At 46.4% G+C, this 72,089-nt stretch overlaps 1 protein-coding gene across 2 annotated transcripts; it reads right to left on the bottom strand.

The window, feature by feature from the left end:
- Positions 1–15,318: 15,318 nt before the first annotated feature.
- DYNC2I1 (dynein 2 intermediate chain 1) lies at positions 15,319–71,057 on the bottom strand. Of its 2 annotated transcripts, XM_032753257.2 has the most exons (17): positions 70,980–71,056; positions 70,203–70,422; positions 60,667–60,769; positions 54,570–54,699; positions 52,452–52,563; positions 51,230–51,318; positions 48,393–48,522; positions 44,751–44,923; positions 43,573–43,735; positions 40,714–40,827; positions 40,549–40,610; positions 39,969–40,020; positions 36,415–36,475; positions 32,511–32,610; positions 32,189–32,320; positions 19,303–19,526; positions 15,319–15,910 (listed from the first exon to the last, which is right to left on the bottom strand). In XM_032753257.2, exons 2-17 carry the CDS (start codon positions 70,345–70,347, stop codon positions 15,712–15,714), a joined length of 1,989 nt encoding a protein of 662 aa, XP_032609148.1. In that variant the 5' UTR covers positions 70,348–70,422; positions 70,980–71,056; the 3' UTR covers positions 15,319–15,711. The 2 variants fall into 2 exon arrangements, with proteins under 2 accessions (XP_032609148.1, XP_058284646.1); XM_058428663.1 differs by lacking the exons at positions 19,303–19,526; positions 32,189–32,320; positions 32,511–32,610 and having other exon boundaries at positions 70,980–71,057.
- Between the last annotated feature and the right edge of the window lie 1,032 nt (positions 71,058–72,089).

The raw sequence follows: 72,089 nt of genomic DNA, 5'->3' as shown, positions 1-72,089 counted from the left end.
CTTACAGAAAAACATTTCAATCTGAGAAAGCTGATTACAGAATAAAAAGGTTAAGAAAACATGATACATTAAAAAAACATCTAAAAAGTGAAAACTTCAGTCATCCAATTATTTGGCATCGGGCTGACAAAATAAAAGAACTTTTTAAGACACCACACACAAAAAATGAGGCCAGCTTCTCGTTGAGAGTGAGTATGTTATTGACACAGACAGATTCAAAATCCTAAGAAGGATAATGAGGAAAATCGTTTTTATAAATAATTATTAATAGACCCAAGTGCTCTTAGAGATTCCTCCTCGCTGAGCACCTTTTGAGCAAGAATCTTTCCTCAGAGCTTTGGGAATTCCCCTTCCAGCCCTGTGGGGACCCACAAATAATAGACCAGGGGTTCTGTAAATTCTGCAGGGGAAAAATCCATTTTGTGCATAATTTATTGCAAAATAGTTGAAAAGGGGTGTTGGTTAGCTAGAAAAAGTTATGCAGTAAATAGAGAAACCAACCATTTGACTCCACTGTGGCTATAAAAATGGTGGAAAATGACGCGTCTTTCAGTCCTCACCACCTACTTCCCACACTTCAATAGTGTTAATCCTTAAGGACCATCAGCATCAAGAGGCCTTAATAGAGTATCCACTGAAATGAAACCGCAATCAATTCAATGCTAGCTACTTGGCCTGTAAATTGAAAGCAAAGTAAATACAAATGACTCTGCCTGCTGTGATGGTGAATGAGGTTTTTAAAAACAGCTACTTGTCAGATTTCGGCCCTTTATTTTTATTTTCCTCCTCCTTTATCTGAGTTTTACTTTTCCCCTAGGGCGCTTTTCCAAGGTGTTTGTAAATTGCCCCCAAACGTCAGGTCTGCAGTTGGCATCTCACCACTTAAGCCTGCGCTTCACTGAGGTCCGCAGGGCTATGGAGGCTGAGCTGAAAGCACTTCCAAGTGATTCCCCAAGGAACGTCCTCACAGGAGCATTCAGAGGGGCCCAGTCAATGCTTTTGCTGCTGAAGGAGCATCCCAGGGAGGTGACGAGCCCAGGGGCCCTGGCGCAGGGTGGCCCTGAAGAAAGCACTGTGCTCCCAGCACTTGAACAGAACCCTTCTGCAAACACAGCGCTCAAACGGAACCCTTCTGCAAACACAGCGCTCGAACGGAACCCTTCTGCAAACACAGCGCTCGAACGGAACCCTTCTGCAAACACAGGGCTCAAACGGAACCCTTCTGCAAACACAGGGCTCGAACGGAACCCTTCTGCAAACACAGCGCTCCAACGGAACCCTTCTGCAAACACAGCGCTCAAATGGAACCCTTCTGCAAACACAGCACTTGAACGGAACCCTTCTGCAAACAGCATTTGCATAAATTGCACTGTCGTTTTTGTATTTATTTACATCAGAGAGGCAGGCTGGGCTTTTTGAAAGAGCCACGCTGGCTGATCTTGCTCAGTTATGTGGCTCCTGATCAGCTGCATCCTTTCTTTGTAAAGTAGGGAAGGTAACAGCCACCTCTGAGGGCCAATGTCAAGACCCAGGCCTTCAAGGCTCCTAAGAGAACAAGGTGGCTGTGCCTTGGGAGGCTGAGGCCAGAGGATTGCTTGAGGCCAGAAGATCTAGACCAGCCTGGGCAACATAGCAAGACCCTGTCTCTACAAAAAAAATAAAAATAAAAATTAGCAAACATGGTGGCTGGCATCTGTAGTCCCAGCTACTCTGGAGGCTGGGGCAGGAGGATGGCTTGAGCCCAGGAGGTTGATGCTGCAGTGAAACTTGATCATGCCACTGCACTCCACCTGGGCAGTACAGCAAGACCTTGCCTCAAAACAAAAAAAGCACAAGGCAGCCGCATGGCTATTGCAGGAGCAGGAGGGGCTCTCCCAGCAAACTTCTGCTTGGGCTGACGTTGGGCCCCTCCCCCTGGAATGGGTTGTCTGAGCACAAGGCACCGTCTCCTGCGGAGGGGCCTGGTGGGGTCGGCCACAGAGGAAAGGGCTTAATTCATCCTCACTACGTCTCCACACATGTTGGGGAGTACCATACACGCCAGCATTGCACCGGCTTCTCCAGGGTTGACCAGAAGTTTCTGTTGTGCCTGGTGTGGGCAGCTGTAAATTACAGGCTTTGAGTCAGAAGAAACCTTAAGCCCACCTGATGCTCTCGGCTCCGACTGTGCTCGGGCTCTGGCTCAGCAGCCTGTGCTCCCCGGCGTATCCCCGCCTCACTTCGTCTAGGGGGTTGCTCTCCTGGAGGGCAAGGAGGCTGCAGTGTCACGGCTGCACCTCCCCGCACGATTCGGCAGGCACGTGGGAGGACGTGCCCAGGCGGCAGGATTGAATTTTCTTGTTGTGGCGAAATTAAATTCTGAGCAAGTGTTATAGGAGGAGTTTTGTCTGTAAACGTTTATTCAAGAGGCAAAGGTAGCCTTTCTGGCTGAAAACTAGAAACTCATTCTATTTAACTAATGTGTAGTTTGCGGGGAGGTGGGATTTAGATGTATGTAAACCCCACCCCTGAACTATTGTGAGCTTTCTAGTGTGTGAAGCCAAGATACCGAACAAGTCGGCAAGAGACAAAAACGGGGAGATGCCAGGACGGGCATCAGTTCTGCTCCGCAGTGGCCCAGGGGCCCGTGTTCCCGCAGACACCAGCAGCTGATCCGCGCACGGAACAGGACCCTGGCCATGGTGAGGAAGAGAGAATGCTCACGTTTCAGATCTCCGGTCCGTAGGTGGCTGGAAGGCCGGGTGTCGGGCGGGCGCTGCAGAGCCTCCCACGCGGCACAGGCTTCTGCCTGCTTTTCAACCACGGCTTTGCTGCTTTGACATTTCTGGAATCAAGGTGCACCTCATAAGCAACACCAACGAAAATCACCTAGGGACGTGGCTGTGGCTGACGGGCAGGTACAGACCACACCCCCTCCGCGACCGCCCGCCCCCTTGTCTGGCTGCTGGAATTCTTGGCACTTCTGGCTCCACACACAGTGTAACCGTAACTACCACCTCCATCCCCAGTTATGACTAAGTGGCTTCAGAACATCTTCAGTCTGATGCATTGAAGTACGTTTTTGGGCGTGCAATTGACCGCCTGCCACGTGCCAGACAATAAAAATAAAGAAGGTAAAAATTTCCACATCTCCGAAAATACGTCACAAAATTCTCAGAATGGAAGAGCCTGTGTGTCAGGTTCACGGAAAGCAAAGGCCACATTTCAGCCGCGAGCAGCTGCCAGAGCTTGCCGCTGACTTTGACAAGAGCTGTTAACTCCCGGGCAATTCCCGGGAGTTCTTACAAAATACAGGCAACTGCACGAGAAACAGAAATGCAACGGCGCCCGGTGGTGGCCGGCGTTCTTCCCCATTACGCCCCGTCCCGAGGGTGCCAAGGACAAGGTTTTCAGGAATGACTTTTGAAGAAGAGACTAAGGAAGGTCCGAGAGACTCGGGATGTGGAGGCGGCTTAGACAGGAGCTTTGGTTGTGACTTGGAAGAGAAACGATCCCAGAGAAGAAGGGCTCGGGGTCCCTTCAGGGAGGCGGCCAGCTCTGCCTGTTAATAGAAGGATACCGTGGCCTGTGCTGCGGAGGCCTGCTGGGGCAAGGCTTTCGGGTGGAGGGCGGCCTCTGCTTCTGAGAAGGCGGGAGGGAAGTGGGGGCAGACGGCAGGAGGCCGGTGAGGGCCATGGGCCTGTCCCCAAAGTATCATTGGAATCACTAAATGCCGGACACTGTCGATTTGAGGGCTGAGTCTCATGGCTCACCAGATAGTGAGTAAATTGAGGCACTTCAGGTGCTCCCCGGAGCGGAAGGCCCAGGGGCCCTCAGGGTCCCACAGACACTGGGGGGCGGTGGCTGACAGGCCAGGAAGAGCTGGCCTGAGCGGGTGGCATTTAAAGCCCCCAGGCAGGGAGGGGTCCGCTGTGTCTGATACAGCACGTGGCTAAACAGCCCTTGTTTAAAAAAAAAAAAAAAAAAAAAAAGTGACATGCCCGGCGCTGCTCTTTCCCTGGGAGCGCTGTTCTGGAGTTAGCGGTGGACCTCACGGGTGCCGAGTGCATTTGCCCCCTGGGAGGCTCGATGCTCAGGGACTCCAGGCCTCAGCGTCTGCAGCAGATAATCAGAGGCTCGCCAGGTGACCTCCGGTGAGCTCCGTGCGGCTGCAGCCCAGCTGGAATCACCGAGATTAGGGAGGAAGAGGGGCCGCTTCCACGTAGTCCGTGGCACGTGGGAGGGATGAGCCCCCGGTGTGGACCCCGCGCTGGGGACCACAAACACGCCCCTCCAGCTGCTCCCCACTTTCATATTCTGTTCAGGAGCTACCCGGTAGGTTTTCTGGTTAATTCTCAATGAATGTAAGTCTGTATTTCTAATGTATAGGAACAAAACAAACAAGTAGTCTCTCCACAACACACTTCCCAGCGGCTGGGCAGCAGTGGGCTCAGTCCTGCCAGAATCGGCCCCACAGGAGCAGCCCCAGCAGCCGGGACCTGGAGCCTGAGGCAGCGCCGCAGAGGATGGAATCTGGAAAGGAAGGCGCCCTCCAGAATGACATGCAGTGAGTCTGGATGACATGAGGAAGAGAAGAACGTGCATTTTGGATGCCTATTTACAATAGCACTGATTTCTTAGATTTAGAGATGATGGCAAAACCCTCCACTGAGTGTGATTAAAGTCGTGGAGAGCAAGGTGGGACCCAGGCCGGCAGCAGCAGCAGCAGCAGCAGCAGCAGCGAAACAGATCAACAGACAACAGGGTGTTCAGGACCCAGTTCAGGGCTGGAGAGGACAGAGATCGACAAAGAACTTGGCCATCACCAAGGAGCCCAATGCCGGGAGAGTGTGGACAGCAGCTCACAGGAGCCCGCCGTGCCCATCCCGGTCCAGCCACGCTTGCTCGAACCACAGAGAGGGACAGCTCAGCCCACAGCTGCACAGAGGAAGAGCCTGGGCAACTGCCCACAGCCCCGAGGATCAGGCCTAACATTTTCCTAAAACTTCACATCTGTGCTGCCTTTTCCACTCGCACCGTCTCACTTCTGCCACGGGCTGGGAGGTAAGCAGGGCACATATAGTCCCCACCGGGCACTGGGATCTGAAGCCGTCGGCGACTTGCCTGGGGGCAGGGCTGCTCCACGGATCTGGGCATCGAGCTGAGGTTCCGGCTCCAAGACCTGTCGCCTTCTCGCCTCTTCATTTGCTTTGTGGCATCACAGCCTAAGCAAAAAGGAGACAGCAGTTCACTCAGGACGGGAGTACTCTCGTCCTGGCTTGTTTGAAGGTTCCCAACACAGGTCCTCTCCTCCTACGGTGCAGGCCCTGGTGCTGATGGAGCCACTCCCCAGCCTCCCCGGCAGCCTCAACACCACACTGTCTCGGCTGCCGCTTTAACTGTGGACGTGGTGACCAGCGGCCTTCCAGAGGTCGCCCCTCCAGGAATGGTGGCATCGGCTCTGTGCAGGGAGGACAGCTGCTCCCAGATGAAGGGAGGAGGCCTGGGTCCCCACACAACACGGTCCCAGCCAGCCCCTGATTCGGGCTCGTGCTGGACACGTGTTCTGCACGGGGCCGGATGATGCGGATTTTAGCCTTGTGGATCCTACAGCCGCAGCCACAGACAAGATGGAGACAAGGGTACGTGGCTGTGTCCCAGGAGAACTCTCTGCAGCTGCCGGCCACTTGTGGCCGCCTCCAGGTCTAGACTCTCACATGAGAGAAAAACAGATTTAAAAAATTATTTAAGCCATTGCCTCAAGGCTATTTCACAAATCCAGTGACAGGCCAAATTGGGCAAGCACAACTATGAGTCAGGCCTATTCCAGTATTACAGAAAATCTGCAAGACAGTTTAGAGGCGAGGCTCCGCCATACCTGCCAGAGCGCCCAACCCCCGGGCGACACCAGGGTGAGGACACACATTTCTACTTCTCGTCTCTGTGTCTTTGACCTCCCATCCTTCCTGCTTCTCCAGCTTTGTGGCTCCCCACAGGGCTGTGTTTATTCTGTGATCACTGCACATTTTGGAGGTCACAAGCTCTGGAGCTTACAGGAAGTGGGCAGGACATTAAAAAGCAGTGTGTGGGGAGAGCTGTGGGGAACTCACGGGCCCTGTCCCATGGAAAATATTCAAGTTCAAATGTTAGTAGAACATCACGAGGGTCAAACAAAATACACCTGCAGGCAGGACCTCTGATTTATGTTAGCGCTGGGCTTCTCCGCCTACCCACAGGGCAGGGCCAGAACCACCGCCTAGCTCTTAGCACAAAATCTGCTCATAACTGGATGCTTAGGAAGTGTTCGTTGAACTGAACAGAGGTGAATTATAGGCTATTACCCCAAGACTGTGAAATAGCAGACATGTTCTGTGAGAACCTAGGAGACCTTTTTCCAAATCTGGGGCCAATTAATTCAGCTGTTGGAGGCTCCGGCCCCCACGCAGACTGAAGCCTCAGTTCAGGGCCAGCAGACGGCAGAGGTGCGGCAGGGTCAGAGCTGTGATCCGTGCAGCTCCTCCAGCACTCACGGAGAAACAGCCAAAGGGCAGGCGTGGCCCAGAGCCAGCGGCATCTCTCCTGCACGAACCTGGGCAGAGACGGCATGAACAGAGTAAAGTGGTACGTCCAGGGACGCTTCCCCCGACATTATTTGATGGTCTCTTTCTTAAGAAAACAAAGGAAGCAACAACGTTTCAACGTGCCTCTTCAGGTATCCTCAGTGATTTATATTAAAAACCAGAGCCTTTGGAAACATCTTGAAATCATACTCTCCAGGCTCACCCCAAAATACCCAACAGTGAAAGAGAACTTACTGTCCCACTAGAATGGACACTTTCTCTGGAGGGAGGAGAAGGTTGTCTAAAGACACTAACAGTAGGTGGGGCTTGTCTAGGCCTGTGGGGGACGGGCCATGGTGGAGGTGTGGGGAGGGACCGCCTTCCATCAGAAGGGACGAAATGAGCTGAATTTTCATGTCATAAACAGATTTGCTATGCATGTCCTGATATGTATAAACCTTTAAAAAGACTCTAGAAATGCTATAATATTCAGAGCATTCTCTCTGGATGGTGATACTATAATTTTTTTCTTAAGTATTTTTAATATAATTTCAGTTATCTTCAATATATAAATATTACTTTTAGAATTTAGGAAATAAGTGTAACTTTTTTAGAGACAGAGTCTCATTCTGTCGTCCAGGCTGGAGAGCACTGGCACAAGCTCAGCTCACTGCAAACTCCACCTCCTGGGCTGCTCAAGCAATTCTGCCACCTCAGCCTCCCAAGTAGCTGAGACCACAGGCACACACCACCACACCCATCTAATTTTTATATTGTTAGGAGAGATGGGGTTTCTCTATGTTTCCCAAAAGGCTGGTCTTGAGCTCCTTGACTCAAGTGATCTGCCCACCTTGGCCTCCCAAAGTGCTGAGATTACAGGTGTGAGCCACTACACCCAGACTACATGTAACTTTTAAAGGAATATATGCACCATGCCCTGGTCTTAATAAGTATCTGATGCATGATAGGTGTATTAGTCTGTTCTCACACTGCTAATAAAGACATACTAGAGACGGGGTAATTCATAAAGGAAAGAGGTTTAATGGAATCACAGTTCCACATGGCTGGGGAGGCCTCACAATCATAGCCAAAGGCAAAGGAGAAGCAAAGGCACGTCTTCCAAGGTGCAGACAGGAGCGTGTGTGCAGGGGAACCGTCCTTAATAAAACCACCAAATCATGTGAGACTTACTCACTATCTCGAGAACAGCACGGGAAAAACCTGTCCCCATGATTCAGTTACTTCCCACCAGATCCCTCTGAAAACATGTGGGGATTATAGGAGATACACTGCAAGATGAGATTTGGGTGGGGACACAGCCACCCATAGCAATAGGTTTTATACAAATATACATGCATGCTTGTATGTATATACCATCCACCACCTTCCCCAAGCTAATTTTTAGGCATATACATAACCTATATGCCATTTACCACCTTCCCCAAGCTAATTTGTAGGCATATATATACATATATATAACCTACCGTGCATCAGGTACTTATTACACATATATATGTAACACACACACATATGTAACATATATATACACGCACACATATGTAAGTGTGTGAGGCTACTTTTCTGCAGCCTCGACCTCTCCAGCTCAAGCCATTCTCCTACCTCAGCTCTCTGAGTAGCTGGGACTAGAGGTGTGTGCCATCATCCGCCCCCAGCTAAAGTTTTTTGTAGAGATAGGGTCTTGCCATGTTGCCCAGACTGGTCTCAAACTCTGGGCTCAGGCAACCCCCTGCCTTGGCCTCCCAAAGTGCTGGGATTATGATAGGTTATATTTGAATCCAAGTACAATGTGAGCAGGAACCTTGTACTATGATCTTACTTTATAGTTTTTAAATAATACCATCATATTTAAGAGAATTACTTTATTCTAACCTGCATAAGTAAAATAAGCCAAGTGACTTTAGACTTTAGAATTCAGTGTCACTCAGATCAGGAGAGGAGGGCGAGGAGGGTAGGAGCAGCCGCAGGTGCTGAGAATTCCCACCAGGGTCTGTCTGGCCACAGAACACCCTATCCTGTTAGCCTATGGGTGCGGATGCCACCTGGGCTGGCATGCACAGGTGGGAAGGAAGGGTGGGGGAGCGTGATGCTGGCAGAGGCTGGCAGGAGCCCAAGGCGGTGGCCCCTGGACTCGCCACCGTGCGCAGGAGGTGCTGAGGCTCACAGAGTTTCAAGGGGGCGCAGCCTGGGAGGTGGAAAGTGTGGTGGGTCCTGCAGGGTGCTGAGGAGAGTCCCCTCAGGCTGAGCCCACGCTGTGCAATATGAAGGTGTGGATTCTGTCTTACGATGCGGCTGGGGGTTCACCCTCCTTTTCTCCCTGTCCACAGTTCAAGGCTCCTTTTTATTCCCTTGGGATTTTTTTTTAAGTATCTAGCTTACTTTTCTGCTTTTACTGTCATAGGCTGTAAAGAGCCCACCAAAACCACCTCCTTAAAGAGCAAAAAATCCAACTGGCATTGGAGACCCCATCTCAGCCACAGAAGAGGCCTTCTCTAACCCAGACCTAGGAAGCTTCTCGCACCCCCTTAGCCATGGAGAAGAAAAGCTAAAAATACCAACTCAGGCAGGTGGGATGTCCGCTTTTTCCCTGGAACCCTTTGCTTGCGTGGGACACACCGAGATGGGAGCTGCTCCTCCCGTGCTCACTGGGGAACCTCCTCAGAAACTGTTCTGCACAGAAGGTGGGAGGAACCTGCCCACCTGGAGGATTCCCATATCCCCCACAACATGCAAATCTAGCGCATCCCACAGGTGCCATGTGCGTGTTTACCACGCCCTCCTCGGAAGCCCCTCTCAGCTCTTCTTCTGCTGGTGGATTCTTCTGCTCTTCTTCCCACATGGATTTCCACCGCGACCTTGCCACATACCATGGCTTCAGGCCCCATGAGTTTCACACCCACCATGGGCAGTGCAAGCCCGTGAGGTTTGGTGGTGGTGAGAGCTTTGCAGCAGGAAAGGTGGGTCTGGAGGATGCCTCGACCCAGGGCGATTCTATTCCCAGGGGGTGTGAACACGGAGGCTCTGGAACGCATCCCCCTAAAACTCCCTGGAAGCCCTCACATCCCCCGAGGCACAGCAGCCAGGCGAAGGCCAGGTTTGGATGCAGGGAGGCAAGAGGAGCTCCCCACTAGTCACACTGGAGAACACGCTCCTTCAGCTCCTCAGAACCGGCGCCAGCTCAGCCTCAGGCAGCCCCAATGCCAGGTGAGCCCCAGGGGAGTTAGAGGGGTGAGGACTCAGAGGAGCCCGGGAAGAACCACCAGTTCACTTCTCTGCTCCCTGCCCTCTCACCTGACACCTCTCAGCACCAAGCACTCCCCAAACTGTGCACCTCCCACGCAGGTGCCAGGACAGAGGCCAGCACGCCCTGGGGCTCCAGCACCCTCCTGTGGCTGGTAGGAACACGCCCAGTCTCTCCTTGTGGCCCTGGGCCTCCGGCTCACGCTCCCAGCACCAGTAGCTCCAGGCCTGGCTGGGCGTCCCCTCTCCCTGTGCCTCTCGCAAACTCCCTGCCTGTCTTTGCTTCACTCCCGCTTGTCCTTTGAGACCTGGCTTGGTGCCATCGTCCAGGGACCTGCCAGGATCCTGGCTGTGCCCAGTGATGGGGGGCAGGGTCCCTGCCAAATAGAAGGAAAGGCACAGCCACTTCCAGGCCAAAAAATAAAAGACAATGATTTACCTCCCTCTCTTCTGTCCATAAAACAGGTCCAGCATTCAACCAAATTCTCAAGTAGCATAGAAAAAAGTAAGAATAAAACCATATTCCCAAGAGACAAAACAACCATCAGAACAAGACACAGATATGACTCAGATGTTGGAACTATTTGACAGGGGATTTTAAATAACTATGACTGACACATTAAAGGCTGTGATGGAAAACATGGACAACATGCAAGATCAGATAGGCTGTGCCAGATGCAGTAGCTCACAACTGGAATCCTATACAGGCCAGGCATGGTGCTCACACCTGGAATCCTAGAGAGGCCCAGGCATGGTGGCTCGCACCTGGAATCATATAGAGGCTGGTCCCAGTGCAGTGTATCACACCTGGAATCATATAGAGGCTGGGTGCAGTGCTCACACCTGGAATCATAGAGAGGCCAGGCACAGTGGCTCATACCTGGATTCCCAGCACTTCGGGAGGCCAAGGTGGGTGGATCACTTGAGGTCAGGAGTTCAAGAACCAGCCCAGCCAACATGGCAAAACCCCATCTCTATTAAAAATACAAAAATCAGCCGAGTGTGGTGGTGCACACCTGTCATCCCATCTACTTGGGAGGCTGGAGCACGAGAATCACTTGAACCCAGGAGGCAGAGGCTGCGGTGAGCCAAGATCACACCAGAGTGAGACTCTGTCTCAAAAATAAATTTTTAAAAGCGTGCAACTTGGCCGGGCATCGTGGCTCACGCCTGTAATCTCAGCACTTTGGAAGGCCGAGGCAGGCGGATCACCTGAGGTCGGGAGTTCAAGACCAGCCTGAGCAACATGGAGAAACCCCGTCTCTACTGAAAACACAAAATTAGCCAGGCGTGGTGGCACATGCCTGCAATCCCAGCTACTCGGGAGGCTGAGGCAGGAGAATCGCTTGAACCTGGGAGGCGGAGGTTGCAGTGAGCCGAGATTGCGCCATTGCACTCCAGCCTGGGCAAGGAGAGCGAAACTCCATCTCAAAAAAAAAAAAAACAGGAAAAATGAAAGGCATTTCCTTGATTCTTAGGTGTCCTTACTTGTCTTGCTTTGCCCCGTTCTCCCGGCCTTTGATGCTCCTCCCGTGCTCTCCTCTAGCTTTCCGCTCCTTTCCCTGAAGCCGCGCCACCTGAGCTTCCTGCTCCCTGAACTGCGCCGTCTGTGCGGCTCTGGCCCCTCCCTCCTACCTTTGCTGCTGTGCGATGATTCGTTCTGTGGCGTCACCTCTGCTGTCATGGAGTCATCTCCAGACTGGTTGCCAACAAGCAGGGCGGGGTGGACCCTCGCTCTGGTCTACACACTGGAGTGGGGACAGGGCCGGGTGCACCCTTCCTCTCAGCTACACTCTGGAGCGAGTGGGGACTGTCTACAGTCCTGCCCAGGCAGATGCTTTTCCAGGACAGATCAGCTCAGCTAAAGCAGCATCTTCTCTCCCAGGCTTCACTGTCTCTCAGATATTCTAAATAAACTATTTTAAAAAGCCTACTTCGGCAGTCAGGACTGTGTGTGACTATGCTCATCTCTGTATCTTCAGAGATTATTTCTGGCGAAATGACATTTTGGCATTTCACCACCTGTGGGGTGTTCCTGGTGTTGAGTCTCCAAGAGGATGGGAGGCCAGAGGTGCTGATGGACGGCAGTGCTGTCGCCCAGGGCAGCACCCACTGCTTGGAGGAGCTGCTTTCTCGGAGGCAGGCGTGGACCTCAGGGCGCAGGGGCTGCCCGGTTCTGTGCTATGTTCTCCAGTCCAGGACCAGCCATCTGTTCATTAGGAGTCAGTCCGAGATTAGCGGAACCTTCTTTAGTAGGAGGGCCGTGTCTCCTCTTTGCGTCTTCCTGAGCATTTTAGTGAGATTTGGAAGAGCTGATGATGTTAACCACATCTGCCATTTTATTGTGAGGCCACAAAACTTAAATTTCCTTGTTGTGTTTTTACCATACCTGGGACCTTGAACATCTACATGTCACTGGGTAAACTACAGCCGCGACTAGACCCCCTCTGGACTCCAGTTTACGTCAAATGGAATTTTGTAAATAATTGTGGGGGGTGTGGGGTCATTGAGGGACGAGACTGTAGCCTCCAGGAATAAAAGTCTGCATATCCAGTTATGCTTGTACATTCCGATATGACTCTGCCCTGCAGATGCAACTGCCACTCAGCCATCCCCCACGCCACCGTTCACTGAGCATCTCCCGTGTCCGAGGAGATGACCGTGAGAAAACAGAAGTGCCTCCGTCCAGTGCAGCAAGCCGGGCGTCGTCAGTACCCAAATAACCCACATGAGAAAAGGAGCGTTTTAATTTACTTCTACTGATTTGGCAAATGTTGAAAGAAAAGTGTTTTCTAAATAACAAAAACACGACTGAAAAAGAGAAAATTAAATTACCACTGTCTGCCTTGGAAGAAAGCGCTCAGCCTGCATGCAGCGAGGCACCAGGGTGGGCTTGGAGACCCCCGTGAGTCAGAAGGGAAGCCCACGGTGGGAAGGAACCGCCTCCCGCGCTGTCGGCCCACCTCTTGCCACGTCTGTTTTCCTAATCTGCTGTGAAACGTGTTTTTTAGAGGCTGCGATTACTCCATCCTGTTGCCTGTCTCACCTTCCTCTGGAAGACCCTGGAGGCATCACTAGCGCCAGGGCAGGCTGCACCCGGGAGGGGCCAACAAACACCGGGCCAGCTCCTCCCTGGGCGTGAGGCTGAGGGGCAGATCACTGGTCTTTTTGGATTTTTCTTTCTTCATGAACTTCACATTTCTATATGGCTCAAAAAATACCCAATGGTTAGGAGCCTGGGAAGGACGCATTCAAGGACGTCGTGGAGCGGAAGCTGCACAGGCCAACCAGCCACGGGGCAGAAGCCGCCCAATGGCCACAGGTGCTTCCGAAGCAGCGCGTCAGACACGGCAGCAGGGGAGAGCTGGGCCTCCTCTCGCCCCTGGCCTCTGTGAGGCCGCACCTCCTGGGCCCTGGCAGAGGTTGAGCAAGGGCTTTAGAGGGGGGAGTGAGCTCCCAGCCAGGCAGGAAGCTCACGTCGGGAGGACGTAACTGAGCTGCAGACGGTCCTCCCTTGGGAGCTCCCCCTACAGCCACAGCACTGACCGGGCACATAACTCAGGAGCCAGACAGAACTCCCTGGATTCCCTTGAGCTGATTTACTGCGCAGTTTCAGAGACCTGAGCCCAAGCAGACTGCCTCCCAGGTTACAAAGGAGTCAGGACAGAGAACGAACTGTGAACTGCAGATGACAGCTGAGAATTCGCCGACACCAAAACCCAGAAGAGGCCCAAAGAAAAGGAGGGACAAATATTCATTCTAACTTTAAATAAGATGGAATCTGAGGCTAAGAACTTACCTCAATCTCAAAACTTCTAGACAAATCATCAAGCCGGTTGCAAAACAGCAGCAAGGACTCGGGAGGCCGTGTGTCCACCCCACTTCCGCACGCAACTGTGAACCTGAGTTCCGCGAAGATGCAGAGAGGGGCGGTGTGCCTGTCCACTTCCTTCCCCACATGACTGTGAACCTGAGTTCCGCGAAGATGCAGATGGAAGATGAACAAATTCCAGCCATTTGTTTAATGAGGATTGGCTAAGCCTCTACTGACACGGCAGGCGCTGCAGCAGGCACCTGGAATTCAGCAGCCAACAAGACAAAGTTCCTGTGCCCATGGGACAGAGGCAGGGGTGCATGGGCCAGCGAAGGCAGACCAACCCTGGCAGCATCTCACTGCCATCCATCCACGGGGACCCTGGGACCCCAGGATGCGTGTGCTTACATGTGCGCATTCCAACACACGACGGAGTCCTGAGATGGGACTGGACGGGAAGGGACGGTCACTGTCCATGTTACTCTGTCTCAGCTGTCTTAACAAGCATGTAGGGTTCTGACGGTTTTTTTTGTTTTTGTTTTTTTTTTGAGATGGAGTCTCGCTCTGTTGCCCAGGCTGGAGTGCAGGGCTGCGATCTCAGCTCACTGCAACCTCCACCTCCCAGGTTCAAGTAATTCTCTTGCCTCAGCCTCCTGAGTAGCTGGAATTACAGGCACTCGCCACCTCGCCGAGCTCATTTATGTATTTTTAGTAGAGAAGGGATTTCACCATGTTGGCCAGGCTGACCTGAAACTCCTGACCTTGCGATCCGCCCACCTCAGGCTCCCAAAGTGCTGGGATTACAGATATGAGCCACTGTGCCCGGCCAGCGGTTTCAAATCAACGATTAAAAAGCAAAGAAAGGCTGGCGGTTGCTCGGGTGGCTGGAGAGGCCCATGAGAGACGTGCAGCCCTGCCGCTGGTGAGGGGGCTGTGTCTGCAGCGTCACAGCCGGTCTGGTGGGTCCCTCCCAGACGCCTTCCAGGCCTAAGACGCTCCAGTTCTGGCCGAGTAAGCGGAGACGATCTTGTGACCCAGTGAGAAGACCTAACTGTGCCCATCCGTTCGCCTCACAGACCCATCGACAGCCAACAGTACTGGGAACATTCTAGGAGGGTGATGGGGCAAAGGGACGGGTGTTTGTGACACATTCTGGGATTTTCCTGTCCGCACCCCGGAACTCTCCTGTCTTTGTGCTATGGTTAGAACGTGTGTGTCCCTCCAACATTCAAAGCCTGGAACTTAAGCACAAGGGTGATGCTGTTAAGGGGTGGGGCCCTTTGAGAGGCAGAGCCCTGGGGAACGGATCGGTGCTGTCAGCAGAGAGGCTGAAGGCCCCAGAGCCTTTCTGTCCTCCGCTACTGTACGAGGGCACAGCCATGAGGTGCTGCGGAAAGCAGAGGGCAGCTGACCAGACAGGAAACCCGGGGCGCCTTGATGCTGAATTCCACCTGCAGGAAACAGGAGGTGCAGATTTCTGTTGCTGATAAATAACCCAGCCTAGGACATTTTGTTACAGCAGCATGATTCCTAGTCTACCTGAGCTACAAAATTCAAGGGAGTTTATTTACTTGTATGATTTCTGCACAAGGACAACTTTTACTACTAACGGAAAACCTGTCTGACTTGCTCTGCAAAGATGACATTCCAATAATCCCAGAAGAAGATGCTCAAGAATTTTAAGAAAACACTATTGGCAGAGGTCACTTCAGTGGAGTAATTCCTTTTAATTTAGATGTGTGCTCACATACTTTATGCATAAGAAAATAGTTCATTAAGATACATTTTCACGGTAGGCTGTTTAAAATCTAGTAGTAATGTGACAGTATTTTAAACTGTTCTAAAAATAACTCGAAATACTCTCAGAAAAGAGCATCCCGGATGTGGCTCTACGCTCCCCTGGAAGTTTAGTAAATGCTAGAATGTTCTTTGTTTCCATTCAAAAGTAGTCATTTACTGGGAATACCAAAGAAATACTCACGTAAAATAAATTATATACAGAAGATACATAAATACACTTGCACACAAATGTAGAATTATCCACCTTATGTCTTTTAAATTTGGGTCATTACAGAAACGCCGTCCTCTCAGCAACACCCGCTACTTGTGTGGTTTCCCGTCTTGCCACAGGGCTTCCTGCAAAAGCAGACGCAGCCTGTTGCACTCATCCACCTCCGGGGCTGCCCACTGCCTCTTCAGGTGCTGGATGTCGATGGAGCCAGAAGCCCTGGCCAGCACCAGGGCCAGGAAGCTGCCAGCAGCCTTCTCGGGCTCACCCACCACAGCCATGGCCACCAGCCTGCAGGGAGAGGGCCAGAAGCAGAGGGTCAGTGCACACACAGGGACATTCGGTTCTGTCTGAGTCTTCAAAATGTCGATCTTCCACGGGAAGAGTGAAACGGATGAGAAATTCTAAAAATACCAATAGCCAAAATGAAAGCTAGACCAGAAATAAATGTGTGAAAACACATTTCTGCATGTCAGAGGCCTGCCGGACGGAGCTTCGCAGAGGTAAGTGATGAGGACGTGCTGCTCTCTCCTCAGGCCGGGAGTCAGTAGCCCCCCAGCAGGTCCCTGGAGAAGGTGGGGGCCATCAGCAGCACAGGCGGGCCCATCTGTCAGAGCCTCGTCCTTGGTCTCCAGCCTCCCTGGATCTCACCCACAGCTGAGTGTCAGGACTCACAAGTCTGCATCTCCAGCCCGGACTCACCCTGGAGCCCCGGACCCCTCCACTCCTGGCCTCCGTGGGACCAGCACCTCCATCATCCACCTAGTGCCCAACCACGAGACCTGGGGCCACCCCGTTTCCCCGATCTCACTCCCAGGGGCCCCTTCCCTCACTCTGATGACCACAAGATCCCTGATCAGGCCCCAGCTTTAATCTCCTCCTGAGGCTGACAGAGACTCTTAAAGACACCTCTGCTGTCCACCTGGCCCCCATTCAAACCCCCTCCTGTGACTGGTAGGAACACGCCCAGTCTCTCCTTGTGGCCCTGGGCCTCCGGCCCACGCTCCTGGCACCTGCAACCCCAGGCCTGGCTGGGGATCCCGTCTCCCCGTGCCTCTCGCAGACTCCCTGCCCGTCTTTGCTTCACTCCCACTTGTCCTTTGAGATCCAGCTTGGTGCCATCGCCTGCCAGGATCCCAGCTATGCCCGATGATGGGGGTAGGGTCCCTGCCCTTCTCACTACAGGGGTGAAAATCACATCCAACCTGACAGCTACCTGAGTGCACCCCCTCCCTGCTCACTCCACAGGACGTGGGGCAGCAGAGTGTGGGAATGAAGCCTCGTGACACCCCAAAAGGGTGGACCATGAGGAACTACAAGCCACTCGGATTTTCACCAGCGGATGCTTTAATACTGCTATTCAATTGTGTGTGTGAAGCACGGGCGATGTTTAGCTGCAAACTTGAAAACATCAGTAACAGATGGTGGACACCAAAGGCTTCCCTGACACTGGGCAAATAAAACAGTCCCTTGGTAAGCTATGTCTAGATGCTTTAAAACCACACCTACAACAGATGTGTAAACACAGTACTAGCACCCGTCAGTTCTTTTACACGTCCTTCAGATTCGTTAAGGTAGACAGAACCCAACCAAAGAGGGCAGAGGACAAAAGCAAAGTTGGACCCAACGCTGAGCTGCCACGAGGCTGCCACCTCCTGTGCTGGCCCCGAGGGCCCCTGCCTGTTCCTCACAGCCAACCTGCTTCTCAGCCACATGCAGCAGCAAGTCACTGTCAGAGACTCTAAAACTGTTAAATCCTTGCTTGTATCTAAACTCCATCCTTTCAAACATCCATTTCTTCCTGTTCTGCTTCTCTGTCTAACCAGAGAAAAGTAACTGGGCACTTTCTGTGTCAGGCCCCTATGACTGCTCAACAGGAGAGAGCGCCACCTCCTTCCAGAGCCTTCTCCCGTGTGGGAAGTAGAAGTAGAGGAACGTGGGCCGGGGCTGCCGCCTCCTTCCTGAGAGATGGACGGGGTTGACCTGGGCACCCGGCACTGCTGAGGGGTTAGGGGAGCTCCAGGGCAGCTGGTCATCAGGGTCTCAGCTGGAGATTGAAGCCAGGGTCCCTAGCACATTCTCCTTCATGGAAAGCCATGCTGCCCATAAGACAAGGCTCCAGAACCGAAGGGCCCCTAACCTGCTAATGACAACAAACATGCTCAACTATGAGCCACGTTTGGAGTCCATCACACACAGAGCTGGGGCTCCTGTGCTCAGACCGTCCGGTCCCCACCACAGCAGCACAGCCCACCCTGGGGTGTGCCACCTGCCCCTGCCCAGGCCCTGCTGCCCCCATCCAGACCCCATCTCCTAGGTCTCTGCCCAAACGTCCCTGTGATAGGACCATCCTTCCTGCCCCCTCGGCCCTGACCCGCACTCTGACCTCTTCCTCATCATCTGCCTCCACAGCACGTTTTCCAGCACATTTTGGGACCCCCTCGTTCACTCTGCTCATTGTCTGTCTTGCCCACCAGGGAGGGAGAGATCTCAGGGTGCGGAGCCCCAGCCGCCAGGCACAGTCGGTGCCGGGTAAATGTGTTTATCCTGTAACGCAGGCACGGACATGCTTTCTGGAATAATAAACTGCAGGTGTGTTGTGTAGTTATCTGCAAATCACAGTCTGGATTTTAATGTATTTTTTAATAATCAGAATAATGTAAGTAAACCTAGGAATCAAACTAAATAAATGCAATTCTTAATTTCATTCAAATCTCATTGGGATACCCCCAACATTTTATTAAATTCTTATCTTTCCTTTACAAAAAGGCTATGGGATTTCTCTCCCCAGATCAACACGAACCCTCACAGTAGGAGAATTTATTAAAAAGAAATGTAAAATCTCAAGAAAAAAACACAGCTGAACAGACAAGCAGGGCTCAGGGAGAGCGCCTCATGATGAAAGCTTTCGTGAACACTTCTGCTGTGAAACAAACAAAGCAACAAAGAACTACCTAACAGTGGTGTTGATGGGAGTGCGTCCATCTTAATTCCATCAGTGACATCACGTGAACTGACGTGCACGTCCTGGCTGCGCTGGTCTGCCTGTGAGCTGGGAGCCCCTCAAGGGGCCTGGGCTGGAATGGCTTTAGTGTGGCGTCATGTGGACCGTTAATTCCACGCACCATCCTCCTTTCCCCCTTTAGACACTAGGGGAACACCTAGTACCTCGTTCAGACATTACAAACTTATAGCTCATAAGACTGGCAAAGGAACATAACTAAGAAGCTCTCACAAACTATCATTTCTTACAGAATACTAATGATGGGGAAATACTGCACGATGAATCTGTTAATCCAATAGACTAGCTTGGGCTAAATATAATCACACTTTAAAGTGGTTTTAAAAATATTATTTAAATGCACAACCCAACAGGTAAACTGTTGACTCAGTGGTGCTGGTGGTGTGGAAACAGGCCCATGGTTGCACCTCACGTGCCTCCGGCCGGGATGTGGGACAAGGTGCTAGAAATCTCTGCCTTCCACTCAGCTTTCTGTGAACCTAACACCGCTCTCAAAAACAGTATTTTTAAATTTTTAACTAAACATATTATTTAAATTTACATATGGCCACATCTTAAAATGTAGCAGCCTCATGCAAAAATTAAAGAAGAAAGACCAGAAGTGGCACCTGTGGCCAAAGCACCCCCCGACCAGCAGCTGGTCCAGAGCTTCCCCACTTGCCTGCTGGGGGAGAGCTGCTGTTTGGCGACGGGACCCAGATCGCTCTGGAGGAGGTCCCAGATGTAGATGTTGGATGTGTCGTCCTGCACCAGGAACATGGCAGGCCTGGTCGGGGACCACTGTAAGCCGGTGACCGCATGGCTGTCCGTGCTGCTGTCCCACTGCAGGAGTGGAAACGCACAGCTCAGCTGGTGCAGCCTGATGCTTCCGTCTGAACAGCCGGCCTGTGACCAGGAAGGATGAACACTGCTGAGCATGACCTTTTCCTTTCTTTTTTTGAGACAGGGTCTCGCTCTGTCACCCAGCCTGGAGTGCAATGGTGCAATCACAGCTCACGGCAGCCTTGACCTCCCGGGCTCAATCAACCCTCCTGCCTCGGCCTCCTGAGTATCTGGGACTACACGCGGGCACCACTACACCTGCCTTTTATATCGTTCGTAGAGATGAGGTCTCACTATGTTGCCCAAGCTGTTCTCAAACTCCTGGCTTCAAGTGATCCTCCTACCTTGGCCTCCCAGAGTGCTGGGAGTACAGGTGTGAGCCATCATGCCCAGCCTCTTTTTTGCTTTTTTCTTAACTTGATCTCAGCAGCCAGAGAAATTTTTCAGAGGATTAGCTTTCTTTAGTTTGTACTGCAAAAACATTAATTTGTTGTTTTCCAAACATAAAATTATAACATTGAATCTCTCCTCACAAATTACAAAGGTGAGCACTCGCCTGACTCTGATACGCTTTGTGTTTCTCTTCCAAAATGGCCAATAATCAACAGATTCAGCGACTATATAAACACATACTTATTTTTAACAAAGTTGAATATCAGTGATTCAAGTATGGGCCATTAAGACTGGCTCCATGAAAATATGGCAGCTTTTACAAAACTACATACATTTGTGTCAATAATATGGCTCTATACTTCTCTCGGATTGAAATTTTCATAAAATCAAACAACTGGTTTAATAAAAGACCAAATTTTTAGCTTTTAAAGAGAAGATTAATTCCTTTTTACTCAACATATTTTATCTTTCCCATATTCAAAAAAAGAAAAAATCAAGAATGGGAGTAAAATTCTAAAATGAAACATAAACAGAAACAAATTTAAAAACCTGCATTCCAAATAAATAACATAAGCACACAGGAAGGAGGGGCAGGAACCAGGCCACAAAATTTCTAACACCCCGGGAAATGGTGCACTTTACACCCAGAACCCAAGCACCGCCCGGAACACTGGCTGCCCAGTGGCCTTCATTTCCCCAGGCATGAAGAGCTCTGTGTATTCCAGGAGTGAGCATGAGAACGGAAAGTGCAGGAAGCATCCATCCAGATCAATCATCCTAATAACACACTGTCTGAGAGGCAGGCACAGCCGCGGAGGAGGGAGGCTGGAGGGACCGTTTGTTAACCTGGAGTTGGAGACGAGGGTGCAAACTCAGTGTGTGATGCCTGCATACGTGGTTTACGGATAAAAGCGGGTATTCCGTGTGCTGTGTCTCTGAGTGGGCCCACAAGCATGTCAAACACTTCTTACTGCCCAGATCTTGGTTGCTAGTACTTTTCTCCACTCGTAAGAGCCAGAACTCCGGGGAGAAGTGGCTGGTTCAGGGCTCACAGGATGACGTCACAAGAATAAAGAGTCAGCTCAAAGGACAGCCACTGGCCTAACCCAGAAAATCTGAGCAGCAAAATAAATACTGGTGGCTAAATGATTATGACTTACCGAATAAGGTAAAAAGCAACGTGTCCACAACATGTAATAAATAGACACATACATCCATATACAGAGAAAGGAAAAGTCTCCCCTAACAGTAGAAAGCCAACTAATACATGTAGAATTAACGGTGGGCTGGAAAATCACTACTTGCCAATCATCCTAACAATCAATTCAGGCGAGATTCATCCATGGACGCTGAAACTGGTGGTGAAAACCTAAGGAGTTTTGAGACGTTTACGAAGTATCAGCGCATCTCCCCACGAGACACTTCGTCAGTGGGACCACGGTAGTTCCACGTGGTCAGAATTAGTGCTATGTGGGACGGTACAAATTGGCGTCACGGGTCTCGTCTCCTAAGGACACGCGTCACCCCGAGCTACTCTAGCTGAGCATGAAAAAGCTGCATCTGACTGTGACTGACCAAAACCTCAGACAAGCTCAGGCTCAGGGACATTCTACAAAGTAACTGGCCTGTGCCCTTCAAAAATGTCAAGGTCGTGAAAGACGGAGGAACTCAGTCTTTGACATCTAGATCAACGGAGTTTGAAGAGACAAACCACTGAATGAGACACGTCCTGGGACATGATTTTTCTTACAAAGGACATTATCAGACAATCCATGCCACCTCCCTCCATCCACAGATTCGATAGCAGCTTTGTACCAGTGTGCACTCCCTGGTGACTGTGACTACAATAGCTATGTGGGGATGTTCTTGCTTTTAGGAAACGCACGCTGAACTGTTTAGGGATGGAGTATCGTGTCTGCAACTTCCCCTTGGAAATACGCGAACGCCCAGAGAGGAGGAAGCCCACGTGGTACAGCAGAGGGTGCGCAGGAAGCCTTTGAACTGCTCGTGTAACTTCTGCGTAAGCCTGAAATTATGTCAAAATAAAAGTTTTTTAAAAACGATCCATTCAGGCTGGGCGCGGTGGCTCACGCCTGTAATTCCAGCATTTTGGGAGGCTGAGGCAGGCGGACCACAATGTCAGCCTGGCCACTGTGGTGAAACCCCGTCTCTACTGAAAATACAAAAATTAGCTGGGCATGGTGGCTCACGCCTGTAATCCCAGCTACTTGGGAGGTTGAGGCAGAAGAATCGCTTGAACCAGGGAGTCGGAGGTTGCAGTGAGTCGAGATCGCACCACTGCACTCCAGCCTGGGCGACAGAGCAAGACTCTCTCTCAAAAAAAAAAAAAAAAAAAAAAGGTCCATCCAATAATCACATGAAATGATTTGTACCATGTGGGCAGATAAGACTTTCAGAAAGCAGAAGTTCTATTTTTTCAGAAAGCTGAGGTGCATGCGGGCGACCCAGTGCCTCTGGTGTGTAGGTGGAGGTCCTCTTGGGAGGGTGTAGAAACAGGCCAGGGCAGAACCTTCCAGAGGCCAGCCCAGTCACCTCCGGAGGCTTCCTGCACCTCTGGACTCAGGAACACCAGGATACACGAGTCCTTTGGAAACATCATTCTTTCATGCATCTTCACAAAACATAGGATTTACTGATAATGTGTACGCTTTTGTCACAGAGGCAGGGTCTGGACCACATAGATTGCTATCCAATAGAAATATAATGGGAACCACAAATAGGAACCACATATGTAATTTAAAATTCTCATTAGCCAGGTGTGGTGGCAGGCACCTGTAATCCTAGCTACTCAAGAGGCTGAGGCAGGAGAATCACTTGAACCCGGGAGGCGGAGGTTGCAGTGAGCTGAGATCATGCCACTGAGTGGGTGACAGAGGAAGACCCTGTCTCAAAAGTTACAAAAAAAAAAAAAAGCTGGGCATGGTGGCATGCACTTGTAGTCCCAGCTGCTCAGAAGGCTAAGGCGGGAGGATGGGAGGATTGCTTAAGCCTGGGAGACTGAGGCTGTAGTGAGCTATGATCACGCCACTGCACTTCCAACCTGGGCAACAGAGCAAGACCCTGTCTCTAAAAATTAAAAAAAATAAAAAGGTAAAATGTTACTTCAAAATGCAATCAACAACAAAATTATTGTTTTTTATTGAGATAAAAATATAAATCAGTAATTTACCATCTTTACAGTTTTAAGTGCACAGTTTGGGGGTAATAAATACATTTATATACTTAGTTTTCTTTTCATCCACACTGGCTCCCTGCTTTCCCGGCTTCTGGTAGCCACCATGCCACACTCTGTCTTCATGAGATCCACTGTTTCAGCTGCTGTATATGAGTGAAAACGTGGTATTTATCTTTCTGTGCCTTATTTAATTTCACATAATGGCCTCTGGCTCCATCCGCATTGCTGCAAATGACAGGGGTTTGTTCTTTTTTATGCCTGAGTAATATTCCATTGTGTATATACCACGTTTTCCTTATCCACACATCCACTGATGGGCACTTGGTTGACTCCATATCTTGGCTATTGTGAATAGTGCCACAGTAAACGTAAGAGTGCAGATATCTCTTTGATATATTTATTTTCATTCTGTGGACATACCCAGTAGTGGAATTCCCGGATCATACGGTGGTTCTATTTTTAGTTTTTTGAGGAACCTCCGTACTGTTTTTCGTAATGGCTGTACTAATTTACGTTCCCAGCAGCAGCGTACGAGGGCTCCCTGTCTTTTTGATATGAGCCAGGTTAACTGCAGTGAGGTGATGTCATGTTGTGGTTTTGACTTGCCTTCCTGTGATTGTGATGTGAAGCATTTACTCATACTCCTGTTGACCATGTGTGTGTCTTTTTTTGGGAAATGTCTGTTCAGATCTTTTTCCCATCTTAAAATCAGATTTTTTTTTGCTATTATTTGAGCTCCTTATATATTCTGGTTATGAATCCCTTGTCAGATAAAGAATTTGCAAATATTTTTGTTTCCTTTGCTGTTCAAAAGTCTTTTAGCATGATGTAATCTCAACTGTCTGCTTTTGCCTCCAACTTTGTTCTTTTTGCTGAGGATTGCTTTGGCTATTCAGGATCTTTATCGATTCCATATACATATTAGGGCTTTTTTTTCTATTTTTGTGAAGAATTTCATTGATATTTTGATAAGGATTGCATTGACTCTGTAAATTGCTTTGGTCAGCACTGTCATTTTAACAATATGAATTCTTCCAATCCATGAGCATGCAATGTCTTCCCATTTTTTGTGTCCTCTTCTATTTCTTTCATCGGAGTTTTAGTTTTCCTTGTATAGATCTTTCAAATCTTTGGTTAGATTGATTCCTAAGTATTTTACATTTTTGTAGCTACTGTAAAGGAGACTGCTTTCTTGATTTCTTTTTCAGATTGTTTGCTGTTGGCATATATACATGCTACTTATCTTTGTATACTGATTTTGTACCCTGCAACTTTACTGAATTCATGCATCAGTTCTAAGAGCTTTTTTGGTGGAGTGTAGGTTTTTCTAGAAAAGGTCATGCTCTCTGCAAACAAGGCTAATCTGACTTCTTCCTTTCCAGTTTGGATGCTTTTTATTTCCTTCTCTTGCCTAACTACTCTGGCCAGGACTTCCAGTACTTTATTGAATAAGAGTGGTAAAAGTGGGCACCGTTGTCTTGTTGCAGCCTTTAGAGGAAAGGCTTACAATTCTTTTCCACTCAGTATGATGTTAGCCACAGGTCTGTCATAAACAGCCTTTATTATTAACATTTTGAGATATGTTCCTTCTACGTCCATTTTGATGAGGGCTTTTATCATAAAGGGATGCTGACTGTTACCAAATGCTTTTTCAGCATCTATTGAAATGATGATATGCTTTTTGTTCTTGATTTTGTTAGTGTGATGTCTCATATTTATTGATTTGCATATTTGGAACCATCTTTGCATCCCTGGGATGAATCCCATTTGATCATGGTGAATGGATCTTTTTAACGTCTTGCTGCATTTGGTTTGCTAGTATTTTGTTGAGGATTTTTGCATCTATGCTCATCAGGGATATTGGCCTGTAGTTTTCATTTTCTGTTGTGTCCTTGTCTGGTTTTGGCATCAGGGTAATGCTGGCCTTGTAGAACGTTTCCCTTTTTTTGAAGAGTTTGAGAAGCATTGGTATTAGTTCTTTAACTGTTTGGTAGGATTCAGCAGTGAGGCCATCAGGTCCTGGGCTTTTCCTGATGGGAGACTTTTTATTACAGCCTCAATCTAATTACTCATTATTGATTTACTGAAGTTTTCTGTTTCTTCATGGTTCAATGTTGGTAGGTTGCATGTGTCCAAGAATTTGTCCATTTCTTCCAGGTTTTCCAATTTGTTGGCTTATAGCTGTTCATAATAGTCTCTAATGATTATTTGTATTTCTGAGGGCTGAGTTGTTGTATCTCCTCTTTGGCTTCTGATTTTATTTGGGTCTTATTTTTTCTTAGTTATTCTAGCTAAAAGTTTGTCAATTTTGCTTATCTTTCAAAACCCAACTTTTCATTTCATTGATCTTCTACAATTTCTTTGTCTCAATTTATTTATTTCTGCTCTGAACTTTTACTATTTCTTTCCTTCCACTAATTTTGAGTTTGTTTTATTCTTGCTTTTCTCCTTCCTTGAGGTGCATTGTTACATCGTTTATTTGAAGTCTTTCTACTTTTTTGGATGTAGGCATTTATTACTATAAACTTCTTAGTATTGCTTTTGCCATATCCCATAGATTCTGATATGCTGCATTTCCATTTTCATTTGTTTCAATAAATTTTTAAATTTCCTTCTTAATTTCTTAATTGACACACTGGACATTGAGGAAGATGTTTAATTTCCATGTGTTTGTGTATTTTCCAGGTTCCTCCTGTTATTGATCTCTAGTTTTATTCCATGGTAATCACAAGATACTCAAAATGATTTCTATTCTTCTGAATTTATACAGACTTGTTTGGGGCCTAAGATATGGTGCATTCTGGATGATGTCTCATGTGCTAGTGTAAAGAATGGGTATTCTGCAGCAGTTGAGAGAAATATTCTGTAAATGTTAGGCCTATTTGGTCTAGTGCAGGGGTCCCTAACCTCTGGGCCACGGACCAGTACCAGACCGCGGCCTATTACGAACTGGGCCACACAGCAAGAGGTGAGCAGCAGGCCAGTGAGCATTACCACCTGAGCTCCACCTCCTGTCAGATCAGCGGCAGCACTAGATTCTCACACGAGCATGAACCCTATTGTGAACTGTGTATGCGAGCGATCTAGGCTGCAGTCTCCTTATGAGAATCTAATGCCTGATGATCTGAGGTGGAACAATTTCAACCTGAAACTGTCCCCCAAACCCCTGGTTTGGGGAAAAAATGTCTTCCACAAAAACCAGTCCCTGGTGCCAAAAAGATTGGTGACCACTGGTCTAGTGTGTAGTTTAACTCTGATGTTTCTTTGTTGACTTTCTGTCTGGGTAATCTGTCCATTACTGAGAGTGGGGTGCTGAAGTACCCTACTATTATTGCATTACAGTCTATTTCTGTTTTAGATCTATTAATCTTTGCTTTCTATACTTGGGAGCTCTGGTGTTGGGTACGTAGATACTTGTAACTGTTATATCCTCTTACTGAATTGACCCTTATATCATTATATAGTAAATTGACCCATTATCATTATATATAGACCCCTCTTTGTCATTTTTTACAGTCTTTGATTTGTAGTCTAATTTATCTAAGTATAGCCACTCTTGCTCTTCTTTGCTTTCTAGTTGTATGGAATATCTTTTTCCACCCTTTCACTTTTAGTATGAGTGTGTCTTTATAGGTGAAGTGTTTCTTGAAGGCAGCATATAGTTGGGTCTTGTTTCTTTATCCATTCAGCCATTCTATGCCTTTTAATTAGAGAATTGAGAGCATTTACATTCAGTGATATTATGGCTAAGTGAGAACATTCTACTGCCATTTTGTTGCTTGATTTCTGCTTAAGACTCCTCTCTTCCTTTGTTCCTTTCTGCCTGTCTTCCTTCTCTCTGCTAGTATGTTCTAATTTGTTGCTTTTTGTTTTGAATGAAGCTATTGTAGGTTTTCGTATTGTGATTATTTACTTATTTATTGAGACAGGATCTCATTCTGTGAACCAGACTGAAGTGCAGTGGCAAGATCACAGCTCACTGCAGCTTCGACTTCCCAGGCTCAATCAACCTTCCCTTGTCAGCCTCCCAAGTAGCTAGCTGGGACTACAGGTGGGCATGGGCACCACTGTACCCAGCTGATTGGTTTTTTTGTTTGTTTGTTTGGGTTTTTTTTGTAGAGATGAGGTCTCACTATGCTGCCCAAGCTGGTCGCGAACTCCCAGACTCAAGCAATCTTCCCAACTCAGCCTCCCAAAGTGCTGGGATTATAGGCATAAGCCCCAGCACCCAGCCCTAAAACAAGTTATTTTAAAGAAATAACAACTTGGCCGGGCGCAGTGGCTCACACTTGTAATCCCAGCACTTTGGGAGGCCGTGGCGGGCGGATCACGAGGTCAGGAGATGGAGACCACGGTGAAACCCCGTCTCTACTAAAAATACAAAAAAGTTAGCCGGGCGTGGTGGCGGGTGCCTGTAGTCTCAGCTACTCGGAGAGGCTGAGGCAGGAGAATAGCGTGAACCCAGGAGGTGGAGCTTGCAGTGAGCCAAGATTGCGCCACTGCACTCCAGCCTGGGCGACAGAGCAAGACTCTGTCTCAAAAAAAAAAAAAAAAAGAAATAACAATTTATCTTAGAATACAAATAAAGAGATAAAAACAAAGGAAAGAAAACACCAAACAAAAAATTCTACACTTTAACCCTCTCACATTTTGACTTTCAGTTGTCTCAATTTATGTATTTTTAAAGTATTTATATCTTAAGAAGTTGCTATAGCTATTATCATTTTTAATAGGTCTTTTGGGCTTCATAGTAGAGTTATGAGCATATTGTACAAATACAGTTAACACAGAATTCTGGGTTTGCCCATGTATTTAATTACATGAATGGGTTTTATACCTTGATAAGTTTTTTGTTTGTTTTTGCATGTTAGTATTTTTTTTTCTTTCAGGTTGAAGAACTCCCTTTAGCAATTCTTTTTGTCGTTATTGTTGTTGAGACGGAGTTTCACTCTGTCACCCAGACTGGAGTGCAGTGGTGCAATCTCAGCTCACTGCAACCTCTGCCTCCCATGTTCAAGTGATTCTCCTGCCTTAGCTTCCTGAGTAGCTGGGATTACAGGTGCCCACCACCACATCTGGCTAATTTTTGTATTTTTAGTAGAGATATATTTCATCATGTTGGCCAGGCTGGTCTCGGAACTCCTGACCTCAAGTGATCCACCCACTTGGACCTTCAAAGTGCTGCGATTACAGGCGTGAGCCACCATGCCCAGGCTCCCTTTAGCATTTCTTGCAAGATGGGTCTGAGGATGGTGAATTCTCTCAGCTTTTGTATATCTGGGAAAGACTTTAACCCTCCCTCATATTTGAGTGACAGTTTTGCTGGATACAGTATTCTTGGATGGCAGTGTTTTTCCTTTAGCACTTTGAAAATGTCACTCTACTCCCTCCTGGCCTGTATGGTTTCCACTGAGATGTCTGTTGCCAGATGAACTAGAACTCCTTTATATGTTATTTGCTTCTTATCTCTCACTGCTTTTAGAATCTTCTCTTTCTCCTTCACCTTTGAAAGTCTGATTATTAAATACCTTGGGGTAATGTTATGTGGGTTGAATCTGTTTGATGTTCTCTGACATTCCTATACCTGGATATTGATCTCCTTATGAAGTTTGGAAAGTTTTCTGTTATCATTTCTTTGAATACATTTTCTAACCCTTGTTAGCTCCCTCTTGAATACTAGTAATTCTTAGATTTGGTCTTTTGTGGTTATTTTCTGTCTTGTAGGTAGTCTTTATTCCTTTTTGTTCTTTTTTCTTTTTTCTCCTCTGATTATATATTTCCTTTCTTTTTTCTTTTTAGAAACAGCATTCGCTCTGTCACCCAGGCTGGAGGGCAATGGCACAATCAGGGCTCACTGCACCCTTGGCCTTCCAGGCCCAAGTGATCCTACTGCCTCAGCCTCCATTTGCCTCCACATGCCACCATTCTTGGCAAATTTTTAAATTTTTTTGTAGAGATAGGGTCTCCTTACGTTGCTCAAGCTGGCTCAAGAGATCCTCCTGCCTTGGTCTCCCAAATGCTGGGATTACAGGCATGGACCACAGCACCCAGCCTTGATTGTGTATTTTCTTTTTTCTTTTTTTTTTTTTTTTGAGACAGTCTCGCCCTGTCGCCCAGGCTGGAGTGCCCACCATCTCGGCTCACTGCAAGCTCCACCTCCTGGGTTCATGCCATTCTCCTGCCCCAGCCTCCCGAGTAGCTGGGACTACAGGCGCCCGCCACCATGCCCGGCCACTTTTTGGATTTTTAGTAGAGACAGGCTTTCACCGTGTTAGCCAGGATGGTCTCGATCTCCTGACCTTGTGATCCACCCGCCTCGGCCTCCCAAAGTGCTGGGATTACAGGCATGAGCCACCGCGCCCAGCCTTGTGTATTTTCTAATAGCCTGTTTTGAGCTCACCTATTCATTCCTCTACTTGATCCACTCTGCTGCTGAGAGCCTATAATGAATTTCTTCATTCCAGCAAGTATGTTTCTCAGTTCTAAGATTTCTGTTTGATTTTTTAAATTATTTCAATCTTTTTGTTAAATTTCTCTGATAAATTTCTGAACTGCTTTTCTGTGTTGTCTTGGAGATTACAGAGTTTCCTTAAAATTGCTCTTCTGAATTCTTGGTCAGAGAGCTCACAAATCACTGCCTCATTAGGTCAGTCACTGGATTTTTGCTTTGTCCTTTTGGGGAGGTCATGGTTCCCTGTTTGCTGCTGTTTCTTGTTGGTGTGTCTTTGCATTGCAGGATTAGTTATTTATTCCAGTTTTCTCTGTCCAGCTTGTTTTGGTTTTTATTGAATATATTTACTTAGCAAATCTTCACTGCTAGGTTGCTGCCTCCTTTTCAGCTATAGGTGTCACCTTAAGACGAGGTTCACTTTGGCTGTATTTAGTGATTGAGGGAGGCCTGTCCCAAATGAGGGAAGTCTCAAAGGGTTTGTCCTGACAGTGTCAGGGTTCGTGTTCAGAAGACCTGTGGAACAAACCTCCTGGAGCATGGTGCTGTGAGCGGCCACTCTGATGGAGTGCCTCCTTTGGCTGAGGTGCAGAGTTTCCAGGGCTGCGGACAGTAGTCCTCCCTCCCAGCTTTGTTTCTGGGTGTCCTCAGGTGTATTTCTTCCTTCAGGCACTCGGGATGCTCCCCACGGGCTGAGGCAGGGACAGGGCACCCAAGAAAGTAGAGAAACTGGTTGTCCACCTCAATTTTACTTTCACAAACCATGAGTTAAGGGGAGAGTTTCCATGCACTTGGTGCCAGGCCAAATAAGGGGGAAGGGACGTTGTGGATATGGAAGCCCAGTTCTCCCATCTGCTTGGAGCTTTTCTACTCTCTGTGGCCCCAGAAACTGTCTTATCTTCACACTTGAGTTCTAAGTTCTTACTGGTGAAGATCTTGGTGCTATGTATTTGGTTTTGGTTTTTTGTGGGGAGAGAAGCCATAAAAAGCTCAAGAGCTCCACACTGGAAATTGCCAACAACAAAATTATTAATGAGACTTTTTTTTGTTTTTGTTTTGAGACGGAGTTTTGCTTTTGTTGCCCAGGCTGGAGTGCAATGGCACTATCTCAGCTCACCACAACCTCTGACTCCTGGGTTAAAGCGATTCTCCTGCCTCAGCCTCCCAAGTAGCTAGGATTACAGGCGTGCACCACCATGCCAGGCTAATTTTGTGTTTTTAGTAGAGACAGGGTTTTGCCATGTTGGCCAGGATGGTTTTGAACCCCTACCTCAGGTGATCCACCTGCCTGGGATGCCCAAAGTGCTGGGATTTGGGCCACCATGCCTGCATAACTTTGTATTTTTAGTAGAGATGGGGCTTCTCCATGTTGGTCAGGCTGGTCTCGAACACCCAGTCTCAGGTGATCTGCCCGCCTCAGCCTCCCAAAGTGTTGGGATTACAGGCGTGAGCCACCGCGCCCGGCCTAATGAGACATTTTACATTCTTTTATTCACACTAATTCTTCAAAATTTGATGTGTATTTCACACCTCCAGCACATCCCAGCCTTGCCTGGCCACATTCCAGGATCTCAACAGCCACAGGGGGACATTATTCAGCAGCTCAAATGTAGTCTTTGGAAATACAAAGATACATGAAATACCATCTCTGCCCTCAGCAACCTTAGTTTATGTGACTGACATAAACATAATTTATAATGTTTTAGGTACTATAAGAGTAGTGTGAATAAATAACAATCTTTCCCCTCAATCTCAAGTACAGGGAAATTTGTAAACACTAGTGAGAGAAGGGGATATCTGAGTTATAATTTAATGCCTTGACTGTCATATTTAACTATCACATTTAATCATGTATAAAGTTGTTTAATATTCTGCCTTCTGTCCTATCTTACCCCAACCAACCCATAAACTGACCTTGGAGTTTACAGGACAATTGTGACTAGGTTGAGCTAGGCTGACACCAGGCCCTGGAGGGGAAGAGAGCGAGCAGCTCGCACCCACACACACGTTTCCTGCAGCATGAGTGCAGCACGGGGACTGCTGCCTGCCCAACGGCCATCCCTGGACTTTCAGGTTAAAGACTCTGAACGTTAATTTCTATTGTGTTAAACAGTAAAAGAATACAGGCAAAAATTCTCACACTAAGAATTTCTTCACATTTTTGGCTGTATCATAGGTTTGGTATTTCATATTCTTCTGTTAAATTCTAACTAGTTTGTAGTTGAACCAAGCATTACTTGAGAGTTTAATTTCTACATAGGTTTTGTTTTTAAAATTTGTTATTAATTTCATGTTTCTCCTTTTTAAACCACTGACACCCCATAAATGATCAATTTGTAGTCTAGTAAATGATCAACTTTTAAAATTTTCCAATGGATCACTGCAAGTGTTATGCTGCCCAAATAGGCAAAGAGTATCACTAACAAGAACTGGTAAGCCTAGGCAACACAGGGAGACCTCGTCTCTACAAAAAAAATACATTTTTTTTAATTAGCCAGGCATAGTGGCATGCACCTGTGGTCCCAGCTACTTGGGAGGCTGAGGTGGGAGGGTCATTTGAGCCCAGGAGTTCAAGGCTGCAGTGAGCTACAACAACATCATTGCACTCCAGCCTGGGTGACACAGCAAGACCCTGTCTCAAAAAAGAAAAAGAGAAAAATTGGTGCTTTAAAAAACAAATTTTCTTACCAAAAATATTGGTTCTCCAAATGGTGAAAAATCAATGACATTAACTTTTACTGGTCTTATACCACGTTGCTGAGGTTTGAATAGTTTGGGAGCCACTCTCAAATCTTGTCTTGTGCCATGGCTTATGAGACCCTGTGAAGAACAAGCCCAAGAGTGACTGAAGAAGTGCATTAGACACAAGGTTGGATACAGCTACTGTTTCTCAAACAAATTAAACTTTATAAAAGAAAAGAGTAAGTTAATCGTAAATCAAGATATTTATCAGGTCAGTCAGGAAAACAAGGAGAATGAGTAATATGATTAAATTTAAAATACTACTCACCATGTCTGTGCCAACAATAAAGTGATTAGGATCTGAAGGCAGAAATTTAACATTCAGTGTTTGTGTAGTGCCCCAAAATTCATTACCTTTATGGGAAAGACTGAAAAAATAAAGTAACAAAGATGAACAGATGGACTGTTTCCAACCTTAAGAATAATGATGGTATTAACAATGATTTGCACTACAATACATCGATGTATAACAGGCCATGTCACATTCCTCTGTGGGTTTAGCCACTCTTTGTTTCCATTTTCTTCTGCTACTACACTCTTGATAATTTTTTCAGAATTTTCCTTCTGTTCACTAATTCTTTCTTCAGCTACATCTAATCTGCTATGTAACCATTCACTTGGTTATAAATTTCAGAGAACAGTTTCATTTCTAGAAATGTCTTTTAGATTGTACAACTGTCTCAAGTTCTACTTGAGTGACTCCTACTTTTTGCACCAAAGTAGACTGTTTCTTCAGGCTTGTAGTTGCGAACTCATCTGCAGCAGACTGCTTCTCGTAAGAATCCTGTGAGCCCCAATTTACAAACATATCTTTACCCACCAGGTGGTTTTGCGTCTACTTTAACTATGAACCCACTGAGGCCACTGGTCTAGAACTGTGATGTTAATGTCTCAGCTTGTAGGTTCCCACACACCCACTCAGCTTAGAATTTCAAGCTCTTCCAAGTTCCTCTGTCTTCCCTTGGCTGTGGTGAGGCTTTCTGAATTTCCCTATCACTGCAGGAGCAGTCCTGTGCAGGGGTCTCAGTTCTACCTCCTTGCCTCAGGCAAACCCAATGCATCACCTGGTTCTGCATGGGGCTCAAACCCCAGAGACAGCTCAGAAGGTCTGAGATAGCCTGGGCTTCACACCCAGCCTCCAAGCCATCACACAGCAGCTCAAAAGCTTATGATACTAACTTTAAGCTCTCTCCTGTTTATGGCATTTAGAGATTTTCCTTTCCTTTTAAAAACTATACTTAGTTTTATTTTTTCCTTTATATGGCCTATGTATTTGTAACAGATGCCAACAGTTGCTCCATCTGCCACACCCACATCATCAAAGTCAGCATGTGGCCATGCCATCAGCCTCCTTTCCAATTTTCTCTTTCCGTCCACATTCAGGAATACAAATGCCACCTCTTGGTTGATGACTCTCAAATCCTTACCTCCATCTGGGGTTTCTGCTATGGAGGCCCCTGGCTCCTGGGCATCTCCACGGGTACCACAAGCTCAGCCTGTCCTCACTGGAACACACTGGGCTGCTCCCAACCCTCCCCGCTCCTATCCTCGCCTGGTGAGTGGTGCCCAGTCACCAACCAGACATGCTGGTGGAGGCAGGGGCCAACCTAGGCTCCTCCCTCCCACTGCTCCTATAATCGATGAGCTGCTGGGTTTTTTAAGTTCTACCCCTTTAGCCTGTGTCCAGCCCTCTGTACCTGTGATTGCTGCCTTTGCTCAGATCCTGGTCATTCATGTCAGTCACTCCAGAGGCCTCCTAACTGCTCTCCCTGACTCCAGCCTCCCTTCCTCTGTTCCCACCTTATGCCGCTGCCACACTGACCCATCTACATCACAGACAAGACGCGTTGCTCCTCGGCTCAACATCCCGCAATGGCTCGTGACCACCTTTACGCTAATGTCCACACCCTTTAGCACAGCAGACAGACTCGTTAGGGCCTGACTCACCTGTCTCCCTCAACATCAGACCCACTGACAGCTCCAAATGTGCCTCTGGGCATCCCCAGGTGCTGCTCCCTCTGACCATCTAACTCCATCTCAAAGGCCTGGCTCAGTCTTTGCCTCCTCAAGATGTCCCCATTGCGCTCCATCCCCAAAGCTGCCCCCATCCTTTCAGCTCCCACAAGCCCTGTGCACATCCTGACAGCACACTTCGTCCTCTGCACGAAGACCCTGACGGACGGGGCCTAGCTGCAGGGCTGGTGCAAGCAGAGCTGGACCTGCTTCCCCACCGGCAATGTCCTCCCGGGGCCACTCATGCTCAGTGACTGACGGGATAGGGGGGTACAAAGGCCCAGCCACGTGATTCTGGGAGGCCATTCCAGCTCACAACTCCCAGGCCCTGGGGAGTCGGCCGTGGGGCCTGCCTCACAGCTCAGCTCTTCCTCTCGGCCCCATTCTGCCTCCTCCCCACCCTTTCCCAGGCAGTGAGCCCAAGGAACTCCTTAAGAAACATCCTCACTTTGAACTCCACTGCAGAGCCTTCTTCCTGGGAAAGCAGGGAGCACCCCCTGCAATCACGTAATGTTTACTCGTCCACCTCCTTCTCGGAGCACCTTGACAGAGGATGCTCCCTCCTAGCGCTACAACGCCTGGCACGTAGAATAAGCTTAACGTGGTTGGTTGAGCAAAGTCTGAGGGAACATTTATCATGCATAGATCTCAGGAAGACACTGCTAGGAGTTTTTGGGTATGAAAAAACCCAAACGGCGGATACATTAGACACTTTCCTTCAAAGAGTGTGTGTGCAGTTAAGTACAGGAGAAGCTCATAGTTAAAGATAAATACAATGCACAGTATAAAGCAATAAGGGCCCTAGCAGAGATAAAAAGTCATAAAGAAACTCAACGGGGGAACTGTAGAGGCTGGAGGGGTCAGGGGCTCACCCAGGAACCATTATGTTTGGCTCTGCAATACAGTAAATGACTTTTTAAAATATAATTGATTCCCTTTCATAATTAGTTGTAATTACTAATTACAACTGTAGTTGATTTAAAGTCTCCAAGCATGCATGAATTCATTAACACAACCCACAGGTTTTCTGATTAGGAAGAACCAGGCCCAAAAATTTTGACCCCTGAGTGCAGTAAACGACAAGAAAAGATACTTTAGGAAATAAATTAACATAAAACATATAAATACCACAAACAATATTTGTACATTTGTGAAGAATGTTTATGTCATATTAAGTTGTATGAGTAAAAGCAGAAATCTAAATCTCTGAATAAAACTTTTTATCAATGTTTCTGGTTCCTGAAACTTTAAGTTTAACCTCGGGGTTGCATGAAAACTGAAGAATAGTTAAATAAGACCAATTTAAAAGAAAACAACCTCTACTTAATCAGAGACAAGGCCGGGCGCAGTGGCTCACGCCTGTAATCCCAGCACTTTGGGAGGCCGAGGCGGGCAAATCACGAGGTCAGGAGATCGAGACCATCCTGGCTAACACGGTGAAACCCCATCTCTACTAAAAATACAAAAAATTAGCCGGGCGAGGTCGTGGGCGCCTGTAGTCCCAGCTACGCGGGAGGCTGAGGCAGGAGAATGGCGTGAACCCCGGGGGGGCGGAGCCTGCAGTGAGCCGAGATTGCACCACTGCACTCCAGCCTGGGTGAAAGAGCAAGACTCTGTCTCAAAAAAAAAAAAAAAAAAAGAGACAAAATGTTAGCTCTACACCTGGAAGCTGCATTTATTACATTCACTCATTAATAACAGACTAACAAGGCCAGGCGTGGGGGCTCACACCTGTAATCCCAGCACTTTGGGAGGCCGAGGCGGGTGGATCACCTGAGATCAGGTGTTCGAGACCAGCCTGATCAATATGATGAAACTCCATCTCTACTAAAAATACAAATATAAAAATTAGCAGGGAATGGTGGCAGGCGCCTGTAATCCCAGCTACTCAGGAGGCTGAACAGGAGAATCGCTTGAACCAGGGAGACAGAGTTTGCAGTGAGCCAAGATTGCACCACTGCACTCCAGCCGAGGCAACAAGAGCAAAACTCCATCTCAAAAAAATAAAAATAATAGACTAACAAAACAGTAAAAAAACATTGTGAGAAAATGGACTTCTTCATCGCAAAAGCTCACCATTTACCGTATATGCAATTCTCCAGTGTTATTTTCCTTCTAGGCCTTTGTGAGATAGTGAAGCGTCTTCCCTCACATCTTACCTGTCACCCAACTGGATCAGAGCACTGTGTACCAGCTTGACCCTCCCTCCAGGCATCAGACCTAAAAACAGATGAACCAAAATCAATGCACCTTTCAACAGAAGCTAAATCAAAATCTAGTTATAGTTGCCTGGAATCATTTTTCATTGCTTAAATATCTTGTTAGGAAATAACATCAAATGCAAATCAATATATAGCATCCATCCCTTCCTCTGGGTGAGGTTCACGTGTACTGCCTTAGGAGAAGAATCGAGAATTCACAGTTCCAAGTCTTACGGGAAGAAAGACTGTAGAACCATGATCTGGGAGCCTTTTTATCACTAGATCTGATAAAATAAGGGGGGTAAGCAATCCATACCTGTGTATGAGTGTACATGCACTAAATAAGCCTTAGATCACAGCAGCAAATGCTGTCCTGTGAATGTCCACCGAGGCTCCAACGCCTACAGGAAACTTGCAGGCCCTCTCTCTCCACCATCCCAGAGACTCAGAGATCTGCTAGTCTCCGGGCAGAACGCACAGGAGACAGAGTGGCTCCTCAGCCGAGTGCGTCCGGCCTCACTCTCTGTTCCAGCAGCTTCTCCAGCTTCCTTCTCAAACAACACAGAGCCACGGCTCTGAGGCCTGACTGCTCTTCCTTTCCTTTCCTGAAAGTGTTCATGGCTACAGCACTGGCTCCTCGGCCATCCACTGGTTTTGCCTCCTGTGTCTGCTCCCAATATCACTTTCCCTCTAAAACTATACTACAAGGGGAAAAACTAGAAATCTATGGATATTAAAACCCAAATTCTGGGCAAGGCATTGCCTAAAACTCTGGGGGCAGGTGAATTAAAAGGAGATAGAAATAAGCCCAACCTGCAGCTGGGCAGGGTCCCTGTAGCTGCTGCGTATCTCCTGCCAGTCACAACCACAGTGAAGAGGGGTCAACGCTGCCATTCACAAATGTGAAGCTTCCCAGCACACCCCCCACCTGGTGTCTCGGCTCCCACGCCACCGCCCACGGGCAGCCTTTCTGGCCAGCCCCCCCCACTGGCCCCTACATGCCACAGCCCACAAGCAGCCTTTCTGGCCAGGCCCCCCCACTGGCCCCTACACACCACCGCCCACAGGCAGCTTTTCTGGCTAGGTCCTTTCCGGCTGGGTCCTACACGCCACCGCCCACAAGCAGCCTGTCTGGCTAGGCCCTCCCACTGGCCCCTACACGCCACCACCCACGGGCAGCCTTTCTGGCCGGGCCTTCCCACTGGGCCTCCGCTCCAGCAAGTCCACCACACTCGCCCCCTCCCTGGCCGGGGTCTTCGCCCAGGTGTCCTGGCACCTAGGACTGGACCTCGCTTATGCAGAGAACATTTCATAAAAAGATGGTGGCTAACTCCTTCTGAGACTTCAGCTCTCCAACAGCCACTCATCCAGTGCCTACACAAAGAGCTGGCAGCCACCCTGAACAATGGGCTGGTCTGAACGTCCTCCCTTCCTAAAGGCAAGGCTGGGACATGGTTGCAGTTTTGGTAAGTGGTTCAGTGAAGAAAAGGTGTTTTTATACAGCAATATTTTAAAATGAAATACTCACCATCCCAGGATATCTTTTTATATGACCATCATGTACCACAAAACATTTGTATGCAAATCCTTTTTATGCAAAATGATTTTGTCTCCATAGCCAGATTATCACCTGACTATGGACAGAAATGATCTCAGTACCATCCGTAACTGCTTGACAAATACCTTGATCATGTAACAAGTTAACGGCACAACCAGCCTCAAGGCGAACTCTCAGGGTCACAAGAGTTCTGGGCATTTGGGGCGGAACCCTGGGTGTGAAGGGGGGTTGGTGCTGAGACCAACTGTGTGGTCTCACCCCATCACTAACCCACCCCGTGACCCCTGCCAGGCTCCCTGGCTCTGATGCTCCAGGATTCTAGGGGCAGCCTGGAGTGGACAACACAGAGCAGAACGGCTCCATGAGCAGAGAGGGTGCCGCAGGAAGAACACATTGAGAAACACGGTGACTCCACCTCAAAAGCATTTACCAGTGAAATGAGCACCACGACTATCTTATTTTTACTGAAGTCAGAATCAACAGTAAACTTGTAAGGGCCACCACAGACGTGTGACTACGGAACACACAGCATTTGCTCTGAGGGCCAAAGCGCCCTCTTCCCTAATCTCAAGAGGTTAGGAACAAAGCCGGTCTCACTCATGTTATTTTTTTGCCAGATCTACATGGGAAAACACCCCTGATACAAGCAAGGTGAAAGGGGGGTTCATCATTACAAACTGGGTTGTGGGAGGCCAATAAGGTGAGAAAGAAGGTGAGATCAAAACATGGGCTAATCTCAGCCACAGAACACAACAGGACTGAATTACTCCGTCACTTCTGAGCCCTTTCTGGAACTGAAAATCGTACTCCATAGCATCAAGAGGAGCCAACTGTGAGAGGTGCTGTTAGCTTTGCTTCAAGTCGCTTCTGCTCTGCCCAGACCCGGGGACCTTTGCCACCCTGGGATCCAGTCTAAGGGCCCTCAGGGGCAGCATCCAGTGTTCCTGATACGCCCTGGGGTTGTAAATCCAAAACTGAAAGGAAGAAGCCCCAAAATGAATGTGTGCTGAAAGACTCAGACACCTGAAATACACAGGAAACAGCTACAGAACACAGCTGTCCTTGACTTGTCTGACAGAACTGAATGGTACTCAGCTGTAAACAGCACTCATTAAACCCTACTAAGATCAAAACATTCACTCAGAGGCTGGACACAGTGGCTCATGTCTGTAATCCCAGCACTTTGGGAGGCCAAGGTGGGTGGATGACCTGAAGTCAGGAGTTCAAGACCAGCCTGACCAACATGGTGAAACCCTGTCTCTACTAAAAATAGAAAAATTAGCCAGGCGTGTTGGCGAGCACCTGTAATCTCAGCTGCTTGGGAGGCTGAGGCAGGAGAATTGCTTGAACCCAGGAGGCAGAGGTTGCAGTGAGCCAAGATCACACCACTGCACCAGCCTGGGCAACAGAGCAGGACTCTGTCTCAAAAAAAAAAAAAAAATTCATTCAGAATACCATTTGATTATTCTAGTAAATTGAGATGCCTGTTCAACAGATGATAAGGTTATATGACATACAACTTTAATTTTCATTTTTCAGGTAGTAATTTATATTTTTCAAAGCAGTTATTGGTATCTTTTTTTTTTTTAAACAGAGAGACAAGGTCTCATTCCATCACCCAGGCTGGAGTGTAGTGGCATGATCACAGCTCACTGCAGCCTTAAACTCCTAGGCTCAAGCAATCCTCCCACCTTAGCCTCCCAAGCAGCTGGGACTACAGGTGTGTGTCACCACGTCCAGCCAATTTTTGAATTTTTTTGTAGAGACGGGGTCTTGCTATGTTGCCCAGGCTGGTCTCAAACTCCTGGGCTCAAGCAATCCTCCTGCCTCAGCCTCCCAACGTGCTGAGGCTCCCAGCAGGCGTGAGTCACTGCACCTGGCCGCAGTTATCAGTACTTTTAATCTCTATTCATTTTAGAAAACACTAAAATTAATTTTTTTACGTAATAGTTACCTAAATCACTTATTGAACCTGCGATGTCTGCCTTTGGTAATTCAACAACCACCTAAAAACAGAATATTGAAAATGAATATTGATACATTTTATAATTATGACACAACCTAAGCAAAGCATAGCTCTAATTAAGATGGAGTGCTACATTAGGTACTAAAACATAACTGCTCCAGAAAAAAAGACTGATCTTTAGCCTCAGAACTAACGCTCTACAAGCTGACTCCTTTGCTTTGATCTCCTCGTGTTCTCTTCACTTGGTGACTTAATCAACAGTCTTGGTGCATCCTCCAGCACAAGCCAATCCAGCGTCACCTCGGCCCTAACATTTTGTTCCCTTCTCACTTTTATGCCTCATTCCCAAAGCCCTGTGTGAGATTCCTATTCCGCTGTCACGAAAGGGCCCCAAACCTGCCATGTGTGACCTTCTGCATCCCTTCTGCTCAGGACCAGTAAGCCCAGTCTTGCTCTCCGTTTCCCACCATAGCTAACTGGGCCCCGCCCCCTGCACCATTCAGGCGCCACCCCCACCCAGAGCACCTCACTCAGGCCCCGCATGTGCCCGGCCTCGGCCACTACTCACCCACACATTGAGAACCCCACTCTCATCCAAGGAAGCGATGTGGAAGGACAAACCTGACATTTCTGACGAAAACAGAAACAAAAAAAAAAAGAAATGGCTTTAAATAAGGAAACCATATTTCACAACAATTGATTAAGGATTTTAAGAAAGTGAAGAATCACGTACCTTCTTGAGTAGAAAAGGGTGAAAGCACAAAGCTCTGCTTTTTGTGGACGGACGTTGAGATAGGTTCTACTGCTTGAAGAGGACTTTGGTGGTTTACTGAGGTAAGGATTCCATCTGGAGTTCAAAAGCCCACAGCACTCACGTGTAAGTAATAAGTTGCAGAAATACAGTTAGCATCACACAGGGACAAACACGAGGTCTGGGTCTGGGTCTCACAGATCCAACTCCCTCCACACATCTTCCCAAAACACCCCAGGACCAACATGGACCACACACGACTGACACACACGACTAACACAGGACCACGACTTTCACATTCCTAGGACCCAGGGGCCCCAGCCCCTGCTCTCAAGTCTGGAAGGCAGGAAGAAAGCTAAAGCCCACCATCCAAACACAGCATGCCACACAGCCCAAAAGAAAACTCAGACAGAGAAAGTCTCTGCGAGGCCAGATCCTGGGGCCACTCAAGCAACTGAGGGGAAGGAGCTGGGAGGCAGAGGAGGTCGGAGCAGCACGGCCGATGGGAAGGGGGACATGAACAGGAAACGGTGGTGACTTCCACACACACCTCACAACTGCCAGCAAGAGCGAAATCCAGGCGTTTGCAAAACCAAAGGAAAGGCAAACCCACTCCACCTACCACCTCGAGGCAAAATGCCCACTAAAAAGATACCTGTCGCCAATCAGTAAAGCAAAGCTCACCGACCTAAAATATCCACCTACAGAATGTCTACGAGTAGAAAGAAGCCAAACTCCATAGAAAGCTACTATAAGAAGAAAACAGAAAAAATGTAAATCAAAGCATTTCAGCTGATGAAAATTCTCCCTCCTAAAAATAGGCACAAGGCAGAAGACACAAAACTCAGTGTTCCAAATGGAGTCACATCTCCTCAAAGGGCATCTGGAAACATACCAAAACAACAAGCAAGAAAAAACACCGGAATCAGAAATCAAGAACAGAATTAGACCCAAAAAAGCAAGAAATGAAATGAGAATTGGGATTGAACTCAGGAAAAAAACTGAAGAAAAAGACAAAGCCATCTCAGAAATTAAGAATAAATTACAGGGTGTCTAAGTGAGAGGACCCAGATGAAGCACTGATGGCTCGACTGAGGAAAGGGCTGGTCTCCCGGGTGAGAATTTGGTTCCTCTGACTCATGGTCTGAATCAGAAGTTCCACAGCTCCTCGCTACTGAGAGTTTATTTAAAACTTTGTAGGTTTTATTGATAATATTTCAAAGACAAGGCCAGGCGCGGTGGCTTATGCCTGTAATCCCAGCACTTTGGGAGGCCAAGGCGGGCAGATCACCTGAAGTCAGGAGTTCAAGATCAGCCTGACCAACATGGAGAAACCCCGTCTCTACCAAAAATACAGAAATTAGCTGAGCATTGGTGACGGGCACCTATAATCCCAGATACTCAGGAGTCTGAGGCAGGAGAATTGCTTGAACCCAGGAGGCAGAAATTCCAGTGAGCTAAGATCGTGCCACTGTACTCCAGCCTGGGCTACAGAGCCAGGCCCCATCTCAAAAAAAAAGAAGGATGCATTTTAATGGAATAATTTATTTGTATGTACAGTCTAGAGGTTTACTGTTTTTGAAAATGATGCTGAATTCAAAAATTTTTTTAGTAATAGCAGCAGCAGTTAGAAAAGGCAAAGATTATTTATTTAAAAGATATCTTTTAAAATAGCATCGCAACCCATAAGTTGCGATAAATTCAAACAGTCTTAACAGTAGTAATATTGTCCCACACAGAGGGGCACAATTCATGGTTGGGGAATTTAAAAAGTGGCTCTCTTATGTACAATGTACAGATATCCATGTCAAACAGACACGCAACATATCTACGATAATAAAGCCACACAGAGGGGCACAATTCATGGTTGGGGAATTTAAAAAGTGGCTCTCTTACGTACAATGTACAGATACACATGTCAAACACAGACAGACACGCAACATATCCATGATAATAAAGCCACACAGAGGGGTGAGTGATGACCTCGGCCTGCACCTTCAGTCCACAGCACCCAGCCCCTACGGGAAGGGGCGGTGCAGGGCGTGGCGTGGGGCGTGAGTGGGGTCCGAGTGCAGGACCCGCCATGTCGTCAGCGTGACCTTAGATAAACGCTGCATCTTCCTGTGGAGCTGGGATACAGGGCTATCAGGGGAATTAAATGAGACAACGTACACTACGCACTAGGGCGTGTCCCAGAACACAGGAAACACTTACGCCAGGTGCCTACTGTGGTGGCTGGGCATGGCGTGGTATGAATGTCCACCCGAGTCAAGCTGAGGCTCAGGGAGGCCCAGTTGTGCTGGTTCCTGCAGCCCTCAGGGTGACTGGCTTTGCTCACGCGAGTGTGAGCTATCTTTGCCCTGAAGAACGCACATGCCAAGATGCCTCAAGCTACTTTAAAACTAAAGGTAATTTCACTGGGGATTTTTTAGAATCCACAAATTTAATAAGAAAGGGAATTCGAGGGACTGTTGTGGGGTTGGGGGAGGGGGGAGGGACAGCATTAGGAGATATACCTAATGCTAAATGACAAGTTAATGGGTGCAGGAAATCAACATGGCACATGGATACATATGTAACAAACCTGCACATTGTGCACATGTACCCTAAAACCTAAAGCATAATAATAATTTTTAAAAAAAAAAAGGGAATTTGAGTCATTCTTGGTCACTGCATAATCATGATTGGAATTGATTTCTGTTTTTTATATTTTGCCCATGGGTCAGACCCCGTCCTCTGGGATAATGTGAATAAATAAATGCAAATCCTTGTAAAGCTTTGTTCCTCAAATCTGTGTGGCTTTTCTAGAAGACACACAACTGGCAGGCAGATGACACTGACCGGTGGAAAACGTGGCGGTCCGGAACGTCCAGAAACCATCGCTCAGCTTCACAGAGTGATGCAGCCTTGAGTCTTCTCTCAAATCCCAGACGACAACTGAGCCGTGCGCTGTTCCAGCAAACAGTAAAAATGCTTTGAAAGGGCTCAAGCAGCAACATGTGACCTAAAAGACAAATGCACAGAAAGCCGACGACTGAAGAATATGAGAAGCATGCTCACAGAAGCTGCATTTACTGAGTGAGGTGTCTGACCATGTTTCACTTTGCACGGGAGTGCAGGGCACGGTAAGCAGAATGTGGACTCCTGCACAGAAATAAAAAGTGGCTTGTCAGGTTCCTGAAATGGAAAATAGGGATGAGAAACCCACCCCATAGGCTTGTTATGATCGCAGATGCAAGGTGCTGACACTCGTCTGGTCACACAAAGCCTGCCGGGAGCCCGTCCACTCAGCTCAATCAGCTGAACCTCAAAAGTAGCAGTTCCATCCTGTGCCATTTTATTTACATCTTGTATTACAAAAGTTACAATTTCAAGTTATTCTTCTCTACAGCTTTTCTGGAAATCAGTGGGTTTGAGGCCAGGGAATACATAACTAGGAAAATACAAATGCACATTTTCCCAAACATAGAGAGGCAGCCCCGACCCCTCACTGCACAGTCCTCAAGCCTCGGTGCCACCCTCCTGGGCGGTGAATGGGAGGCCTCCAGAAGGGCTCTGAGCAACAGCACACTTCAACGCAGTCTAAGAAACCTCAATGCAGTCTAAGAAACCTCAAGGCAGTCTAAGAAACCTCTAGAACACTCAGGACCGAAACAGTGCAAGACAAAAAAAACAGGCATCTAGGGCCCCAGAGCTATGCCCAGCATGGTGAGTATTTTCATTGAGCCTACGACAACCTCCATTTCCTAATTCTCAGCTGACCTAAAGGGGTGCTCTGTGAAAATTCTCGTTTGCTCATTTTGAACTACAAATTTCCACAGTCAAAACAAGCACACCCATGTGTCTCGCTGCATCCACAGCACAGCTGAGGCCAGCTGTGAGAGACAGAGAATGGCCCGTAAGTCCCTACCCACCTCCTGTCCCTGCACCTCTCTCCATGCCTCTCCCCACCTGCACCTTCACGCTCTGTCCACTGCCCATCCTCCCATTAAACGCACAACTCTCCTCCTGGGCTATACCTGGGACTCACATATCAGAACCTTCTGTGGCCCTGAAGGCTGCCAAATATCCCACACACAGAGGACGTATTTGCTGTCCAGCAGAGGCACAAAGGTCTTCTCGGGTAAGTCGTGAACGGAGACCACCATCTGCCTCTGAACTCGGGAGGCGTGCAAAGAGGATACTTTTCGATCTAGGGAGAAGAAAAATATGTTCACATTTTAGTGACCTGCCAGAATCCAAGTTAAATTTAACACACTTCCGAATACTCAAAAAAAAAATTCAGCTTCATGAAGAAACAAACATGGTCCTTTCAAAACCAACATACATGAACACGTAGGTTTTGATGAACGGCCACAGCCTATGCCCCAACACTCTTTCCGAGCTGACCTCACAGTCTGGCTAAAATGTGGTAGCATGCAGCCCAAGACACCCGTGGCTCCACTAGCGACTCCCAGAGAAACCAGCTGTCCACCACAAGCCAGGAGTCAGGATCTCAGAGTTGGGAGGTAAGGGAGTGAGCCTGGCTGCCCCTCTGCTTCAGAACATTGCTAATACACCAGCTGCAGGGAATTCAGCACTGGAACACCACGTGGCACACTGCTCTCCTCAAAGGCTGCGAGCGGCTGAGCGCCATCCCAGACGCTGCTCCACCTGGCGAGGGACTGCACTCCAAGGCGTTACTGTTGCCACTGCTGGCCGTGCCAGCAGCTCTCACACATCAGCAGAAGATGGAGATGGAGCTCATGAAACAGAAGGATAGGAAGTCCATGACTGGCGACAACTTCAGTCAAAGAACTGGACCGCACCGCTGGCAGGTGCCAAGTCAATGTGGAAAGCAGTACCCAGCCAACCCCAGCCACACACACACCACAAACACCTATCAGCTCCTCCGTTCACATCCTGCTACCCACACCATCCACGCTTGGGTCACAACGTCCCCTCTGATTCCAGGGAACCCTCCTTCCACCTCGTCGCAATCGCTCATAGCTGCAGCCTTCTGGGGCCACTTCCACCAGCAAGTGTCAGGTCTTCTTCCAGGTGCCGTATTTAATAGTTGTTTTTAGTGGGATGAGGTTCTCGAGTGCTGTGACCTGACCCCGTTTTCTCCTAAGCCCTGTGGGTTTATTGGCAGTCTTCCACAGTGTAGCGATTTTTAGGAATGTGTACCTCCTGTTACAGTGGAACTATGATATCGCAACCAAGGCCTGACCCATCGGGGCCCCGACCTCACCTCCCACTGGCCACTGTGGTCTCCTCACTTCTCCCCAAGACACAGGTGTGCCCACCCCTCAGGCCTGTGTGCGTGCAGCGCCTCCTCCAGAAGCTCCCGTCTCCTTATGGCCCGTCTCTCATCTCCGTCCAGTTTTCACTCACAGTGAGGCGTCCTCTATCAGAACTGTCTTTATTTTTCTCCTTAGAACTTACCCCTCTCTGATAGACTGTATGTTGACCTGTTTAGCCAGTGCAGAGTCTACTTGACCCACCGAAACACAAGTTCAGAGGGCAGAGTTGCTGTCGTCCTACTCACTGCTGAACTGCAGCTCCCCGACAGTGCCCAGGGCATGGCACCCTCTATGGAACATTTGTCAGATGAACAACCTGCTGGCTGTGTCATTCTGCCACATGTTTTAATAGTGATGAGGACGACCTGCTGGCTGCGTCATTCTGCTGTGTGTTTTAATAGTGATGAGGACGACCCGCTGGCTGTGTCATTCTGCTGTGTGTTTTAATAGTGATGAGGGTACTGGGTGGACCCTGGGAAGGCTGAAGTATCTCTACATCTGATCACAGATCAGAATCTAATGTGAGTCAAATCCTGGATTCGCAGGGTGAGACAACCCACACACTCCGTCTCATGCCTCTCTTGCAGTCTCATGTTCCCTCTGCTATCTCAATATTCATTTTACTAAAACACAAAAATAAGCAAACAAGACCCACCACTCCTTGAACATGTGGGAAGTGCAATACACACACACACTTCACGAGTTCCCCAACGGAGGCAACACACTGCAGTACACACATGCACTTCACGTGTTCCCTGATGGAGGCTGCACACTGAAGTACACACATACACTTCACATGTTCCCCGACGGAGGCCGCGTGCTACAGTACGCACACACACTTCATGTGCTCCCTGATGGACGCCAAGTGCTGCAGTACGCACACACACTTCACGTGTTCCCTGACGGAGGCTGTGCGCTGTGGTACGCACACACACTTCACATGTTCCCCGATGGAGGCTGTGCACTGCAGTACACACACACACTTCACATGTTCCCCGACGGGGCCCGGCGCTGCAGTACACACACACACTTCACGTGCTCCCTGACAGAGACCATGTGCTACAGTACACACACACACTTCATGTGTTCCCCGAAGGAGGCCCGGCACTGCAGTATGCACACACACTTCACGTGTTCCCCGACGGAGACCACGTGCTGCAGTACGCATACGCATATCACGTGTTCTCTGACGCAGGCCACATGCTGCGGTACGCACACGCACATCACGTGTTCTCCGACGGAGGCCACAGCGCTGCAGTACACACATACACTTCACGTGTTTTCCGACAGAGGCCGTGGCACCGCTGCCGCTCTCATGCATCTGCTGTCACTGCTCAGTGTCGGCTCCCTGGGGGCCGCGCACACTCGGTTCCCTTCTTGGTGTGTGCTGGGTGTGGGAGTGTGGATGCCAATGTGTTGAATGATACAGGTACAGAGATTTATTATTTTTCTAACAGGAAAAGACAAAACCCTCTCAAAGAATGTGAAGACTTGTTAAATTAACAATGCCATTTTTGTTAATGTTAAAAGATTGAGAAATGTAAATAAACTGAAATCTCTAAATAGCAGGCAGGACAGAAGAAATGCCTAGAACAGCGGCACCAACTGCTCTGGCCTCACACATGCCCTGAAGCACGTTTACCCTGCAGCACACTCACACCTGCTACCAAGCAGACGGCCACACAGACCATCCCTGCTGGTTCTCCACAAAAACCAGGACCATGGCTGCCCTCCGGTACCTGACAGCCACTTTTTCAGAGACAAAGAGGTTACTAGCTCAAGAAATTTCAATTTGGTCTTGCAAATGCAGTTTGTCTGAACTGATTAAACAGTTACATGCAACTGCACTTTCTGTTTGAGATCCTGGGCTTTGCTTCCCATTTTATGTTCCACAACCACGGATCGACCTAAAAATCTAAGTCTATCTACGCTAAATGTTAAGTGTCTTACTTGTAACTATATCTAAACTATTAACACAACTTTGACCTGAACACTCTCTCATGCTCGTCCAACTATTTCTTCTACTCTATCTCAAGAAAAGAAAAGAAACTGAATAACTGGAAAAGAAAAGAAAATAGGATTTCAAACACATAGAAAATCTCAGTTCCCATTCACTTAAACAATCTCACTTGCTTAAATTACTGTGGATCCCTCTTCCATTCATCTTATTAAAATCCTTAATCACAAATTTAACATACACACTTAAGAGGGAAAAACTAACCACTCACTTTTGAATTCTGCAGAAACTCAGTCTTTCTCAGTTTTATGTACATTAAACCCCATCACATTAAAATAAAATATAATACTACAGATCATTATTTCAACATGAATGTTTAGTCACTGGATTTAAAACCATATTTGAGAACAGCCTCTTACTCTGAAGGAATGGCAGACTGGTGTTCAGCTGAGATGAGCTGTCACTAAAATACAGGGCCCTGTCTTGAGCCCTAAGATTCCAGCTGGGTTCAGCTGCCAGGCGACCCTCTTCCAGCAAAACGGCCATCACCTGTCAGACATAAGTGAGTAGTCTTTAATAAAAACTTCACAATGGATTATCTTTTCCCCAAAAAAATTACCTTTTCATCTTATCCATATCTGCAAATAACTGCTTAGATCCACGACACTATCATAACTACAAGAAAAACGACACGGTCCTTCTGCTCAATACTGAAAACTAATACAGTAAGATTCACTAAAATAAACTCCACAGGAGAACCATCATTTGCCCCGAATGTTGTTTTTCCCACCACATACACTGCTAAAAATCACAGTGGGAGAAAGGGGGCTGGATATCCAGCATTCACAAATGAACAAAGCAGTGTAAAGAACAGTCATGAACCCACCGAGTCTCTCTCACTGGGTTTTGGTAAAAAGCCAGAGTGAGTGGTAAAACACTGTCATTATTCCAGGAGGGTCATCCTTAGGATTTGACGGGGCAGAGAGAGAAGATTGGGAGACACAACAGGATTGATGGACAAAGAACCGGAAATGTTCCTGAGAACTAACATAAGGAAAGTGAGGAAGGCAGAGAGTGTTGAGTGAGAAGTGACAGGATTTGTGTGAGGAAGAGGGGGCTGCCTAGTGAGAACTGAGGCCAGGAAATGTTCAGTGGGAACTGACATGACCCGGGAAGACTCAGGGTCAGGACTGCCGGGAATACTGAGTGAGAAGTGACGGAATATGGGAGGGCGGGAGGCAGGAAATGTTGAGTGAGAGCTGACTGTGTGAGAGTGAGGAAGGCAGAGAATGTTTCATGTCAACTGACAGAACGAGAGTGAGAGGCAGGAAATGTTGAGTGAGAATTGATCGGATTCGTGTGAGAAAGGGAATGTGTAGCGAGGACTGACAGACAGGATGGGTGTGAAGAAGAAAATGTTAATGAGAACTGACGGGAAGAGAGTGTGGAAGGCAGGAGATTTGAAGTGAGAAATGACAGGATGGGAACAGGCAAGAAAAGCAGAGTTTACTGAGAGGCGGAGGGTGGAGTGTGGAGGGCAGGGGGTGTTTAGTGAGAGGCAGAGAGTGAAGTGTGTAAGGCAGGGAGTGTTTAGTGAGACTTGATAGGATCTGTGTGAGGAGACAGGAAGTGTCTTGTCAGAAACACCGGACGGGAATGAAGAAGGCAGGGAGTGTTTACTGAGGACCTGCACGAGTGTGTCCAGGCCACAGATGAGACAGGAGAGCTGTGAGTTCAGGGATGGCCCCAGGCTGGTCACCCTCTGTCTTCCCTCCTTCCCTCTCCACCTCACCTCTCACCCAAGCGCTCTCTTATCTTAGAGATGAGAACTTACACTAGAACCTAGAACTAGAACACTTAGAACTTACACTAAAACAAAATACGATACAAATCATAAATTGTGTAAAATCATATTTCGTAAACCACAGATTCCTACATAATTGCAACACAGAGACTACATGACCACCATGTGCTCAGATTAGTGTCTGAGAATCATCCATAATCTCAACCAGCGTGTCGAGGTTTCACAATCATCCCTAATGTCAACCAGCGTGTCGAGGTTTCACAATCATCCTTAATGTCAACCAGCGTGTCGAGGTTTCACAATCATCCCTAATATCAACCAGCGTGTCGAGGTTTCACAATCATCCTTAATCTCAACCAGCATGTCGAGATTTCACAATCATACTTAATCTCAACCACCGTGTCGAGGTTTCACAATCATCCTTAATCTCAACCAGTGTGTTGAGGTTTCACAATCATCCTTAATCTCAACCAGTGTGTCGAGGTTTCACAATCATCCTTAATGTCAACCAGTGTGTCGAGGTTTCACAATCCTTAATCTCAACTAGTGTGTTGAGGTTTCACAATCATCCTTAATGTCAACCAGCGTGTCGAGGTTTCACAATCATCCTTAATGTCAACCAGTGTGTCGAGGTTTCACGTGTGTCGAGGTTTCACAATCATCCTTAATCTCAACCAGCGTGTCGACGTTTCACAATCATCCTTAATCTCAACTAGTGTGTTGAGATTTCACAACGTTCTACTCTTCAGTGCCACAGTAGACTCAAGTGCTGAGCTTACATACAAGAAAGTGATGAGACAGCTGGGGAAATGTGAATGCCAACTTCATATCTGACTGCATTAGAAGTTATTACTAATTACTCTTTTAGACATTCTCTGCTTTTTGAGATTCATACTGAACTCTATTTGGAGGCAAAGTTAGATGATTAGGATTTGTTTCAAAATAACTGATGGGGTGGGTGGCGGAGTGGGCAGGGGGGTCAGACGAGACCCACGGCCATGAGGTGATAACCACTAAAGTACCTGTAGCTTCACAGGACTGTTCCATGTCTCTTTGTATGGATTTTTTAAATTTTTCAGTTTATAAATCAGCTTGTAAAATCAGAAGTTTATTATTTTCAAATACCCTAGATTTATGCTTGCCTTGCCAACTTCACGTCTGCTATTTACTCTATAGTTGTTTTAAAATGTAAGAAATTAATAATAAAATTCACAATCCAAATACATACATAGTACTTCAGTGATATACATTTACCTAGTGTCATTCTGCCCACAAGGGCTTAATGAATGCACCACTGATAATCTGTAAGAAAATAATACTTGAAAATGAATAACTGATTCTGATTTATCCAAGCTACAAAGACTTTAAGATCTTAAAAGCTTCTATGTTTCTATGTAGAATCAAACTTTAAGCACTTACACAGAGAACACAACATATATAGGTTGAGTATACCTGACAAGCCGCCCGCAGAAAGCTACATAACCTTGGAGTATCAATCTTTGGCATAACTACAGCATCAGAGGTATCTCTTTGTTCACTGCCTAAAAAAAACAGGTTATATAAAATCAACGAAGTTGACTCTAAAATAGTCATGCATTACACATCTTAGAGTTCGAACAGGCCTAACAAATCATCATTAAGAGTCCTAGAAGGACAAGGCAGAAAACTTCACGCTATACTCTCTAGATTTACTACTGTTGACTCCCAAAAATAATTGCATATTGTTTTATAGAAGTCTGTAAATGCATTTAGAAAAACATTCAGGCCAGGGATGGTGGCTCACGCCTGTAATCCCAGCACTTTGGGTGGCCAAGGCAGGTGGATCATCTGAGGTCAGGAGTTCAAGACCAGCCTGGCCAACATGGCGAAACCCCATCTCTACTAAAAAATACAAAACTTAGCCAGGCATGATAGCAGGTGCCTGTAGTCCCAGCTACTCGGGAGGCTGAGGCAGAAGAATCACTTGAACCCGAGAGGTGGAGGTTACAGTGAGCTGAGATCATGCCACTGCACTCCAGCCTAGGTGACAGAGCAAGACTCCATCTCAAAAAAAAAAAAATTTTTTTTCAAAGGAATCAATTTAATTATCATGTAAGTCTTAAGTTTAAGTATATTACTTTCTTAAGGTGAGGCTTACCTGAGAAAAGGGGGTAATATACATCCCTGCCATACAGAGGGAATTACTTGAGAAAAACCAGTATTCAACATGTAAATCGCTCCAGAGTACTTAGCAGAAACCATATATTCTAGGGACCTTCGATATAAATTGATGGAACATTTTTGCAAACTGCACTTAAAATATAAAAATTCCATATTCATGAGAATAGGCTTCCCCTAAGTTAAAAACACAGTGTGCTCCAAAGGTCCAGCGACACAGTGGTTGTTTGGAATGTGGAATCTCTCCCTCTACATAGGAATAAAATCTGTCATAAATCCTGGCAATGGCACAGACTGGGCCTTGAGAGCAGGTTTCCTCCCCCTTGTAGTTCAGCAGCTCTGTGGCTGCTGGTTAGTGTTTCTTTAAAAGAAAATTGGGTACTGCTATTGTCACATGCTAACAACCATACAGAAGAGAAAGACAAAATGAGAGTGAACCAGAAAGGGAACAAGTAAAAATAAAACAAAAAAGAATGTAAAGAGAGTCAACGGTCAACACTCAAGAGCAAGATGTTACCTCCAGATACAACAGTACTTTCTCCCGGGTGCTGGGTCCACACTTCCCTGGTCTCTATTTCCTCCGTTTGAATGTCTCTTTCAACATTATCTTCGTTACACTGAACATATGCCTTAAAAACAAAAACATGCCAAAATTAACATTGGTTTCAATTTCGGAGCAATCTGTCATTACTGAAATAAGTTAATAATGAGAGTCATTGTAATTATCAATGTAAGTCAAAAGTAAGTATCAAAGCATAAAGAACAATCATGCAAAGACAACCTGTGCTTAAACATTCGATATAGATATATACAGGACTAATTTTCAAAAGTGTGTTCAAAAAGTCTCACCAAACGATTTCCCTTTAGCCTGAAAATACTGCCACCTCGCCTGCCCACATCCTATTTTCTTAGGACATGCTGGTTTTGAAAAACCACATATATATTTCAAAAGGTACATGCTTCAATGAAGTCAGTTTTGTTACTAATAGCTTTAGGATGAGGAAAACCACCAAAGATAAATAATCTACTTAAGGTCAGAGTGAATCAGCTGCAAAACCAGGATTAATACTGTGAGTGTCCCAGGAGTTTAAGGCTGCAGTGAGATATGATTTTGCTACTGCACTCCATCCAGCCTGGGTGGCAGAGCAAGACCCTGTCTCTTAAAAAAAATTTAAAAATTTAAAAATTTTAAAAGCCGTCGGCTTCTTCAGCTTCATCCCGTGACCTTCCTCCTTTTAAAAGGATTTTACTGAGTGTATCAACTAGACAATGTTAAGATTGGTGGTACCAGTATCAGGAATGTAAGAAAAATGTTAGACATGACGTCTGACTTCAAAAGCTTTAGAACCTTGTTGTGAAGTGAGACCATCACATAATGAATTAATGATTGGAAATACTACAGGGAAGTACAAAATTGCACGAAATAGTAAATTGTAGGAACTCTGGAATAGGAGAAAGAATTCAGTGTAAGTCACTAGGAAGGGTTCACCCAGAAAACAGGCCTTGGACGCTGAGGAACCGACAGGCAGACACGGAGCAGGAACGCCACACACCAGGACACCTTGAGGGACCCATGAGAGACGGGAGTCCCAGAATCAAACAGGTATAATCTGAATTAGAGAGAGTCCAAAGCCAGACATGGTGGTGCAGGCCTGTGGTCCCAGCTATGGGGGAAGCTGAGGCTGCAGTGTCTTATGATCATGCCTGTGAACGTCCACTACACTCCAGCCTGGGAGTGTCCCTAATAAATAAATTAGTACCTTGTCTCTTATAAATTAAATTTTAAAAAAATTTAAGTGAGTCCAGATTATAAAAACCTTGACAAGTATTGCATACATTGAAATTCTTCAATTATAAGAATTTTAAACTGACAAGTAGGACTGCTATACACTCACCTGGTACACAACAAACAAATCCAAACCTGACACTTTGTTGGACTTTAAATAAAACGTTTGCCTTCCTCACTATGCAACAGATCCATGTAACAAAACTGCACTTGTACCACCTCAATTTATACAAACAAAAATAAAAATAAATATATAGATTGGGTGCAGTGGCTCACATCTGTAATTCCAGAACTCTGGGAGGCCGAGGCAGGCAGATCACTTGCCAGGGTTCGAGACCACCCTGGCCAACATGGTGAAACCCCGTCTCTACTAAAAATATAAAAATTACCTGGGCGTGATGGTTCACACCTGTAATCCCAACTGCTTGGGAGGCTGAGGCACGAGAATTACTTGAACCCGGGAGGTGGAGTTTGCAGCGAGCCAAGATCACTCCACTGCACTCCAGCCTGGGCGACAGAGTGAGACTGTGTCTCTAAATAAATAAATAAAACATTTGCACAGCATAAAGCTTCACTCCAAGGTCAGGACAGCAGCCATGCTGTCCCCACTCTGAGCAGATCACCCACCGGAGTTCCTGAAGGCTCTGGAGTGCCTCCGGCTTTGCCTGTGCCTGGCCTCTCGGGTGAATGGGCCCCATGTGAAGATGGGTCCCCATTTTCCTTAAGCTTGTATCCTTCACAGACCATCCCCAAGTTCTAATATTGCAGAACATTATTCAGGAAGACACAAAGTTATCCTACTAGACTTTACTTGCATTTTATCACTGAGTTAACACATCTCATACTTACCTGCTTGGTATTTTTTTTCCCAAAGTTTCTGATATACATGTCATATTCATTTACTGGTGGTAGATCCAAGAGAGAGAAAGTAAATGAAAAGTCTAAGTCAATGAGCCGAAGCAGTTTTGTACTTCGCATCCTTTGAAATAAATTGGAAACAAGACAAAAATTAACTTGAATAATATACGTGGGGAAGTATAGGGAGAACAGAAGTAAACTTAGAGTTAAATGCATGTTATTGTCAGAAACCTAGCTTCAGGCTGGGGTGAGTCTGAGATATTTAACAGTTGTTAAAAATAACTGAGTAGTAGACAGTCGTGGGAACCTGGTGTGTGACCTTGGCATTTGGTGATCCTGCTCCCCAACTGCCTCGTGTGTGTGTCACTAACCTGATGTGTGACCGTTCTAATGCGTATGCCCGAGCTAACACAAAATCAAGTCACACAACATATATGCCTGGGATGTTCGCAAGCACCAATTCATTTGACTTCAGGAGCTGACATACTGACTGTCTAATCACCTGCGCCATGGTCAGACCACGCAGCCAGTAAGATTTTTGGGTCACGCTCCTCTCCAGGCCACAGCCAACCTCTGTGCTTCCCCCAGGACTTGACCTGCCTTTCACGCTCCAATCGCCTTCCACCCACAGGCCTGACACAGCCAATCGCCCTCCGCCCACAGGCCTGAAACAGCCATTCGTGCTCCTCCCACAGGCCTGAAACAGCCAATTGCCCTTGGCTCACAAGCCTGACACAGCCAATCGCACTCCTCCCACAGGCCTAACACAGCCAATGGCCCTCGCTCACAGGCCTGACACAGCCAATTGCTCTCCGCCCACAGGCCTGACACAGCCAATCACCCTTGGCCCACAGGCCTGACACAGCCAATCGCCGTCAGCCCAGAGGCTGACACAGCCAATCGCCCTGCGCACATAGGCCTGACACAGCCAATGGCCCTCCACCCACAGGTCTGACACAGCCAACCGCCCTCTAATCGTCCTCCGCCCACAGGTCTGACACAGCAAATCGTGCTCGGCCCACGGGCCTAACACAGTCAATTGCCCTCCAATTGCCCTCGGCCCACAGGCCTGACACAGCCCATAGCCTTCCACCCAGAGGCCTGACACAGTCAATCACCCTCTACCCACAGGCCTGACACAGCCAATCGCCCTCCGCCCACAGGCCTGACACAGCCAATGACCCTCCGCCCACAGGTCTGACACAGCCAATTGCCCTCCAATCGCCCTCTGCCCACAGGCCTGACACAGCTAATCGTCCTCTGCCCACAGGCAAGACACAGCCAATCACCCTTGGCCTACAGGCCTGACACAGCCAATGACCCTCAACCCACAGGCCCAACACAGCCAATGGCCCTGTGCCCACAGGCCCGACACAGCTAATCACGCTTGGCCCAATGGCCCTGTGCCCACAGGCCCGACACAGCTAATCACGCTTGGCCCACAGGCCTGACACAGCCAATCGCCCTCCAATCGCCCTTGGCCTACAGGCCTGACACAGCCAATGGCCCTCCGCCCACAAGCCTGACACAGCCGATCGCCCTCGGCCCACCGGCCCGACACAGCCGATCGCCCTCGGCCCACCGGCCCGACACAGCCGATCGCCCTCGGCCCACAGGCCCGACACAGCCGATCGCCCTCGGCCCACAGGCACCGAAACGCCGCACCCACGTGGCTTCCTCTTGCTTCACAAACGGTTCCTTTTCCATCGCCTGTGCTGGGTTTTCCTTTCCTAAGTTTCACTCTAACATTAGTGTGCCCGGGGTCAAATCCTTAAGATATTTATTGTTTGTTACTCCTCACTGGGATATAAACTCGCAAAGGCAGAGATTTTTGTTTCTTTCCTTTACTGTTATCGCCACACAACCGGTGCTCAATGAATGCACAGTGAATGACCGACTGAACGACCCAGCCAACATCCAGGTGCCTCGGCCACCGGGTCTGCTCTCTGCTCCTCCTCCTCCCCCCATCCTTCTCCTCACACTCCTCCAGGTCTGCCCTGCTTCCTAGAGCCCAGGCCTGCAGGAGGCTCGACCGAAGCCTAGGATGTTTTATCAGTATTCTCCCACCGGAAGGCTCTCAACTTCCATTTTCGTCCCCTCGACCCTGTGCGAACGTCACATGCTCTAGGCCATCAGATCTTTCTGTTTCACTCTATTGTGTTGAGAAATCAAGACGCAAACCTGAGTGGAAACAGGGATCGCCTCCATGTGTCCCTTCTTTCCAGGACCTCGACTCTTCAGGGCCCAGCGGCCTTGGTTGCCCCGGTATATTCAATCAGCTGGAGTGTTTTTGTTGTTTTAAATCCAACTTTTACAGTTGTTTTAGCTGGAGGATTTCTCTGACACAAGCCATTCCATCAAGAAAGTAGGACTCTGTCCATATTCTTTTGTAAGATGCTTTTCTCGTATCACTGGAGCGTTTTTCATGACATTATATCCTCAGAGTATCCATCATTTTGATAGCTATATTCATACCTGATAGAACGCTGCCTATGCAGACGTTGTACCAATTTGTTTCAAGCAAGCTTTTTCTCTACATTCTCATCAGTACTGAAGTATTATCTTTTTTTTTTTTTTTTTTGAGACAGAGTCTTGCTCTGTTGCCCAGGCTGTAGTGCAGTGGCGCAATCTCAGCTCGCTGCAACCTCCACCTCCCAGGTTCAAGCGATTCTCCTGCCTCAGCCTCCCAAGTGGCTGGGATTACAGGCATGTGCCACCACGCCTGGTTAATTTTTGTATTTTTGGTAGAGATGGGGTTTCACCATGTTGGCCAGGCTGGTCTCGAACTCCTGACCTCAGGTGATCCGCCCGCCTTAGCCTTCCAAAGTGCTGGGATTACAGGCATGAGCCACTGCGCCTGGCCTAAGTATTATCATTTTTTAATACCTTGCCTATTCCATAAAAGAAAGATTCATCCCATTGTTTCAACATACATTTCTCTGACAGAACATATTTTCATACATTTACTGGCAGCCTAATTTTTTTCTGTTGTGAATTCTCTCTGTCTCCTTTACCATCCTGGGGCCATGTGGTGAGAGAATGGGGAATAATGTAAGAGCAAATAAGCAAACACATTACTTTTCTACCTCTCTACCTTGAGCCACTGACAGGTTTTTCCTGTGGCCCCAGCAGGCCGGCCATGGCTCCGGCTCCTGACTGCCCAGCCTCTCCGGCTCAGGGGAAGGGGTGGCTCCTGCTGCGGCCAATCTCTGAGCTGCTCCTGGGCCCTGCTGCCGCTCAGCTCAGCTCTTCCAGCACCTATGGAATTCACTCCCTGTGTCACATCCTTCTGTTTAATACCCAAATTATTGTTTTCCTGACTCGATCTCGAGTCTTATATGATCTATGCCCACTTTTAACTAGGGTTATTTAACTTTGCTTATTAAATTATAAAAACATTTTATGCATTAGGGATAATAAGTCTCTATCATATATTTTACAAATATATTTTCCCAATTGGTCAATTACCTTTAAATTTTGTCAAATTTATGGACAATATTACCTTACAGAAATTTAATTTTTGAGGTACAGTCCAGTAATTTTTATTTTTTAATTTTTATTCTTTTTATTCTTAGAAAGTCCTTTCTTATCACTGAAATAACCATTTACACTATCTGTGCTCTTTTTTCATTTTTTTTAAATCCATTTGGAATTTATCTTGGGTATACTGTGAAGCAGGTATCTATTTTCCCTCAAATTTCAAGTTGATTTACTAAATGTATATCTACTAGTAAAAGTGCCTCTATACTATTTTTCTTCTCTGTATTTCCTTACAACACACAAATGCCAGAACTCACCCACACTCGTATAAAGTGTGGACTCCTACATTTTCCTCAAAAACTTTTTTACTTTTATTTATCATCAATCCCTTTATGTTTCAGCCTTTCATTTCTTAAATTTTTCTTTTAAAATATTTAATATAATTTTTGATCCAAAATAATCCATATAATCTACTTGTACATTATATATCAATCTAGTTAACATCCTAGGACCTAACTAGAAAACCACCAATTACTAGATTACCAGTCGGGCGTGGTGGCTCACACCTGTAATCCCAATACTTTGGGAGGCTGAGGTGGGTGGATTGCTTGAGTCCAGAAGTTCAAGACCAGCCTGGGCAACATGGCAAGACCCTGCCTCTACATAAAAAAATATAAAAATTAGCTGGGTGTGGTGGTGCACACCTGTAATCCCAGCTACTCAGGAGGCTGAGGTGGAGGGTCACCTGAGCCCAGAAGGTTAAGGCTGCAGTGAACCAAGATCATGCCACTGCATCCCAGCCTGGGTGCCAGAGTGAGATCCTGTCTCAAAAGCAGAAGACGTAAAAGAAAGAAAAGGGAAGGGAAAGGGAAAGGGAGGGAAGGCAACCAATGACCTGTATCTACTTAGTGGCTCCTCTCTGACACATTCCAAGATCCCCCACTGCCCACAACAATCACTAGACTGAATTTTGTGGTTATCATTTTCTTGTTTTTCAAAATATAATTTTATCTCATATTTATATGAGTCTAAACAACATACTGTGTAGCTTTATTTCTGAGTTTATAAAAATTGCATTAAACCATATGTAGTTTTCTGAGAACTTGAATCAGGTTAAAAAAACAAAACAAAACAAAATAAAACAGCCATGGGGCCAGAAACTAGTTTTGCTACCTCCACAGGAGAACCAAAATATAAGGGCAGCAAAACTGCTGTGAAAACTGTCACCTTTATTAGTATGTTTTTTTTTTTCTTTTTTGAGACAGGGTCTTGCTCTGCCACCCAGGCTGGAGTGCAACAGTGCAGCCACGGCTCAGTGCAGTCTCAAGGCTGGAGTGCAATGGTGCAGTCACAGCTCAGCGCAGCCTCTACCTCTGAGGCTCAAGCCATCTCCCACTTAAGCGACCCCCAGGAGCTGGGACCACAGGTGCATCTCACTACGCTGCCCAGGCCCTTGAACTCCTCCTTGCTCAGGCTCTTAAACTCCTGTGCTCAAAGTGCTGGGATTAATAGGCATATACCACCGTGCCTAGCCACTTTTATTATTAATGATTGATTTCTTCATTTAGTAAATATTTATTGAGTACTGACTAAAGAAGGCCATATACTGAGCTAGGTGATAAGAGATTTTAAACCCACTTTTAAAAATCTTTATTTTTTGGCCAGGCATGGTGGCTCATGCCTGTAATCCCAGCACTTTGGGAGGCCAAGGCAGGCGGATCACCTGAGGTCGGGAGTTCGAAACCAGCCTAACATGGAGAAACCCTGTCTCTACTAAAAATATAAAATTAGCCAGGCATGGTGACGGGCACCTGTAATCCCAGCTACTCAGGAGGCTGAGGCAGGAGAATCGCTTGAACCCGGGAGGCGGAGGTTGCAGTGAGCCAAGATCGCGCCATTGCACTCCAGCCTGGGCAACAAAAGTGAAACTCTGTCTCAAAATATATATATATTTTTTTTTTTTTCATTTACTCCTCAGTCATATCTGGGCTTAGTACAATAGACCCTTGACTTGAAAATCTATCTTTTATAGATTTCTAAATTTTACAGATTTCTCAATTTACTCCCAGGGTAGCTCCAACTGTGCGCCAGACATGTAAGGACAAACATCCAACATCAGCACATGGTACGTAGCAGCTCACACACCTGCTCTACTAACACAAGAGCTCAACACAAAAGTGTAGTACAAATTAAGTCATATACCCCAAAAAAACAGTAGTAAAAATGCAATTTAAAACTCAATTTTTTTTTTTTTTTGAGATGGAGTCTTGCTCTGTCGCCCAGGCTGGAGTGCAGTGGCGTGATCTCAGCTCACTGCAAGCTCCGCCTCCCGGGTTCACGCCATTCTCCTGCCTCAGCCTCTCCGAGTAGCTGGGACTACAGGCGCCCGCCACCATGCCCAGCTAATTTTTTGTATTTTTAGTAGAGATGGGGTTTCACCATGGTCTCGATCTCCTGACCTCGGGATCTGCCCGCCTCGGCCTCCCAAAGTGCTGGGATTACAAGCGTGAGCCACCGCGCCCGGCTAAAACTCGATTTTTTAAAAGTATGTGAAAGAAAAGTAAGCTAAAACCCTGAACACCTTTGGCTGCTTTCCCAATACACCTACTTTTGCTTAAGGGCCTGAGTCCGACTCTTTTGACGGTGTGAAGCTGAGGCAAAATCCACAAAAATTCCACAAACGGAGGCTCTGGAAGAGGAACTGTTTGCATCTGTATGAGGGAGAAAAACACTATTTTTGCGACACTGAAATATGTCTTCCAAGCAAAAAAATATCCGGAGTAAAACAATTATAGGCATACATAACAATTATAGTCAATAAACCCTTCAACTAATGACAAACATCTTCCATAAGCATTTAAGAGACCTCTCTTGCTTATTTCATCTAAAATTTTCAGGCAACGAAGCAAAATTTACTGATCATCTATTGTATGTGCCACTCACACTATTAAAGAGTTTGAGAAATACTTAAGAATGCACACAAGATGCAGTTGTAGGCCCCCACCCCGCCCATTCTGCAAAAAAACCAAAGATTATCCTTTAGTAAGGGAAGTGGAACAAGGACATACAAAATTGCTAAAAAACAGAAACAAGTGCAAATTAATATTGAATCAATTACTTAATATGTCAAAGGGCATGAAACAAAAGAGAATGCAGGCATGAGCTTCCTCAGAAGAATTTCTAAAATTTCTGAAGACGCGATTAGATTATCAAATTGTCAAGCTGATGGAAAAGGTTCATATTATATAAGAAAGAACAACTTGGCCAGGTACGATGGCTCATGCCTGTTATCCCAGCCCTTTGGGAGGCCAAGGCAGGCGGATCACTTAAGGGCTGGAGTTCCAGACCAGCCTGGCCAACATGGCAAAACCCCATCTCTACTAAAAATACAAAAATTAGCCTAGTCCCAGCTACTCGGGAGGCTGAAGCAGAAGAATCGCTTGAATCCAGGAAATAGAGGTTGCAGTGAGCTGAGATCATGCCACTTGACTCCAGCATGGGAGACGAGTGAGATTCTGTCTCAAAAAAAAAAAAAAAAAGAAAGAAAAAGAAAAAGACAAGAACAAACAACTCCATCCACAGTCCTTTGTAATGGACACAAGTCATTCCTCAATCCACCTCTTTCCCCCTAGGGATTTCGATGGCTTCCTGTACATACTTACCTGCACATTTATTTGTTTGTATATTTATTTCTACTGCATCCTATTGTCTTTTCATTCCTTTTGGATATCGGTTTGCACTTGCCCTCCCGTCTTACAGTTTTATGAAACTCATAGCCCTTTCCCACACATTATCTCATCTGATCTTCACAACAAAGCTTTAAGGCCCGCAATGCAGAGGGTGTGCTCTGGAGGATGCCTGTCTGGGTCAGGGGCCTGAGCTCAGGTCCCAGCACTGCCTGCTACGTGCTTCATGACTATGGGAGGTTACTTGATCTCTGCATCTCAGTTCCCTTATTTTCGGACATCTGCCGTACAGGACTGTGTTAAGGACCACAGCAGGCCATGTTTATGAACAATTACAAAGCACCACACAGACATTCTAAGATGTAACTGTTTTTAAAAATGAGAAAACACTTAAAGTTACAGAATTAAGCCTTGAATAAAGACATCCCCGGAGCAGAGCGCACACCTCTGTGCGAGGCGTCGGCACTCAGCAAAGACTCCTTCACTGACCAAGTGGACCACTTACCTTTTGGAAGTGTACAAAGGCTTTCAAACACCATGGTGCAACTTTAGTGCACGGGAAGAAGTTATTTACCAAACGGTTTCCTACTGCCCTAAAGAAGGATAAGGTGTGCAGTTTATAACCAAGTAGTTCAAGCACCACAGGGTGTGGCAGAGTATAGCCAAGGAGGACACAGAAAACAAACCGGCTACTTGATGGTGCTTAGCACTCAGAACGTGCCTGGCACTCCTTTAAGCACCTTCCATGTTTAGCTTGTTTAATTAATCTTCACAACAACCCTAAAGAAAGTCCGACACTCATTTCACAGTTAAGGAAAATGAGGCACAGAGAGGTTAAGTAACTGCACAAGATCACACAGCTAGTCAGTTATCTGAAACCTCGGAGTCAGCACGGCTCCATGATTCCTGCTTCAACAGACCACGATGTCAACGCTGTGCCAGCTCAACATTAAACAGGGCCAAGAAAGCAGCTCCAGCTTTACCTGGAGCAATGTATATGACAGTGAATAACTCCTTCAAATAAGAAATATGCCAAAAATAATCTCTTATATTGAGTTGTAAATTCTAATCTTGTAAATCAGGCTAATAAAGATATAACACTAGGCATAAATGTAGAAAATGAGTAACAAAAAAGGTTATTCAAAGATCTGCTAAGAAAACCAGTAACGTTAAGAATAAAATCCTGGGTGGAGCCAAGATGGCCGAATAGGAACAGCTCTGGTCTACAGCTCCCAGAGTGAGCGACACAGAAGATGGGTGATTTCTGCATTTCCATCTGAGGTACCCGGTTCATCTCACTAGGGAGTGCCAGACAGTGGGTGCAGCGCACCGTGCGCAAGCTGAAGCAGGGTGAGGCATTGCCTCACTCAGGAAGCACAAGGGGTCAGGGAATTCCCTTTCCTAGTCAAAGAAAGGGGTGACAGGCGGCACCTGGAAAATCGGGTCACTCCCACCCTAATACTGCACACCAGGAGATTATATCCTGCACCTGGCTCGGAGGGTCCTACGCCCACAGAGTCTCGCTGATTGCTAGCACAGCAGTCTGAGATCAAACTGCAAGGCAGCAGCGAGGCTGGGGGAGGGGCGCCTGCCATTGCCCAGGCTTGATTAGGTAAACAAAGCAGCCTGGAAGCTCGAACTGGGTGGAGCCCACCACAGCTCAAGGAGGCCTGCCTGCCTGCCTCTGTAGGCTCCACCTCTAGGGACAGGGCACAGACAAACAAAAAGACAGCAGTAACTGCTGCAGACTTAAATGTCCCTGTCTGACAGCTTTGAAGAGAGCAGTGGTTCTCCCAGCATGCAGCTGGAAATCTGAGAATGGGCAGACTGCCTCCCCTCAAGTGGGTCCCTGACCCCCGAGCAGCCTAACTGGGAGGCACCCCCCAAGTAGGGGCAGACTGACACCTCACATGGCCGGGTACTCCTCTGAGACAAAACTTCCAGAGGAACGATCACGCAGCAGCATGTGCAGTTCACCAAGATCCGCTGTTCTGCAGCCACCGCTGTTCTGCAGCCACTGCAGTTCTGCAGCCACTGCTGCTGATACCCAGGCAAACAGGGTCTGGAGTGGACCCCTAGCAAACTCCAACAGACCTGCAGCTGAGGGTCCTGTCTGTTAGAAGGAAAACTAACAAACAGAAAGGACATCTACACCAAAAACCCTTCTGTACGTCACCATCATCAAAGACCAAAAGTAGATAAAACCACAAAGATGGGGAGAAAACAGAGCAGAAAAACTGGAAACTCTAAAAAGCAGAGCACCTCTCCTCCTCCAAAGGAACGCAGCTCCTCACCAGCAACGGAACAAAGCTGGACGGAGAATGACTTTGACGAGTTGAGAGAAGAAGGCTTCAGATGATCAAACTACTCCGAGCTACAGGAGGAAATTCAAACCAATGGCAAAGAAGTTAAAAATTGTGAAAAAAAATTAGACGAATGGATGACTAGAATAACCAATGCAGAGAAGTCCTTAAAGGAGCTGATGGAGCTGAAAGCCAAGCCTCGAGAACTAAGTGAAGAATGCAGAAGCCTCAGGAGTCAATGTGATCAACTGGAAGAAAGGGTATCAGTGATGGAAGACGAAATGAATGAAATGAAGCGAGAAGGGAACTTTGGAGAAAAAAGAATAAAAAGAAATGAACAAAGCCTCCAAGAAATATGGGACTATGTGAAAATACCAAATCTACGTCTTATTGGTGTACGTGAAAGTGACGGGGAGAATGCAACCAAGATGGAAAACACTCTGCAGGATATTATCCAGGAGAACTTCCCCAACCTAGCAAGGCATGCCAACATTCAGATTCAGGAAATACAGAGAACGCCACAAAGATACTCCTCGAGAAAAGCAACCCCAGGACACATAATTGTCAGATTCACCAAATGAAGGAAAAAATGTTAAGGGCAGCCAGAGAGAAAGGTCGCGTTACCCACAAAGGGAAGCCCATCAGACTAACAGCAGATCTCTCAGCAGAAACTCTACAAGCCAGAAGAGAGTGGGGACCGATATTCAACATTCTTAAAGAAAAGAATTTTCAATCCAGAATTTCATATCCAGCCAAACTAAGCTTCATAAGTGGAGAAATAAAATACAGACAAGCAAATGCTGAGAGATTTTGTCACCACCAGGCCTGCCCTACAAGAGCTCCTGAAGGAAGCACTAAACATGGAAAGGAACAACCGGTGCAAAAACATGCCAAAATGTAAAGACCATCAAGGCTTGGAAGAAACTGCATCAACTACTGAGCAAAATAACCAGCTAACATCATAATGACAGGACCAAATTCACACGTAACAATATTAACTTTAAATGTAAATGGGCTAAATGCTCCAATTAAAAGACACAGACTGGCAAATTGGATAAAGAGTCAAGACCCATCAGTGTGCTATATTCAAGAAACCCATCTCATGTGCAGAGGCACACATAGGCTCAAAATAAAGGGATGGAGGAAGATCTACCAAGCAAATGGAAAACAAACAAAGGCAGGGGTTGCAATCCTAGTCTCTGATAAAACAGAATTTAAACCAACAAAGGTCAAAAGAGACAAAGAAGGCCATTACATAATGGTAAAGGGATCAATTCAACAAGAAGAGCTAACTATCCTAAATATATATGCACCCAATACAGGAGCACCCAGATTCATAAAGCAAGTCCTTAGTGACCTACAAAGAGACTTAGACTCCCACACAATAATAAAGGGAGACTTTAACACCCCACTGTCAACATTAGACAGATCAACGAGACAGAAAGTTAACAAGAATACCCAGGAATTGAACTAGCTTTGCACCAAGCGGACCTAATAGACATCTACAGAACTCTCCACCCCAAATCAACAGAATATACATTTTTTTCAGCACCACACCACACCTATTCCAAAATTGACCACATGGTTGGAAGTAAAGCACTCCTCAGCAAATGTAAAAGAACAGAAATTATAACAAACTGTCTCTCAGACCACAGTGCAATCAAACTAGAACTCAGGATTAAGAAACTCACTCAAAACCACTCAACTACATGGAAACTGAACAACCTGCTCCTGAATGACTACTGGGTACATAATGAAATGAAGGCAGAAATAAAGATGTTCTTGGAAACCAATGAGAACAAAGACACAACATACCAGAATCTCTGGGACACGTTCAAAGCAGTGTGTAGAGGGAAATTTATAGCACTAAATGCCCACAAGAGAAAGCAGGAAAGATCCAAAATTGACACCATAACATCACAATTAAAAGAACTAGAAAAGCAAGAGCAAACACATTCAAAAGCTAGCAGAAGGGAAGAAATAACTAAAATCAGAGCAGAACTGAAGGAAATAGAGACACAAAAAACCCTTCAAAAAATTTATGAATCCAGGAGCTGGTTTTTTGAAAAGATCAACAAAATCGATAGACCGCTAGCAAGACTAATAAAGAAGAAAAGAGAGAAGAATCAAATAGATGCAATAAAAAATGATAAAGGGGATATCACCACCGATCCCACAGAAATACAAACTACCATCAGAGAATACTACAAACACCTGTACGCAAATAAACTAGAAAATCTAGAAGAAATGGATCAATTCCTCGACACATACACCCTCCCAAGACTAAACCAGGAAGAAGTTGAATCTCTGAATAGACCAATAACAGGCTCTGAAATTGTGGCAATAATCAATAGCTTCCCAACCAAAAAAAGTCCAGGACCAGATGGAGTCACAGCCGAATTCTACCAGAGGTAAAAGGAGGAGCTGGTAACGTTCCTTCTGAAACTATTCCAATGAATAGAAAAAGAGGGAATCCTCCCTAACTCATTTTATGAGGCCAGCATCATCCTGATACCAAAGCCTGGCAGAGACACAACCAAAAAAGAGAATTTTAGACCAATATCCTTGATGAACAGTGATACAAAAATCCTCAATAAAATACTGGCAAACTGAATCCAGCAGCACATCAAAAAGCTTATCCACCATGATCAAGTGGGCTTCATCCCTGGGATGCAAGGCTGCTTCAACATATGAAAATCAATAAACGTAATCCAGCATATAAACAGAACCAAAGACAAAAACCACATGATTATCTCAACAGATGCAGAAAAGGCCTTTGACAAGATTCAACAATGCTTCATGCTAAAAACTCTCAATAAATTAGGTATTGATGGGACATATCTCAAAATAGTAAGAGCTATCTATGACAAACCCACAGCCAATATCATACTGAATGGGCAAAAACTGGAAGCATTCCTTTTGAAAACTGGCACAAGACAGGGATGCCCTCTCTCACCACTCCTATTCAACATAGTGTTGGAAGTTCTGGCCAGGGCAATTAGGCAGGAGAAGGAAATAAAGGGTATTCAATTAGGAAAAGAGGAAGTCAAATTGTCCCTGTTTGCAGATGACATGATTGTATATCTAGAAAACCCCATCGTCTCAGCCCAAAATCTCCTTAAGCTGATTAGCAACTTCAGCAAAGTCTCAGGATACAAAATCAATGTACAAAATCACAAGCATTCTTACACACCAATAACAGACAAACAGAGAGCCAAATCATGAGTGAACTCCCACTCACAATTGCTTCAAAGAGAATAAAATACCTAGGAATCCAACTTACAAGGGATGTGAAGGACCTCTTCAAGGAGAACTACAAACCACTGCTCAATGAAATAAAAGAGGATACAAACAAATGGAAGAACATTCCATGCTCATGGGTGGGAAGAATCAATACTGTGAAAATGGCCATACTGCCCAAGGTAATTTACTGATTCAATGCCATCCCCATCAAGCTACCAATGACTTTCTTCACAGAATTGGAAAAAACTACTTTAAAGTTCATATGGAACCAAAAAAGAGCCCGCATCGCCAAGTCAATCCTAAGCCAAAAGAACAAAGCTGGAGGCATCACACTACCTGACTTCAAACTATATTACAAGGCTACAGTAACCAAAACAGCATGGTACTGGTACCATAACAGAGATATAGATCAATGGAACAGAACAGAGCCCTCAGAAATAATGCCACATATCTACAACCATCTGATCTTTGACAAATCTGACAAAAACAAGCAATGGGGAAAGGATTCCCTATTTAATAAATGGTGCTGGGAAAACTGGCTAGCCATATGTAGAAAGCTGAAACTGGATCCCTGCCTTACACCTTATACAAAAATTAATTCAAGATGGATTAAAGACTTACATGTTAGACCTAAAACCATAAAAACCCTAGAAGAAAACCTAGGCAATACCATTCAGGACATAGGCATGGGCAAGGACTTCATGTCTAAAACACCAAAAGCAATGGCAACAAAAGCCAAAATTGACAAATGGGATCTAATTAAACTAAAGAGCTTCTGCACAGCAAAAGAAACTACCATCAGAGTGAACAGGCAACTTACAAAATGGGAGAAAATTTTTGCAACCTACTCATCTGACAAAGGGCTAATATCCAGAATCTACAATGAACTCAAACAAATTTACAAGAAAAAAACAACCCCATCAAAAAGCGGGTGAAGGATATGAACAGACACTTCTCAAAAGAAGACATTTATGCAGCCAAAAAACACATGAAAAAATGCTCATCATCACTGGCCATCAGAGAAATGCAAATCAAAACCACAATGAGATACCATCTCACACCAGTTAGAATGGCCATCATTAAAAAGTCAGGAAACAACAGGTGCTGGAGAGGATGTGGAGAAACAGGAACACTTTTACACTGTTGGTGGGACTAAACTAGTTCAACCATTGTGGAAGTCAGTGTGGCGATTCCTCAGGGATCTCGAACTAGAAATACCATTTGACCCAGCCATCCCATTACTGGGTATATACCCAAAGGATTATAAATCATGCTGCTATAAAGACACATGCACATGTATGTTTATAGCAGCACTATTCACAATAGCAAAGACTTGGTACCAACCTAAATGTCCAACAATGATAGACTGGATTAAGAAAATGGCACACATACACCATGGAATACTATGCAGCCATAAAACATGATGAGTTCATGTCCTTCGTAGGGACATGGATGAAACTGGAAACCATCATTCTCAGCAAACTATCGCAAGGACAAAAAACCAAACACTGCATGTTCTAACTCATAGGTGGGAATTGAACAATGAGAACACATGGACACAGGAAGGGGAACATCACACTCCGGGGACTGTTGTGGGGTGGGGGGAGGGGGGAGGGATAGCATTAGGAGATGTAACTAATGCTAAAAGATGAGTTAATGGGTGCAGCACATCAACACGTATACATATGTAACAAAACTGCACATTGTGCACATGTACCCTAAAACTGAAAGTATAATAAAATAAAATAAAGAATAAAATCCTGCTCACTTCTCAGCAACTCCAGAGCAGACGAGCTTCAATGCTGTCAGGAAATCCTGTGTGCTGGTGGCACAAAGACCCTCCCTGTGTGCAGCGCTACTCCACAGAGAACCGAGGGAAACAGTCCCTGAGCCTCAGCCAGGCAATAGGGCTGAAGAAGGGGCAGATCCTTACCTCTACCAGGACAGATGCCCTTTAGCTATAAGTTTAAAGAACGCTCTATCAGCACTGCCCAGCTGAGTTCTGTCACCTCTGTAGCAGGCACAAAATGTGAGACAAAGAATCATTCTGCAAAACCTTCATTTGTATTAGTGCATCATATTAATTACTAACTATAATTAACTGCATCAATTACTGAATATTTTACTAGATAATTTAGTATGTCATCAAATAATATTTTATTATCCTATTTTACCCTCAGTGCCCATGTTTTATCAGAATGTCACACTTTTCCTTTAAAGCAATTTGAAACATTAATTCCTACTCTCACAAGTAACATTATATCCTGATGCCAAGAATTTGGAGAAAAAATATATTTCTAAATTTAATTTAAAAAGGTCTTTGTAGGAAAAAAGAATGAATCAAGAGCATGCTTTGTGTCCGGCTCAGTCTGTGTCCCAAGAGTTGACAGGCACCTCGACCCCTCAGTCCCCACGTGCCTCATGAAGGCACTCACCAGCGGACACTGCCACGCCTCCAGGGAAAACCATGATGATTCCTCTGTGGAAATTCAACGAGCACATCATCAGGAAAAATAAGAGCATGTGCTCACAGATGGATAAAACGCTGGTTGCAAAGAAAACACGAGCCAGGCTGCCCACTGAGGAGGGCCACAGCATCCTCAGCTCCCTCTGGAGAACAGGACCGTCAGTGCTCACTGAGTGGGGCCACGGCGCCCTCAGCTAACCTAAAGCCTGGGTGCTGAGCAGAAAGTGATGTGCAACTTCTCTGTGTAAGAGAATTCTTGATGTGCTCATGCTCAAATCTTCAGGGGCCTCCTGTGTGGTAGCTGCAAGGGCATGGCACCACCAGCATGTGGCAGATGTGACTGCTCTGCCCACCTTATTAGAGTAGGCCTGTGTGTGATGGCATCTGTGAGGGCTCAGTACACAGAGCCCTAAGAGCACGGACACCATTAGCAGCACTGATTTACCTGTCCTGGGCTCCTTTTCAAATTCTGTTCTACCTCGCTTCTGAAACAGTTTCAAAGACAACTCGCCAATCCTTTCATTTTCTGCATTAATGGCTCTTTGAATTTCTTGTATTTCCTTTTTTTGAGCTAGAGGAAGTTCTTCCATCTTTCCTCTTGACTCGGGTTCATTACTGCTTTCATCATCATCGCCATCACAAACCTCAAAGTCATCTTCGTAGTCCTGCAAACAATAATAATATTTTGGAACCCTTTAAGACAAACTGACTTTCCATTATTATCCCTCATACTGAACAAAACATGACACTTTATGACTTAAAACAGGCAACGTCCTTATTACAGCTAAGAAAGATATTTATAGTTCCCTGATTTTAATGTTTTTGAGGGTAAATTTATATAAACTGCTACCTTTATTTCTCTAAAAATAAATCACACAATACAGAACCATATACAAAAGACCTATCAACTACCATCACATGCAAACACTTGTGCTGAGAATGTGAAAGTGTATGTATTTTTATAGCTACCTATGTCACACCTTTTTATGCACTGCCCTTAAATATGAGTTAAATTACAAAATCATTTAATTACATCATATTGGTAAGTATTGGTAGAAGTATAGCAAGCATTTTACAGGCAACAGCTTGACCCAAATCAACCTAGACAGATATTGAGTATTAGGATTAATAAAAAGAATAAAAAGGACATCAATTATATATAAGCTGATTTTTAAGAATAAATGATTTTTAAGCTAAGGAAAGTTTTAACTTTTATACATACTTCAAAATCATCTTCACAACTGGCTGTATATGCATCAGCTCTAGCATTTTCTAAATCAGTTTCTTCCTTTTCAATTTCCTAGAGGTAAAAATCAAACATAAAACCAAAAAATTCAATCATAAACTTGAATATTGCAAATAGGTTGGGAAAACATACATGTTTTCTGAGATTCATTTGATGTTGCTAATTTTAAACTCTAGGCATTTATAAAACTAATATAATGTTAAGTTCCTTTAAGAAATACCCTTGCTAACTTACAGGTAGGACCAAAAAGAGAAAACAGTAAACATCCTTTTTGGGAAACATCTATAATTCTGGTGGCTAAAAATGTTTTAAGTGTTTTACAAATAAACTTCAAATGTGCCCCAATCCATTTCTTATCCATGAATGTATTCCCCGCTGAATGGTGCTCAGCTTATCTACACCACTAAAGACAGATGAACGGGCCAGGCACTGTGGCTCACACCTTTAATCCCAGCACTTTGGGAGGTCAAGGCAGGCAGATTACTTGAACTCAGGAGTTGGAGACCAGCGTGGGCAACATGGCGAAACTTCATCTCTACTAAAAATACAAAAAATTAGCTAGGCATGGTGGTGTGCACCTGTGGTCCCAGCTACTCCAGAGGCTGAGGTGAGAGGACTGCTTGAGCCTGGGAGGCAGAGGTTGCAGTGAGCCAAGATCACACCACTGCACGAGCAAGAAGAAATTACAAGGCATACTAGAAAGCAGAAAATACAGTTTGAAGAGACAGAGCAAGCACCAGTTCCAGACATGGCAGGGATGTTGGAATTATCACAACAGGAACTTAAAACAACTATGAGGACATCCTAAGAGCTCTAATAGACAAAGTTGATAGCAAGCAAGCAGAGAGATGGAAAGTCTAAGAAAGAACCAGAAAGGAAAGTTCGAGGTCAAAAACAACAGAACAACAGAAACAGAAGTGAAGAACAACTTTGATGGGCTCATTAGTAAACTGGACAGAGCTGAAGAAAAAAGTCTCTGTGCTTGATGATACCTCAATAGAAACCCCCAAAACTGAAAAGCAAAGAGAACAAAAAGTGGGAAGGAAAAAAAAAAAAAAAAAACAGAATAAAATATCCAAGAACTGT

The sequence above is a fragment of the Hylobates moloch genome, unplaced genomic scaffold (assembly GCF_009828535.3).
Source record: "Hylobates moloch isolate HMO894 unplaced genomic scaffold, HMol_V3 SCAFFOLD_1, whole genome shotgun sequence".
Classification (NCBI taxonomy): Eukaryota; Metazoa; Chordata; class Mammalia; order Primates; family Hylobatidae; genus Hylobates; species Hylobates moloch.
Note: the sequence above shows the minus strand (reverse complement) of the source record. Positions and strands in the feature narration are given on the sequence as shown.

Coding starts and splice junctions, on each gene's coding strand:
- DYNC2I1 (XM_032753257.2), bottom strand. CDS start 70,347: ATGGAAGAACTTCCTCTAGCTCAAAAAAAGGAAATACAAGAAATTCAA. Junction 51,319..52,451: donor AAGTACTGTTGTATCTGGAG/GTAACATCTTGC, acceptor TGTTTTTTTTAG/GCAGTGAACAAAGAGATACC. Junction 48,523..51,229: donor TTCTGCGGGCGGCTTGTCAG/GTATACTCAACC, acceptor TATGTCTGACAG/GTGATGGCCGTTTTGCTGGA.